General features: G+C 40.0%; 3 protein-coding genes across 4 annotated transcripts; 2 read left to right on the forward strand and 1 right to left on the reverse strand.

Annotated features, from left to right (window-relative positions):
- The first annotated feature begins 20,358 nt into the window (after positions 1–20,358).
- Positions 20,359–21,274, forward strand: LOC131225790 (protein METHYLENE BLUE SENSITIVITY 1-like). Of its 2 annotated transcripts, none has more exons than XM_058221383.1 (2): positions 20,359–20,516; positions 20,721–21,274. In XM_058221383.1, the coding sequence occupies exon 2, from the start codon at positions 20,760–20,762 to the stop codon at positions 21,072–21,074; it is 315 nt and encodes a 104-aa protein (XP_058077366.1). In that variant the 5' UTR covers positions 20,359–20,516; positions 20,721–20,759; the 3' UTR covers positions 21,075–21,274. The 2 variants fall into 2 exon arrangements, with proteins under 2 accessions (XP_058077366.1, XP_058077367.1); XM_058221384.1 differs by having other exon boundaries at positions 20,365–20,516; positions 20,725–21,274.
- A 146-nt stretch (positions 21,275–21,420) lies between these two features.
- On the forward strand, positions 21,421–33,264 carry LOC131225791 (uncharacterized). Its single transcript, XM_058221385.1, has 3 exons — positions 21,421–21,996; positions 30,433–30,617; positions 32,509–33,264. The coding sequence occupies exons 1-3, from the start codon at positions 21,945–21,947 to the stop codon at positions 32,578–32,580; spliced, it is 309 nt and encodes a 102-aa protein (XP_058077368.1). The 5' UTR covers positions 21,421–21,944; the 3' UTR covers positions 32,581–33,264.
- A 3,547-nt stretch (positions 33,265–36,811) lies between these two features.
- On the reverse strand, positions 36,812–44,260 carry LOC131225319 (aquaporin SIP1-2-like). The gene is made up of 2 exons (XM_058220839.1): positions 43,599–44,260; positions 36,812–37,099 (listed from the first exon to the last, which is right to left on the reverse strand). The coding sequence occupies exons 1-2, from the start codon at positions 44,166–44,168 to the stop codon at positions 36,953–36,955; spliced, it is 717 nt and encodes a 238-aa protein (XP_058076822.1). The 5' UTR covers positions 44,169–44,260; the 3' UTR covers positions 36,812–36,952.
- Positions 44,261–58,247: the final 13,987 nt, after the last annotated feature.

Genomic DNA, 58,247 nt, shown 5'->3' on the forward strand with positions numbered 1-58,247 from the left:
CTTGGAACCTGTAACCAAACTTCCAAGCTTCTGAATGATTGTCCTGTGTACATTGATTGGGACATCAACCAACTTACTTCGAAAAGGCTCAATATGTACCTTCAAATTTCTTGAGCGGAAGAAGAATGTATGGAAAGATGATTTACTTTCTCCTCCACCCTTAAATACAGATAGCATTTGTTAACTATAATTCTTTGTCAATGTCAAAGATGGTCCAGCTTGAGGACTATCTTTCCCAGTCACCCAACAAAATGCTGCCACCCATGGAGGTCAAATTAGGTTTCATACTGAATACATAGGATCACAATGCTCTCTCAAACCCGACATCTCCATATAAAATGAGCGGACAGATTCATCATGCTGTCTTTTTTACCTTCCACAGTGTGTTTCTTTTTTGCGTATTTGTGCAGTTCATTGATTTCTTGGATTTTTGTTACTCTTGTACCCTATTACTGTTCAAAAGTTCAAGCTTCGTGCTTCTTATGATGTGCTGCTTTAGAGAACTCTGAGTATCTATACCCTGTGGGCATCAATTAATTTTTTATATTTTTTTTAAGTATTTATACCGTGCAGCTTAAATTCCTTTTCAATATATTCTCCTCATATAGCAATTGAGGCTGTCTTGAACACTGATGGCAACTCTTCTGTGATGAGTTGGTTCTAACTGAACTTATTACTAACTTGATGGTTCATGCTTTTACTTTGGATGATTGATGGGCTCTGTTTATGCTGATATACTCTATAAATAACTTTTAGATATTGTTACTGACATTGGGTTTATAGGGTTATGGTTTAGAGGTTGCAATATATTTTATGCTTAGAAAAAAATTGCATAAAGTCCTCACTGACTTGTTTATGACAATAATATGAAGGTGAGGACTCTAAGACAATTTTGCAGTCCTCTCGTTAGCAACCTTTCTGCATGAAACACTGTGGTTATCTCCTGTGCCTCTATAGGGTAGAGATTTCCTACGCTCCTAAGGCATCTTGTATTGCAGGAAAAAAAAAGGATATAAGAAAAAACATATGATACCAAAGCTGAGCTCAGCTTCCATCACACTGCTTATTATCCAATATCTCTGCTCAATTGGAACTGTTAGCAATCATGGCATGGCCTTTTCGCCTAAATCTCACCGTTCTCTCTTCAATTATCAGTGCTGTCAGGTTTCACAAATCTCATGAATCAATTCCAAAGTAAACGTATGCGGTGGAACTTCTCTCCTACAGAGGGCTCTGATCATGGTCAAATTTTTTTTTTTTTCAGTTGGTCCAATCGGAAATTATTCTATCATTGATGTATCTGCAATTCAATATGGATGGATATATCCCACATATACATGTCTCTCAGAGCCAGACCAAGTACTCCAAGAGCACTCATCCATAAACCGGTTACTGGTACAAATAGTATATTGTTGAACCGGGAATGAGTTTATATACTCGCCAGTCACCTCGGCATCCTTGGGGTGATCTCATATTTCCTAAAGGGTGGAGATGATGGGGCAGTCCATGGATTTCCCTTCCTTTTGCCACATTTTGCTCGAAGGGTTGAAGGGGGATAGTGCATTAAGCTGTTCACAAGGGCCAACATGATCCTCTTCCCCAGGGATCCTAGATGAGGGAACCCTAGGACAGCTGCCAACTCCAACTATCATCCATGTACGATCCATACTAGATCTGACCAACTGCCCATCCTACCTCCTCTACATTCTTGACAGCCTATCTTTGTCTCAGTAGAGTCTTTCAGTAGCATGTTTCGGTCCTCTTTCCCCTTACTTAGAAAAAGTGAGCCGCCGGTTCAGGTACAAGATACTATCATTACCACCTAGACAATTAGACATCCAAACCGTAATCGATACGACCCAATTGCAAGAGCGGAGCTCTACCAACTGAGCTATATCCCCCCGAGCCAAGTGGAGCATGCATGAAGGAGTCAGATGCTTCTTCGATTCTTTTCCCTGGCGCAGTTGGGCCATCCTGGACTTGAACCAAATACCTTGCTCGTGGAGTAAATCATTGCAACTATGATCCAACCAATTGGGAGATAATTAATAGATTCTTTTTTAGGAGCGATTCATCCTTCCTGAACGTAGCATAGAACTCTCCGTTGTACTGCACTCTCCAAGTGTGCTTGTTCCCCCTTTCTTCCTTACCATGGCAAGTCTTTGTGAAATAACTCCGATGAGAAGCAAACGAAGGCGTTAAGAAACCCTCCTGCCCAACCCTAGGCACTCTAAAATCCGTTTTCAAACTTGCACCCATTTTGAGTCAAGAGATAGATAAATAGGCACATCCCATCACACTGATTGGGGGCCGTTCATAGTGATCGAGGAGTCGAAGACCAAGAAGTGAGTTATTTATACCAAGCATTCTTCTTATGGCTAGATCCAATCTCTCAGTCCCTGCAGAAAGGAAAAAGAATTTTACGTTCTTCATTTCGGGAAGGGAGAATTAGGGAAATCCTATTGATTTCTACTCTCCAGACCTTTGAGAAAAGCATGAAAAAAAGGCTCGAATGGTACAATCCCACCAGACCCGTCGAAATCAAATAGTTATCAACTTCCAATTCAACATAATAAAGCAAGTCAAATCAAAGACTCAAGGGTCAACTCATTGCTTCTATTGCCTCTCCATTCCCAAGCCGAAACTCAATAAAGTCAAGATTCCAACCTTGTTCGCATCCAACTTCTTCTAGTCACCTTGCCTTCCCTTCCCTGCGCTGGTAGCTCTTTTAGGGCTAGAATCTCGTTTGCTTGTTGGATGGGGCCTAGGCTTGACAACCATCTTACCTCACAAAGATGAACGATCGAATGGCGTTTTTATTCCCCTCAACCCCTTCCTCCTTTTTTTGGGTTTGGTTTGATAGGGAAACAGACACGGTACCGCCAATTGACTAGCAACACATATGTGGGATTCGCTATGGGATTGCCCCCGCTTGCAGCTTGTAGCTTGCTGATCTTTGTGTTAAAAAATGACACAAAGTTGGATACGAGTAGATGTTGGTCGAAAACGTCTCTCATTCATAGTGGAACAAAATAGTCTCGCTCAATGCGTCATTTGATTTGATGTATATTCGCCATCAGAGTTTTGGAAACTTCGAAACTCAAACCCATAAGCGTCTTCTAAAAGACTTATGGTTTAGTAGCTATACCGGAGTGGAGTTGTCAACTCCACGGAAGGGACCGGACTCCCCCTTCAAATAGGACTGCGCCCTGATGACAACATAGGATGATTCATTTGATGTAAAAGAGGGGGCCCATTTCTCGTCTCGTAGGCAGGGTCAAGCATTGCATCGTAAGGAGGTGGGAGTCATAAAACACTATCAAATACGAACGGAGGGAAGGGAATGGACCCGCCACCCTTTTACTAGTATTTGTTATTTGATGTTCTCTCCACCTTTGATGAATGTGCCTGTGACATAGAAAAATAATTTTGTACCTTGTTTTGCATCCTTCATAGCTTGCATGCCCAATTGCAATTTTTTAGCATTCAAACTATTTGGTACATGCATTATAGGACACATTCGGTATTTTCCTTATGTTCTATGTGAGTTAAGACTTATTATTTCTTTCCTTATTTTCTTTTTATATAGAAGGGTACTTTTTTTTTTATAGAGAGAGAGAGAGAGAGAGAGAGAGAGAGAACAAAAATTTATTAGAATGCCCACCAAAAGGCACGAAAAGAATACAAGGCAATGCTAAAATGCCAAAATACAAGAAAAAGAAGCACCCTTAGCTACATATACATGAGGAGCCTAACCCTTAAGAAGACCAATAACTATCTTTATCACCCTATCCACGGAGGACCTCCCATTTCTGAAACACCTCTCATTCATCTCTTTCCAAATGGCCTAAAAAATAGCCAAAATGAGAAGTGTCCAAACTACTTTGCTAGCCTTCCCACCATGTCCTTCATGCCCCTCCCAGAGAAGAGCCTCCACAGATTCCAGCACAACCCACACCATATGAGACTTGATAAGGAAAAACTCCCACACTTTTTGAACAAAGGTGCAATGGATAAATAAGTGGTTGATTGACTATGCTTCATCCATGCACATCAAACAAATGTTTAAGAGAATAAGAGATCTCCGTTGAAGATTATCGATAGTTAAAACTCTCTTTCAACCGACCGACTGCACAAATGCCACAACTCAAGGAGGGGCATCCATAATGCCATTGGAGAAAGGATGAGAGGGGTCGGGTTGTTACTTGAACTGGATGTAAGTATGAAGAAAGAAGCCACAAGAATTTTCCAAATTGGTGCCCTTCCCAAATCATCGTGTCCTCCACCTGAGAGGAAGGAGTAGCATGTAAACTCTATAACCTTATCATCGGTCAAATTCCTATGGCATGGAGGGCTCCAAACGAGAGAACTGCCACAACTAGAGTAGCATCAAGAAATTGAGACAAAGCGGTCTAGAGCCTGAACAACTTACCCAGGAAAGACATCTTGAAGCGTCCTATCACCACACCAAACATCCACCAAAAAGTGGATATAATTCCCATTTCCAAGAGTGAACGAGATCCCTCTCTGGACTCTGTGTTCCATCGACAGGATAGCTTTCAAGATGTTCGAGGCACGGTAGAGAGAAGAACGCTTCACAAACCAACCCCCTCTTGAACTCAATATTTATGGACAATTATCTCCCTCCAAAGACTATCCAAATCAGTGCCAAGCTTCTAATGCCATTTCCCAAGAAGTGCTATGTTCATGAGCCCTAAATCTTTTATACCCATACCCCGTTCAACAATCAGCCTATAGACCTCTCCCCATTTAAGGATATGAAACTTCTGGTCTTCGTGAACCCCTTTCCAAAGAAAGTCCCTTCTCAACTTTTCTAGCCGCTTTAGCACCAATCGGGGACACTTGAAAAGAGACATAAAATAAACAAGCATGTTCAAAAAGGTCGACTTAATGAGAGTCAACCTCCCTCCCAAAGAGAGGTACTGGCATTTCCAACTTGCTAGCTTCCTCTCGATTCTTTCAACCACCTTGTCCCACAAGTGGTTAGCTGGCTTCCCTATGCAAAGAGGTAGGGCTGAGGTACGTAGAGGGGAACGACCTTTCTTACAGCCAAAGAAATTTACAAACCAATCCAACTCCTTGTCGGGAACGTGAAACCCCAACATTTCACTTTAGCCTCATTAATCTTAAGCCCCAAGACCACTTTGAAACAAACAATGATTTTTCGAAGATTGTCCACAGAAATCACATCCACATTGCAGAACAAGATGGTGTCAGCCACACATTGGAAGTGGTTGATCTGATGTCCTCTTTTGGAGACCTTGAAGCCGCTGACTAATCCATTCTCCTCCCCCGTAGACACCTTCTTGCTAAGCGCCTCACCAACAACCACAAAGAGGTAGGGTGAAAGGGGATCCCCTTGCCTAAGACCCCTAGAAGCCTTAAAGAATCCTCATAGAAGGGTACTTTTGTCCCTTCATAAATTTGAGTTGTACAGCTCATCATGATCTCGTTTGAATTGGTAAGGTTTGGAACTTTTACCATGGCGAACTCTATGGAATCATCGCTAGAGACACTATTGTAGGGTCGTTAGATCCATGCTTCCAAATATCTATATCGTATCAGCCGGTAATGGTGTATTGTATCTTTAGGGCCAGAACCGTTACTCTTTATGGGTTCAAAAGGCCCACTTCAAAGATCAATAGGTGTATCAGCCTGTATTGGTGCCGGTACGCTGTCGCGTATCACATTGCAGCTGACATGCCTATAAGATACCATTTATTTATTTATTTTACTTTTCCTTTTTTGAAATCAATTTTTTACTTTTAGTCCTTATATTTTAATGCATTTTCTTCTTTTCAAGCATATTGGAGGGCTAGGAAGTCATTTTCGACCAAATATGGGCCTATTTTGGAAGAGAGAGTTGAGTGTGATTCGACGAACTTAAGTGGAGAGGAACCGATTTCATAGTTATGTTTATATATATATATATACACACACCTACGCACATGCACACCTTTGCACACGTGTCATGGGTGTCGAATCCGAACAGTCCATAAGATGCAGAATCCCATGAAACCTTAGGGGGTGAATTTTCACCCTGACCTAAGATTCTGGTGGGCCATAGAAAAGAGAAATTCAAATCAAGGGAAGAAACTGTTTGCATTTTTCATGGCCCACTGAAGTTTTGGTTCAAAGTAAAAATTGGTACCAGGAGGTTTCACGAGGTTCTGCTTCATGTGGACCGTTCAGATTTTTGAGACTCATTAGATATGATGAGTTCTCAAAAAAGTTCGTATGTAGCCCGTACGAACTGGTTCGCAGGTGAGCGTTCCGCTATATATATATATATATATATATATCACATTTTTTTTGGCAAAAAAGAAAAATCCAGCATGGTCCAATACATGGTTGAAACAATCACAGTACATCCTGTATCATATTGTTTCAAGCCAAGCTGATATGTGCTCCAAACCGATTTTCAGAACCCTGGTTATTTATCTCAAAGGGTTAATCACAATGTTGTTTTTCCCTTTCAATTCTCTATGCAAGTTTGCTGAATGATTGGACTGTTGTTATTGTACCCTGGCACTGTTCAAAATTTCAAACTGCATTGTTCTTATGTTGTGTTGCTCTAGAGAGCTCTCCTTTGGTGCTTGTTTCCTTGAGAAGAGCAATATGTTTTTAGTGCATCCTTTTCTTTTAAACATGGTCTCCCATTTGAGGATATGTTTGTACTTCAATGATTGAATTTTTGTGATAACTGTGTGATGGGTTGGTTCTAAACAAACCAATGAAATTTTGATGGTTTATGTTTTAGTTTTGGATGAAGGATGGGTCTGTTGTCTGTTGATATGCTTTATAAATAAGTGACAGGTATCATTAATTAAGTAGACTCATATGTTTCAAAAACTAATATAGGGAACTCATGAGTCATGCGTGTTTACATCTACATTTAGAAATGCCTCAGATGGGGCAGGTGGTGGGGGGTTGTACTGCTGCTGTTTGGTTGTGGCCATTTGATTCATTCATTAGGAGTTCATTTATTATGGCAACATTACTAAGGCATGGCGGCATTCAAAGCAAGTTTCCTAAGCTTGGTTTTAGTGAAATTGAGCATTACTTCTTGGCAGTCCTTTGGGCGATTTGGGCAGAAACGAATAACCGCTGCTTTAGGATTTCTAGCATTTCTGCGGCCGGAGTTTTATCGCGCTTCCTTGTTTTCTTTAGGGACTGGGCTCCTTAAGAGCTTCTCAATTTTGGGATGGGGTTTTTCTGTTGGGGGACTGTTTGTTTGTTTGTTTGTTTTTTGGCTTCTTTTGCTTTTCTCTTCGCTAGTTTAGTTCCTTTCCCTGTATTTTGTTTCTCTTTCTCAATAATATTCTCATCTTAAAAAATATATATATATTAACTTTGTACCTAGTTTGCAAATTTCGTCACTTCTAGTCCCAAGTGCAAATATGGAGGCGATTTCTTACGTGCATTTTATGGGCAAGTATTGGGTATTTTTCTTTGATACAGTTGTTAGTTAAGACTTAAGTTCTTTGCTACGGCCCCACGTGTGTGCAAGGCATACCATCCATCTATACACCATCTCATGTGCCAGTGTGGAGTATAGGTGCCATATCCAAGCGGTCCATCAGGTGATTCTGATGCATACATGTTCTTGCCCAAAAATAAAGCTACTCCACTTATCAGGTGGGCTAAGACGTTAGAAACGGGTGGTAAGGTTAGAAAATTTTCTGCCATTTTTATTTCCAGCAGACCACTCCTTTTGTCTAATGTGGCCCACCTGACAAGTGGACCAACCTGGTTCTTGGTTCTGTGCATCTATTGCTGAATCCTGTAATGAATGGATTGGGTCTTGTACTTATGTGCCATGCTAGCACATCTGGTGGTGTGTACACGTACCTGAGCTACCTCCTCACACACACACTGGGCTTAGCAAAGCTTTAGGCTGACATTTCCTTCTTTACTTTCTTTTTACAGAGAAGAGTCTTTCATCCCATTTTACATTCGAATTGTTATGAATCTATCATCCCATTGCTAAGGCCATTAGGAACTTCTAGTAAGGTCAACTCTATGGAATCAGAACTAGTGACACTTTACTATCCTAGAGTTGGACTCTCAAAGATGTCTCAGATCATCTCCCTCTGCAATCATATTTGTCTGTTTAGATTTCCCCTTTCATTTCATTTATTTTTTTCTTTGTGAGCAATTTTACTGATTTCTTTGCAAGCAAGCTGATGATGCAAAATGAATGAACTTGTGTTATAGACGCACGCACACACTTACTTCGGAGCTGGTTCAATTGATGAATTTTGGTATCTTTCCACGCCTCATCTTTAAAATATATTTTTCTCTCTAATTGATTTTGTACATTTCATGTATGGATTGATCTTGAAGTCTGTCTATGAGTTTGCAATAATTGCTATTTTAATGCTCAAGGTAAGTATTAAGAGCACCATTTCTAAATACTAGATAAGTCAATGCTAATCCCAAATATGAAACAACAATGGGTATGGCTCTGCGCCATTCTCATTAGGTCTGTTCTAGCTGATAGATTTAAGTGATATAACAAATTCTATATTCTTTTCAACAAACTCAGCACGTCACATTTTAAAAATGTACAAGATATTTTGCAAGCCGGATGTTGGAAGAACTCGAGATCCAATAATCTTGTTTGGCATGTTTCGACTTTTGAGAATATGATTCCTCAGCCTTCTGATCTAGCTCTGTTTTTTTGTTACCCCTGTAATGCTCTCGGATTAAGAAATATTTGAAGTTACAGCTTGCACGAATCTTTTCCATACTTGATTTTTTATTTTTTATTTTTTTCCTTTTTTTGAAGGGTAACAGTGAATTTATTGAGCAGCCTTCGGAAAAGAATACAACCAAAACCAACTATTAAACAAAAAGAGAGGAAAGGATACAATTGTCAGTGGGTTTGGCACAGGAGGCCCCCAATCCACGACAAGCCATTTAATAGACCTAACAACACCGAGAGAAGAGCCTGATATGTTCCGGAAAGTTTGGTTATTCCTTTCCAACCATATGGCCCAGAGAGTCGCCGTGAGGGTGAGACGCCAGATTGCAGTCTTTTCCTTCCTGAATCTCCCTCCATGCCAAGCCGTAAGGAGGCCTTTGATTGATCTCGGCATTGCCCAAGAGGCTTTTCTAACCCCATACTTGATGTTTTCCATACTTCTTCATCTTCGTTCTTAAGTGGATAACATCTTTTTTTAAACACGCAGCTACATTAGTCAAAGCTTGAACCCACAGCTGGGGTGAAAAATATCACCAACAATTTGAAAACCTCACAATAATTTCGCGAAAAATACACAATGATATTATCGCAAGAATTTCAAAATATCGGCAGACTTTAAAATATCATGTTTTTTATCTTGATATTTACTTGAAAAGTTTTTTTTTTTTTTTTTTTTAAAACCCTCAAAATTGAAAATCTCCTGAGAAATTTACTGGTCGAGAAATTTCAAAGAATGAGATTTGTCACTATGCACGCAGCTCCTACTCGAAAATTGAACACCCTAACATCACACTGTAGGTAGTGAGTTACTTGTAAATCCTTCTGTTTGTTTTTTTATTAGCAAGTAGATTTCTGTTCTGAAACGTGCTAGAGCAAATCTGACTGGTTTGGACCTCCAGGTGGACTCAACCCTCCAGGAATTGAGGTCCAATTTGGGTTCTAAATCAGTGGCTAAGGTGGTGATGATGATAAAAGAATTATGCACAATTTTCACCCAGCCCGAGATGGAAGAGGTGCAAGGATTGTAGTTGTCTTTTCTCCCTACCTCTATGGATGATTCGAGAGATTAGTTAGTTAATGACACCTTAGCAAGGTATTATATAACAGTAACAGTGGCCGTAACAGCTACCACCACTACCTTTACAATACAAGGTGCAACGGCCATTGCAGGAGTGTAACGGCCATTACAATCTCTCTCTCAAATAATCTGAAAAACCTGTATCGGCCATGTAATAGTGTTATGGGGCCTTAACGTCCTTTATGGGAGGCAGTTACAGGAGCTGTAACGACCTTTACGGATCATTTTTTCGATAACGGTCATTACTACCCTGTAACGTGTAACGGTTGCCACCGTTACCTTAACGTAACGGCCTTTATGGCCCTGTAACAGCCTTTACAGCACACCATGCACCTCAGTCGATAACCACACAGATGGATGGTGACCTCTCATTATCTATTGCAACAATAGCAAAAAGATGCACTTGAGCTTTCAATGTCATGACGAAATGTTTGGGTGTACTTCTATTGCTTGAGAAAAACCATGATCAATTAAAAGCATAGTTGAGTCCTTACTCTTGCCCCAGTGTTAGACTCACAAGAGTTTCAACACCAGGTCAAGGGTTGAGTACCCATAGGTAGTGAAATCCCACTACGGCCTGAGTGTGTGTTGTGAAAAAAAAGAAGAAGAAGCATAGTTTAAAAACTCAAAAAGTCAACTCTGACTCAATTCTTCAGCCAATTAAACTCGAATACTTGATGTATTCTTCACTTGATTTGGTACTTCATAATTAAATTACGTACCAATAATTATAGTAATAGACAGTTTGACCATGCAAAGTATTTAAAATGAGCAGAGTATGGTATTGTGGTGATACAACTCCTTAGTGAAGATTGTGAGTTAGAAACCTGCTAGCCTTTAGTAGGCCTGTTTGGTTGACAGTCCTAAAATGAGTTTCTGAAAAGATTTTTTTTTTTAAAAAAATACAGAAAAAAGAAAGGAAAAACAATATTTGTTGAATTGATACTATAGGGTATAATTCATGAAAGTTAATTTAATTTGGAAATGCTGCGTTGTTGACACTCTGCTTTCTTGTTTTCTCTTACTAATGTTGTTTGGTATCACTGTTTTGGGAAAAAAAAAGAAGAAGAAGAAGAAGAAAAAGAAGTATCTTGTTAAGAGATTGTAGTAGGATGGTGAGAATGATGAACATGTAATAGGCCTTGTATCATACAACATCCAATGGAATGACGAGGGGATCATCCCATCATCACCATTATCATTCAAGCCATCATCTTCGTCGTTGTCATCATCAACGTTATTCAAGCACATCATCATCATCACCACCACCATAGTGTGGGCATCAGCATCATCATAGAAGCATTGCATGGCACTTTTTTCTATTTTTTGCACTATGTTCCAAGAAAGAAAGTTTGTAATGTACATTCGAGTTCCAACTTAAGTTTGAACAAATGGGGCATGTGGTTCAGGGGTACAAATTGGTGGTGTGATGGAGCTCATTATGGATGATGCATGCACTAAAGATCCATCAGATTGGAAGACCTTGTCTATATTGGATCTGCCATTTTTTTAAATATTAAATGTGAGTTATTATTTTTATTTCCTTTATTAACCTTCTATCTACTGCACTACTTTCAGCTGGGAGATTTTTGGTGCATGGGCCATCTACAATGAGGACATAATGTACAAAGGAACCATTGCCTCATTTGTTCAACTAATACCCTAATTATAGAGATCCACACTGCTGGAACATATGCATCAAATTAATGTATTGCTTCCTTTATAGGTTCTTAGCCTCCAGTCTTTAAAACTTTTTTCTATAGGTAAGGTATAGGCTTGAACCTGAGACTTCGAAGTTGAAATGCACTGTCTACCAACTGGGCTTTCCCCAAAGATGGGATTCTAAGCAGCTATTGGGATTGGGAAATCCAAGAATTTAAATAATAATAATATTTTTTTAAAAATTAAAAAAACAAAAACAAAAAAAAAAACAAGTATAGCTCAAGAAAATATTATTGTTGATTTTGGAGTTGAGATGATAGGGCGTGTCATGCAGCTTGCCCTTAAAACGGTCATTACACAAGCATAAACAGACAGAGATGAAATTGAATTATTGTTAATATATTTATGTTTATCTTAAAAGAGGGGTTGATGCTTCTTTCTTCCTATCCTTTTGGATATGGCTACTGTTATTATGATCGCTCTTTACAATAAGGCACTTTAATATCTGGCATCTTATTCCGGTCAACACTTAGGTTGTAGATTGCATCAGGTTCAAAGGACCAGCTACACCCTCCATAGCATCGGAGCAAGTCAGTTTTGTAGTTGTAGATCATGAGCACACACGGTTTCCTCAACCCTGGAAACCAGTACTCGCAAAACTGATTTGGTATGTCAGTCCAAGGGTGAATCCCATAATAAAATGCCTCGTATGTCGCTGCTAGCGGAAGTGTAAACCATTCCTTTGATCTCAATGCCTGCTTCGAACCCGCGCAACGGATCCGTAGTCGATGATTCAAATTGCGGGTTACTATGTCTACTGACGCAGTATTGTACCAGGCCGATTCTGATTCCCAGACAGCAACCAGCAGCATGACCGCCACCAACGCACTACTCCATACATTCCTCATTCCTTGTTTCTTATTGAGATGAGAAGCTAGCCCTGCCCCTAGCTGATGGAATTGCTACTCTACTGCTCTCAAATACCTTACCAACCTCTCTTACTTATACATACGCACACCAAGCTTGTGCAAAAAACGCCTGGGCCTATTACACCTGACTATTACTGTCATTTATTATTTATATTATCGTGCCTCATCTGCCATGCATCTGCATGTGGGGGACGTACGTTTCTTTTCATCTGGACCGTTGAAATTGTGTATCTTCTTGTGGATCAACACCGGCCCGGATGATCTTAACCTTTTCATTTTGGTCATTGAGTTCCAACTACTGGATGTTATATTTTACAGTTGGTTCGATCGAGCTGACAGTGGGTGATGATCTGAATCGCCTGATTGGCATGATTTTGTGTCTGCATTCTAGACGTCATAGTCTACGGTCTGGATTTATACGCATTTTTACGTTGTGGATGCAATGGATGAGACACCACAGTTTAAACAAAGATGGTGTACTTTCAACGTGGTCTTCTTCCGAAGGCAGTTCATTTTCCTGCAACATCAAAAACTGAAACGGAATGCTATACTTTGTTTTGAATTAATTGTGCGTGCGTTATTGTAAAAGGAATTTTACAAAAAAAAAAGAAGAAGAAGAATTTACATTTCCAGACCTTTTTCAAGATGGTTTATAAAACATTGCCTCATTAATGGCTTAGTCTCTGTTCAAAATGGTGGCTAAAAGGTGGGAACATTGAGCTCAGATCCACTACAAGAAAAATGGCTTTTAATTTCGGTTCAAAACGGTGGCTAGAAAGTTAAAAACCGAGGCTAAAGCCTTTACTTTTGGTTTTCCCTCAGTTACTCAAATTTGGGGCTGCAAGTCACATGGTTAAAGGCTTTACCTTCAGTTTGGACAACCGATCCTAAGAAGTATTTCAGTCTCAGTTCGTTAGCTGAGGCTAAAAGGACCTTTTAGCTTTGATTCTTCGAGTGGGGCTGAAAGGCCAAACGAGGCTAAATTAGCCTCAGTTGTTTCTAAGTGATGCTAAATCTAAATTTGATCCTCAGTTGCCTACAGTTAAGGCTAATTTTCAGTTTTTAACTTCAATTCTTGACAACTGAGGATACAGCATTTAACCATAAGCGTTAAATCCAATCTTTTTGCCTCAATTGACAAACGCTAAATTCATCTTTAGCGACTATTTCCAATCCTGTCAAATGGACAGCTAAAACAAATTTGAGTGGTCCGAATTCTGTGAGTGAAAGTAACAGATGTCATCCAATCAATGTGATATTCAAGCTATGTTAAATCCCCAATTGGGGTCCATGATTTCAGCAGTCCAGGTTGATCTGCATGAATGCCACCATTTGATTGGTTGATGAGTGGCCATAACTAGGTGGTCTGTGCCTGTGGAATGGTGTGTACATTCCAATATTCTTTAATCCTGCATGAAAGGGTGTGAAGAGTTTTTTTATTTTTATTTATAAAAAAAAAAAAAAAAAAGATCACCATCTTCCTCAAATCAATATGACCTTGAATTCATAAGGCATAATGGCTCTCAAATCCACAAGAGTTAAGATAATTGAAATTTGCATCTCAAATAAAATTATAAAGTTTTAAATAATAAAATGAAACCCCAATTAAGAGTCATAACACAAACAAAATGAAACTTTCTAGAATAGTAAAACTTACTAAAAATATAAAATTCTAATCTAACTTGGTATGATGATTCAAATCATAAGCAAATGCCAAATACTAAAACTCCAAGAATAAAAAGTTACATCCAACCTAAAAACTTATTAAAAATAGTAAGTTTTTCAAAAAAAAAAATGAGAGACTTGAATAGGAAGGAGTTATTTTCTTGTAAAACAGAGTGATACGATGCACTTATGAGTGTTGGTTGACCCCAAAATAAAATTTCAATCAAAATTCATAGGCCGTGCATCCCGTAACTCATTTCAAATCAAAAGTTATGATTGATTTATGGTTTATGCTTTGAACAACATTTTTTCTTAATCCATAATGAATTTCTCTAATCTGAACGCGCCTCGGCCCAGTTACATGACGCCCTACGTAAGACTGGGCCAGATCAAATAGATGACGTCCACTTCTGTTTTGGCTTTTTTCTAGTCAAGCCAGGAATAGGTTTGTTGCCTGCTCTACATCAAATCCCTTAGAAATCCTTGGGAAAACCTTTTCAGAGTCCTAACAAATTTTTCTTAGCAAATAAATACAACAAGTTTCAGTTATCTCGCTGCCTGATATACGCTCATGTGCAATAATTGGATCCTCAACTCATTGCTATCACCAGAATTTCCAAACAGCCAATATAAAACCCATAAAAAAATGGTAAAATTACCCTTCAATCACTGGCAATTCAGTTGCATTAACTTTCATCTAGCACATCCTACTAGGTCAAACAGTAAAATATCTTAGCCATAGTAGCAAATTCTGAAACATATGATTTGGAATCAAATTTACAACAATGAAATAACATCAATTCAATTTATGATGGCCACAACTAATGGCATGGATGAGGAACCGAGTGTCCCTGAAATGAGGTTTGCTACCTATGGGCTTGTCTTGGAAGACTTGCTCCTTTCACACTCAATCCGGCTTCACATTAGAGTAAAGAAGGGTGTCTCTCGTGAGGGGCATATTCAATAGAAAGTAGACCTCTGAAACCAAAGCAACCAAAATAATAAGTACTCAGTGGAATCTCGCAATTAGAATATAATTATCCTTCTAATTCTAAAATGTTGGCTGTGGTGTGGCCCACCTAAGTCTAGATTGACCTTAACTTTAGGGCCATGGCTCACCATGGAAGGGTGCATTTGATTGATGGGATGGATGTCTGTCATACAATTACAGTGGGGCCCATAGAGCTGGACCACGTACTCATGAGAATACATTATACATAACAGAGCTATGTATCCGAAATTTATATTATGATTTATATAGGAAATGATTCGCATAGTATGTATTTTAAATGCTTGATATTACATAAATAAAAAATAAATCTTTGAATTCTAAATATATAAAACTAAATTACAACTTTTATTATACATGCACTCACACCAGAGTGGGATTTCACCACAATGGGTATTCGAACCCATGATTTCGTATTAAATCAACAACAAGAATATGAACCATACTTTTGGATTTTTTTATTTTTATTTTTTTAACTCGATATTATTTAATCAATAAGGTTCCTTGTTTAGATCCGGTCATATTCCCGCAAAAACAAGGAATATCTTATTCAATTAGGGAACCTGATCGAATGCCATTGTCGATCTCCCAAGCAAGGGAGCCTCTCCCGGATCCATCCTAGGTTAAAAGGGGGAGAAAACTATCGTTAGAATCTTAGTAGGGGCCAAATCTAACCCTGAGTCATTTGAGAAATGGACCACCACATACACAAATGTGGATGTGTGAACTAGAGCAGTCCAGGCATGACCCACCTCTCTTTTCTCTTCTTCACTTTCTCTCATTATCTCTGAGTCTAGTTGGGACGTCCACCAAGGGGGTTTAGGGTGGTGCATGTGAATGTTAGGGGCTCACTCTTCCCTCCTCTTTGGAATAAGATCTTATAAGGAGGATTTTAGGAACGCAGGAGGAAATAAATCTCTAGTAAACATGCACTTCAGGCGTCAAAATCTCTCCATTATCAGTAGTCATCATCCTTAGGCAATTTCCATACCACCTAGGGTACGATTCATCTCATATCTCAACTATTGAATATCCATTAAGTGTGATTTAAAACAAATTAACAGTTGAAAACGAAAATCAACAATTAAAAAACTTCAGTTAATCCATTGAAAACCTCATAGGAGTCGGCTGGTCTTTTAAACACTTGATGGACTATCCAAACCATAAGATTGACATATATTCATATCTCCAGAAAACATATTGGATCCCTTGTTAGATCATGCATACTTTGAGAACCCTGATGAAGAAGTCTAGCTACATCCACTTTTAGTGGATATGCAGAAGCCTTGTAAGGAGAGCCAAAACATGATCCTTTAGGACCTCTACATCCGCACATCCTCAAGTCATGGGATTTGACAGAGTTAGTGCAACTACAAGCTTATTCAAGTCTGGGCATTATGGGTCTCCCAATCTTGATGGTTGTAAGTGATCTCTGTCAATGCAAGTGACTAAAGGCCCAATCCAAGGATCCATCCATGGTTTACTTGCACACTCATGTGGGGGTAAGGAAAGAGGCAATTCGACACCAATTCACCCCCGATGGGTGGAGATTGTTCATCCTAACACCAAACTAGTCCCCTCAAATAAGATGACCATCCAATTATGATACAGATATGCTCTAGAACTTGTATGGTCATGGCTAAAAAATTGAGATCTATGAACACAACTCTCTCTTGGCTATCAAGCCAATGTATTCAATCTCGAGTGTCCAAGAGCATCAAAGGCGATGCCTCTCAAAACCCATACAAAATATGTTCCATAAGAATTAATTAACAATAATGAAATGCATCATGTTATATAAACTGAGATCATATGGGGCCTCCTTTGACATGGATCATGAGAGAGCTTCATATGATATAGACCAAAGGAAAGTGAGAAGTAGAGAAGTAATAAGTTATATATATATATATATATAACTTTCAATGCATAAGTTACTTTTACAACGATGCTTACCAAATTAATTTAAATGAAAAAAATAACTTAATCACTTAATATAAGTTAAAAAGTAACTTATTTAATGATATCCAAACAAGCCCTAAAAATGGGGAGCGGATTGGATACTGAACACTTCAGTAGCCAAAAGGTTACTGAAATGACGTGGTAAAATGGCATTGGTGGATACCAATCGGCTGTTTCCTTCTAATAAATGCTACTCCAACGGAGATCCGTTAGCGGATGTTTTTCCGTTTATGCCATGAACGCACTCGGCCACACACAGGTAATTGTTTATCTTAATAATTTTTTTTTAAAAAAAGGACGCGGATTCCCCATGATCTTTCAAAGGAAGTTCCTGCGCTGGGAACCCAGGTGGGGCCCACTGTGATGTTTGTGAGAAATCCTACCCGTCCATCCATTTTTTGAGTTCAATTCAGGACATGAAGCCAAAAATGAACCGTCTCGGGAGCTCAAGTTGGCCAAAAACGTGATAATTGAACGTCCATATTGAAATATTCATGGGCCACAGAAATTTTGAGTCATGCTAATATTTGTGATTTCAGTTCATCCCTGTAGGAATGAAGTTATTAACGATATGGATGGCTTGTAAACATCACTGTCGAACCCAGGTAGATTTTAACAATAGGAATTTTCCTAACCACATTTTCCTTTAGTACGGCCCACTTGAGCTTTGGATACGGTTCGTTTTTGGAATCATGTCCTGAAATGCACTCAAAAAATGGATGGAAGGGGAAGATTTCTCAAAAACATGACATTAGGCCCCACCTGGGTTCCCAGCACAGGGTCCAGAAAAAACGTACGTGGAGTTTATCGGTATTTGGCCAAGGGAAGCAGATTGCGTACTGAGTAAACTCTATGGGGTCCATCGTGATACCGTAATTTATGTATTTTATGCAGTCTGTCCATCCATTTTATAAGATAATTTTAGAGCCTTAGCTCAAAACCTAATCATATAAAAGGATAAAACTGGCCACACCGAAGGAAACAGTGTGAATTGAATTTATATCGTTGAAAAATTCTTGGGGGCCATGGAAGTTTTGGATCAAGATTATATTTGTTTTTTTTTACCTTCATCCATGTTTTTTGATCCTTTGAACAGTTTGGATGAAAAATAAACATCGGCCTGGAAAGGTTTCAACGGTGGAAATCATTATTTCCACTGTTTCCAGTGGTATGGTCCACTTGAGATTTATATAAGCTTCAATTTTAGGCTCAACACCTAAAATTAGATGGAAAAACAGATGAAAGATATGGATAAATTACATAAATTCATAGTAGGCCCAACTGAAGTTTCTCAGTATGACAATTCGATTTCGTGGTCGAGTGGGTGCACAGTGGAAACAGAGAAAGATTTGTTAACGGATGTAACGGAGTTGCATTTATGCCAAGGGAACATACCATTGGTATCTAACCAATGACATTTGGCCACATCACTTCAGTAACCTTTGGACTACTGAAGCGTTCTGTATCCAATCCGCTCCCCTGAAAATGTAACTACTTAGCAAGGATGTTTTATACTTTACCACGCAAATTATATAAAACCAAATTTCCTTTTCACTTCTTTTAATGTGTATAACTAGTATAGAGTTTTGATTAGAGAGATCGTGCAACAGGGTGTTTGTAAAGCTTAAGACCCACCCAAATGACTGCTCGGGTGTTTGTAAAGCTTAAGACCCACCCAAATGACTGCTCGATGTCAATGTATCATTCCATTTGGGGAGTAGATTGTCTTACTCCGGGTAACACAAGAGATTGTAGGGACCACCTTGATGTATGTGTTGTATATTCATATCAACCATCCTTTGTTTTCACTTATTTTAGATAATGGTCCAAAAAATGATGTTAATCCAAGTCTCAAGTGGACAACACCATAGAAAATAGTAGTCATTGACCATTAAAAACTTCTTGTGGGCCACAAAAGTTCTGGATCAAATTGATATTTATGTTTTCGCTTCATCTAGGTCTATGTGACCTTATCGATGGGTTGGATAACAAATAAACACTAAGGCAGACCCTAGGAAGCTTTTAATGGTAGGTGTTTACCGACTCGTGTTTCTCACAGTATGGTCCACCTGATATTTGGATTAGCTTCATTTTTTATGTCATGCCTTAAAATGAGCTTAAAAAAATAGGTAGACAATGTGAATATACAACACATGTCAAGGCGGGCCCTATGGGAAAACACCTACTACTGTGGGTGAGACCCATTGTCATCCAAACATCCACGGTGTAACTCGAGTAAACAGCCGATCCAATCCCTTCATTTATATTTTAGTAAACCCATGCATGTAGCTTCCTTCTTTACCTTTGCTTGGTGGGAGTGGATTGGATGACTGGCCTCCATGGTATGTTGACATCTCTTCTATGAACCATATCATAAATGTATGTGTTATATTGATAAGCTCCGTCTATTCCATGAGATCATTCCAGGGCATTGGTAGATCCAAAGTTTAAGTGGACCACGCCACAAAAGCACTAGCTATTGAACTTCTACTTTTGGAAACTCTCCGAGGAATAAAAGTTTTGGATCAATCTGATATTTGTGTAACCTAGGGTAAATAAACATTATGCTCCGCCTTAGGAAGGTTTCAACAGTGGATATCATTATCCCACTGCTTTCTGCGGTGTGATTCACTGAAAAAAATGGATGGACGGTGTGGATGTAACGTATATATCATGGTGGGTCCATAGAACTTGGTGACGTCAACGCACCACCAAGGTCGGTGGTGCATGGCACCACGCAATCGGACGCGGATTGGGTCCTACCCCGCCCGTCTCCAGCTGGGAACGGGCAGGATCTTTGAGTGGCCAAAGTGATGTATGGATATTATCCAAACCGTCCATTCATTTTTTCGTATCATTTTAGGTATAAGCCCAAATGTTAGATAGATACAAGGCTCAAGTAGACTACACAATAGGGATTAAATTATTACCATCGAAAACTACTTAGGGCCACGGAAGTTTTAGATGGAGCTGATATTTTTGTTTTCTCTTCATCCATGTCTATGTAAGTTTATGAATGGATTCGATGGAAAATAAACATCACGTTAGGCCTAGAAAAGTTTCAACGGTAAGAATCATTATCACTGCTGCTTCGTGTGTTGTGATCAAATTAAGCTATTGACATGTCTCATTTTTGAGTTTTTTTTTTTTTTTTTTTTTAATTTTTTATTTTGTCTAAAATGATACTAAAAAATTGATGGATGGTGTGGATAAGACCTATACATCACGCTGGACATTCAAAACTCCTGCCCGTTCCCAGATGGAGAAGGGCCGGGGTAGGACGCAATCCGATTCCTCGGTTCTTGCTTTCTCTTCTCTATTGACCTCTTACCCATCTTTCCGTCCGAACTCGCTTTACGTGCATCGCACGTGCGATACCCTCAACCCATATAATAATTCCCATCTCCATATAAGATTAGGGCTCGTTCGGTCTCGTGTGATTTCTGATCGGAGGAGGACGAACGCGGTCGGCTGCGGCTCTTTCGGGCAAGAAAACCTCTTCCTATTCATTGATTTTATTTTTTATTTTTAAAAATAATTATTATAATTTCTTGGATTGCTTTTGTTTGGAGATGATGATTCCTGTTGACTCTTGTTTCTTCCTGTTATTATTGTTAATTATTTCTCAATTTCAATAAAGCTATCCGTTTGTCTAGGGTTTTGATTTGGAGTTTTCATCTGATGAGGCAGGCAGGTTACGGTGTCTGTTTAGTATCAATTCCATCAGTCATGACTGGAAAGGCAAAGCCGAAGAAGCATACGGCCAAAGAGATAGCGTCAAAGGTGGATGCGGCGACTACGAACAGAGGGGGAGGGAAGGCTGGGCAAGCCGATCGTTCTGGGATCGAGAAGGGCGGCCATGCCAAGTTTGAATGCCCTCACTGCAAGATCACTGCCCCTGATGTCAAATCTATGGAGATTCACCATGAGGCCAAGCACCCCAAGATCCCCTTTGATGAAACCAAGATCTCCAACTTGCATGCCACCCATGTCGTCGAATCCTCCAAGGCTCGCCCTGGCGTCCGTGGCAGTTACAAGAAATAGCCACATCTCCCCCTTTTCCACCTAGCTCTTTTCAACCCTTGTCCTGCCAGCTGTTGGGTTTGTTTGGGGACGTTAGATCACCTGCTACAACTTCTTCTTCTACTACTTTTACTACTACTTGTCCTTTTTATTACTTCGTACCATGGAACAAAGAGAATGTGTTACTTGTCTATGCTGCAAACATGTGCTCTTTATGTTTATATGGGTGTTTCTATCTGCTTAGGCCACCATACTTATACATATATATGCCATCTTCATGTCATAATCTCTGCTGTAGCTTTCGTAACTTTATTAGATATTGGTAGACCTTTATTTTGGTGAGTTTCGTTCCTTCTTTCCCTTTGATCCTTTTTTTTTTTTCAATTCACTATACCATTATTTTTAATGTGTCTTGCAATTTGGCTGATTCCTGTTATGAGTCTCTTTCACGTTCTTATCTCTTTGTGACGTGGATTTCTATTTCCCTCTCTTTTGTTGCATAAAGTTCATAGGTTCCTCTGCATTATCAATTTGTTGTGTGAAATTCTCATTAGTTTTTATGCCATCCTATGCTATCTGATCTCTAAATTCTCTCCTTCATTGCCTCTCTCTCTCTCTCTCTCTCTAAAAAACAAAAAAACCTTTGTTATCTTAGTCTTCCTCTTAATGCATAGAGAGAGAGAGAGAGAGAGAGAGAGAGAGAGAGAGAGAGAGAGAGACTTATGCCAATTATTCATGTCTTCTTATTCATATCCTGGATAGCAAGATGCCAACTATTCATGTCTTCTTATTCATATTCCAGATAGCTTGGCTGTTGTCTGATCTTTGTATCCTTATTCCTTACCATGGGTTATCCATGATACTTGGGTCCTTCAAAAAATTGGAGTACACATGACAGACACTTGGATGAGGGATCCCCTTTCCGATGACATGAGATGCAGAGGTATTTTAACATGATTATATTTACGAGCAGTGACTAATCCTTATCGTACCTTTTATCTTGAGAATTTGGATTTTGAGGATCCCTACCTAAGTTGATCCTTGCGTCACTCGATATGCACAACAAGCATGTTCTGTTTAAGTTCCGGTCTGGTTTGGTTAAAGCTTTAATTGTTAGGTTATGATAACATATAGTAAATATTAGTTGAGATTTATTAATATTAATATTGATTGGGAAGCAGTTCTGATGAGTGGCAGGAAGAAAATCAAGCTGTCTCCTCCCTGGAAGCCTTTGCTAGAAGGTATCTTTAAAATGAATTGTGGTGAGTATTCAGTGGAAGAGAAAGTTCTTTGGGGAAGAGTTATTGCATGCGAATATGGAGAAACGACAGTTGTTATTGTAACAGATCTTCATTATATAGAGCTTTTCGGGTGTGTAGAATCATCACTCGAAAGGTAGATGACTTTAGAAAAGTCATTGTTTATTCATTGGGGAATTGTCTGTGTATTGTATTCTGGGAGGATGCTTGGTGCTCGGAAATGCCCCACTAAAATCCATGTTCCCTAGGCTTGCAAGTATTGCTGTGAACTTGGATGTTGTGACTTCTAGTTGTTTCTCTTTTCAGATGAGCAAGTTGGGGGTATGAAGCCCTGTCATCCATGAACCGGGGTGTTTAGCTATGGAGATGAGAGAAGGGAGATTTTTAGTTCAGTCCTTATGTTGCAATCTGGTCTCTTGACCTCTATGATGCTTAGGAACTAATGGAATGTATTTGGTCGTAGAAAGGTTGGCCGAGAGTCATCACCTTGCTTGCTTGGCTGGTAAAGGAAAGGTGCTTATCATGGACATTTTTGCAAAAAAAATGATTTTGTATCCCCAACATTTGCTTGAGTCCATGCAAGGGAAACCGTGGACCATTTGTTCCCACATGTGGCTGGGGAGATTTTTGGTTTGGTCCTAAGGAATTGACAAAATAGATCTGATCATACAAAGTTCTGCTAAGTTATGGCCCTCGATAGAGTGGAATGGCATAACAAGATTCTTTTAGCTAAGCCCAATTAATTGGGATAATGCATAGATGATGATGACGGAAGGTCCACTAAAATGGCAATGGAGATTTGGCTCTGAAGGAGGTAAGCTATGGAGAGAGACTATCTCATTAAAATATAGGGCTTAAGGGCCTGTTTGATTTTTCAAATCCTACGTAAATGGGCTGTAAATAGGCAATTATAACGGTTTTAGCTTGTTTGAAAATCGGGTTGTATTTCTGCCTTGAAAACCGGTTTTAAAAGATTGACTTAAATTTGTGGGCCCCATCGTAATATATGTGGCATATCCATGCTATCCATCGGTTTTATTGAAACATTTTGGGGTGTGAGCCAAAAATTAGGCAGATCCAAAGCTCAAGTGGCCCACACCAACGTAAACAGTAGCCTTAAAATGTCCATCGTTGAAAGTTGTTACTTATATCGGGCCCACATTGATGTTTGTTGGTCATCTAACCGGTTCATAAGGTCACACAGACATGGATAAGGGGAAAACACAAGTATTGGGTTGATCCAAAGTTTTTTGGGGCCCCAAAAGGTTTCTAATGATAGGTGTTCAGTTCCCACGGTTTCCTATGGTGTGGTCCACTCGAGTTTTGGATGTGCCTCATTTTTAGGCTCATGCCCTAAAATCAGATGGCATAACAGACGTGCATCACGGTGGGCCCCACATTTATTTGGCATTGGTCCTCAGTTTGTGTTCAAAAAAGCAGGTGTCAATGTTAGTCTTGGGAGTGATGTTGTAATTACCTAGTTAAGTAATTATTACCTATTTACGAAGCATTTACACGGTATTTGAAAAGTCAAACAAGCTATAAGAGGGTGGCTGGGAGGTCAAATCATCCTCACAATATTGAGCTTTCAGGATATGAAGATCCACTAAATCCATAGTTCCAATGTTTAAGCCTAGGGTGGTTTTCTCTCTTGGTAATGGGCAATGCAATCGTTTTATGGGAAGATCCTTGGTGTGGAGATAGACCTTTGGAGCTAGAATTCCATCACTTGCATCACTAGCCCCTAGGAGGAACACATTGGTGGCCACTCGTTTTACCCATTTGGGCAAGAATGGAGTGTGGTGCCCCCCTTGCAGGAGGACCTTATCAGATGAGGAGGTGGTAGACTTAGTGCAGTTACTAACAAGGCTTAACAACATCTCCTTCATCAGCTCTAGAAGATACCATGGTTTGGAAGGATGCGTCTTCCAGGAAATTCTTAGTCAAGTCATTCTACAAGAGGCTTAGGGATTCTTCGGAGTAAAAGGGAGTAGGGGAGCATTTCCATGCCTTTTGGTTCTTCGGGGCTTCTCCAAAGGTGGTTTCATTTGCTTGGTTAGTTGGGCGGAATTGAATCTTAGCCATAGACAATCTTCATTGGAGACTTATGATTCTTTCTATTATGTGTCTAATGTGCTATAGTGGCACGGAGTCGGTAGACGACCTTCTCATCCATTTTACTTTTGCACGTCAAGTATGGTCCACCTTCCTACTTCCTAGTGACTTTCGGAGTCAAGTGGGCAATGCCCCGATCAGTTGCATCCAGTTGTGTTTAAATGTGATAAAACAGCATACTCGAAGTGAATTCTAATGATATCTGAATTATACTCGAATGCCAGTATGTGGTATCTAGACTTCCCACAAGTGATCAAATCAAATGAATGGCTCCTTATGAGATCAGACCAGAATGATGGCCATCACTCCATGTACTGTTTATGAGTGTGAACTGTTCGTCTGTATAGACACATTAGTCAGTATGCAAACAAATTAGTTTCCTATTTTTATTCAACTCAGAAGTTAGTTTCCCTTTGTTTAACAAAACTTGCTCCACAAGTTTATGGAAGTAGAGTTAATTTAGGAATGGTATTATCACTATCTATATGTACGTAATCCTTCAAAAAAAAATTATCTATATTTACATGTATCTGAATGCATGGCAAGTATTTAAGAATTTTTTGGAGAAAACCAGTTTTTCAGCTTCCAGTGATCGGAGTGTTTAGAAGAGTGACTCTTCTAGTGTTCTTTTTTCTTTTATTATTTATTTATGCTTTGAGGTATGATGCCTTAGAAAACTGTTTGAAGTGCATTCAACCATGCATCTATTTTTTTTTTTTAATTTTCTGCTATTGCATGGAGTTTATTGGAAAGAAATTTTATAAAGATCATTTTTCTGGTCAAGTCTTCCATGCTCTCCTTTCAAAATCAGACCCATACTTCATTATTTTATGAATGCTCTTATTTGTAGCATGGTGTGTCGTAAACGCCATTACGTAAAGGTAACGGTGGCAACCGTTACACGTTACAGGGTCGTAACGGCCGTAACAGCCATTATGGAAAAAAATGACCCGTAATTGCTGTTGACGGCACGTTACATCCCCTATAAAGGCCATAACAGCCCCGTAATTGTCTATTATGGGGCAAATACAGGTTTTCCATATTTTTTAATCAACATTATGGGGCAAATAAGGTTTTTCAGGATTTTTTTTCAATAATAAAAAAAAAAGACCGTTACGGGAGCCGTAACAGCCGTTACGACCACCGTTACCGTTACAAAACACCTTGATTTGTAGACTAGAAATAAATTATATGTCGTGAAAGAAGTGAACTAAGTTTCTTAGATGCTGGATGCCTAGGATGAAGAAATGCCAAACAAAATGAATGGTTGAAACAGAAGACGAGCCTGCAGGAGCGGTATCTAATAAACCACTACTGGACATCCGAATGAATGATTATCTCCCTCTCTACTCTTGCAAGATAGCATCTTCTTTGTGGAAAGTTATTTCACCAAATTGAGCAATAGATCAAATATTGTTTAAATTTTTTTTTTAAGGAACTAAAAAGACATTTGGAAGGAAAAAGGAAGAATCAAATGAAGGGGACAATCATCATTGACTAGAATATGGTTGGAACCAGAAAAAGGGAATTCATGGAGGAAAACATAGAGACCTAGTCAATTCAGCATTCTGCTGGGGGTAGCATCCGTGTCAAGTTTTCGTGTGAGGATGAAAAGCTTGGCTCTAGAAAGAGTTTGGAGGACTAGATAAATAGAGCGTCGGTGCTAAGATTGATCACAGGTCTGGAAAAAAATAGGTCCTGGTTGGGGTTAAGATGGCTTTGCCTCCTTAGTCTGTTCGTCTTTTGTTCTATTGCCCCGAACTCATCTTCACAACTGTCCTCTTCATTGTATTCAAAGGACTGGTGGAAGTTAACAAATCAGTCCATAGGTCCAAGACAACCCAGTTGAGGGTGGTGACAAAATCTTTACGAAGCATAAAGAAGCAAACAGTGGTCGTTGATGGAGAAGCAAAGCTGAAAAATATTTTCCAACAATATTTGGCATCCTCTAGTGAATATATAGGCGTCTCCTCACAAAAAAAAAACTGTGTAAGAGATGAAGATATGGTTGGCTTAGCTGACTTGGGTGCGTTCATTTGATGGGGCCAGTGAAGATGCTAAGTGAATGTTTAAGAAATTGGAAGAGAGGGATGGTGGGGGCTTGAATCTTGTAGGCAGAGGTAAGAAAAAATCAGCTAAACACTCGACTTCTGGAAACATGTTAAATTCCATAGTGATAAGCAGAAAAAAATCTAACATTTAAGTTGAGTGGCAAGATGGATGGACGGAAGGGGAAAAATAGCCAAGATCGCAAACACTTGGTGAAGGATCAACCATGCTGACAGAAGACTAATATTGTCATGCTTCAGAATCCAAGTTGATGGATTTGTCTGATATAGTTTACTGACAAATTATATGGGATCCCTAATGAGAGATTTTCCTGTCTACTGGATAGAGGCAAGGTGGGGGAATTGTAATAATCTAGAACTATGACACTCTTTAGCTGATGAGGAGCAAAGGGAAATTCTCAGTGTCTTTAAAAATGCTGCTCTTTGGTGAAGGGTATAGGCGGGTGCTAGCTGCTGTCTATGGTCTAAATGACCTGAGGTTGAGGGACGAGCTCTGGAATGAGTTTTCCCAGGTAAACAACTGCTGGAATCTTCGGTGGTGTGCGGTGACTTTAATAGCTTTCGGTTTACCTGTGAAAAAGTGGAAGGTAGTCAAGTCATGACATTGATGCAGAAGTATGCTGAATTTGTTGCTAATAACAACCTTTATTGACCTTCCAAGTGGTGGGAGTTCACTTCACTTGGTCTAATAATCAAGAGTGGTTTGTGATATGCAAGTTAGATTCTTGACCTCGCCAGATTGGGAGGGCCATTACCTTGGGACCGTCTAATCAATTGTTACCAAGGCTGGCTCTGACCATATTCTTCTTCTTTTTTGGAAGAATCTGACCATATTCCAATTTATCTTCAAACCTCTAGTATCTAGATTGGTCCATCACTCTTCAAATTTCAAAATTGGCAATTGGATCTTAAGGAGTTGCAAAATCTTAAGAGGTCATTTGGCTCCCTCTATTTCACGACCCAACTGCGCTTGCGTCTCACATTGCGGGTGACCAACTCCATCGATTATGGCATTGTCTGCCATTGACGCGGGCAAGTGAGCACCATCCACACTTGCATCTCTCTCTCTCTCTCTCTCTCTCTCTCTCTCTCTCTCTCTCTCTCTGTTGTTTGCCGACGCTGGCAAGTGAGCAGCATCATCTGCCATTGAAGGGTGCCCATCTGCACTTTCTTCTCTGGTTTTTGGATACCCAACTTAATTGATTCTAACACCATCTACCATTGACGTAGGCAAATGAGCAGCAGGTATTCCCTGTCTGCTAGAGAAAATGTCTTTGTTGGAAATATACTTCTCCATCGATCTGTCCCATGATTTCACCATTCGCCCTTTCTACTGACTAAGCATTTCTTGGTTCAATGATGGCAATGGGCCCATTGAATTCTGGATATTGGTCCGATATGGTTCATGCCTGGGCCTGTAATATAGGCCCACAGGTCGGCCCCGATCGTGAGGCCCGGATGATGAATGGGTGAGCTGGGGCTAGGTTTTTGAAATTTTTTTATGGAGAGATGAGCCCAGGAGCAAGCCCATTTATAGCGTTGTGGCCAATGTTGGACTTGGAATAAAAGCCTAATAAATAAATGGGTTTGGCCAAGGTCTATTTGATTCAAGGCCCAGCCCATCCTGGCCCATTGCCATTTAATCTCATTCTCCCATCCATGGATAGTGTGCCTATAACTTGTCTGTGGTGCATCTTGGGGTTGTTCTTTTCTCAATGTTAATTCTTTCTAAGCATAGATGAATAGTAGATTTCTTGAGGTAATCAAGACCATAGGCACGATGGGTTCCATCACCGTGATCACTGGTCACCTATATTTTAGAAGATCTTAATTTTTCAATCTTTGGCCTTTGCCCATTTAATGAGGCAATATGAATTAAGAGTGCATTTGGATGCTCAATTGAGGGAAAAACAGAATGGAGGGTGGCACCATTTTTATCAAAATTACATGTTTGTGTCATGTTGAACTTGAAATGATAGTAATTGCTATGTGGGGGCTACCAGTCCCTTGTTATGAATGGAGTGGGCCCCACCTTAGTCATTTGATGCTATGAAAGAGATCGAAACTTACAGCTTTAAGATGATAATACTTTCATGCAAACTGGTGAAGAGCAAACAATCCAAACATTTGATTTTTCTTGGGGAAATAATGATCGGTGGAAAGCCCGGCGGTATGTGACCATAAAATGAGATAGACACTCATCGATTGATGCCGTAATGCCATCCACACACAACCAAAACAACTATGGTAGGCTATGATGAGTTTGCTATAGTTGAGAGTATTTTTTTTTGGTCTAGGACTGGAAATGGGTGTGGCTAGGCTGATGTGGGCTCCCACTCTTGACCATAATAATTGTCCATTGAGCAGGCTAAAAATAGTGACTTTAATTCAAACTCAGATTCTGACTACGAAACCGAGCTAGGGATTAATATATTTACAGTAGTAGCTTCGTTGCATCAGCGGTGGCAGTGATTTGCCACACCGCAGCCATGGCGGGAGCAATAATCATTGCACATTATACGACAGAAGAGGAAGAAGAACCTCGACATGTCTGCAATTGGACAGGTTTTCAATTTACTAATGCCGATCCTTATTGGATTCTATACAACGTGTTTCGACCATATTCGAATGAACAAGGAATTTTTCATTTGTTTACGGGATATAATTCATGAAACCGGTCAATTGTCCAGTTCGCCTGAAGTTACCCCAAAAGAATAGTTAATAATGTTCTTGTATACCATTTTCCATAATGTAAAAAAATTGCATTCTCCAACAATTCAACCGTTCAGGTGAAATTATTAGTTGCTACTTTAACAATATTTTGAACGTGATTGTCAGATTCTATGACGTATTTATAACACCTCCCAAGCTTAGAATTCCTCTGAAAATACAAAATAACAAATGGTTCTTTCCATATTTTAATGATTGTATCAGAGCTATAGATGATATACTCATTCCAACAAGGATCCCAATGAAAGAGAAGGGTTTATGGCGTAGTAGAAATTAGTACGTATCCAAAAATATTCTAGCAGCTTGCTCTTTTGATTTAAGATTTTTGAACGTCCGCTCTAGCTGGAAAAGATCTACTTTGGATTTACGTGTACTAGCATCTCCACACATGAGGGAAAGAAAATTGTCTCTACCCAAGGATAAGTGCTACTTAGTTGATGCAGGTTTTCCTTACACCTCTGGATTCCTTGTACCCTATTGAGGTATATCTTACCATCTCAAGAAATTTAAGCAGGGTTGTATTCCGAGGGACAAGAAAGAGTTGTTTAATTTTCGTCATTTGTTTGTTAAAAAATACCATTGAGTGGGAATTTAGAGTTTTAAAATCACAGTTCCTTATATTGAAGTGCACCCCATCTCATCAAATAAAGAGATAGGTAAAGGTTTTAATATCTTATTGTATCATACATATTTGCATTGTGAACAAGAGGAATAATGTATTTCTCAAAGAAGTTGACAATTTAGGTGACGATGGAAATTTAGATGGAAGAGCATTCATGTGCCAATGAAAATGACAATGGAACAATTAGAATGGAGGGAAGTGACAACGACGGGTCAAATAAAGAGATGCAAACTGTAGAACAAGGCAAAAGGGAGATGCTTAGAACTAGTTTTGCGATAGACTCGCAAAAGCTATATAGGAGAAATTCAATCATAATGTTCAATGGATATTTGTAACTGCTAGCATTTGTTATATAGTTATATTGCAGTATGTAATAAACATATATTTATTTCTTGCACTTTATGATGCACGTTCAATTGCATTTTATCAAGAATGTCAACATCAAACGAAGCCGTGTAATCTTGTGAGAGATCAATAAAATGGAATTCAATGATGGATAATTGTATGATTGAGGTGGTGTTGGAATACCTCCCTTGGCTATCTCTCTGACAGTAACCAATTTATACCCATAATATATATTGCAGTTATTAGTTCGATCTGTGAGAAGTTGCATGTCGAGGTAACCAACAACGACTGCAAGAATCAAATTTGGACATTGAAGAAAAATTACTACATTGTGAAATTTCCAATCAAGCAGAGTGGATTTGGATGGGACAACAACTGCAAGTGCACTACTGCAAAATTGAAAGTATGGGATGCCTATATCGAGGTAAATTATAGAAACATATTTTCACATAAAATCTTGTTAGTTATAGTTTGCAAATACACAATACTTAATATAATTTTCTATTCTACTGCCCATAGAAACTAGTGAAGCAAAGAGAGTTTAGAACAACCCATATCTTTATTTTTAGAGTGGCAAAAATAGTTGGGACTGACCATGCTAGCAACTCAAGATCTCGAGCACATACTAAATCGCTTAAAAACCCTGAGAATCCCATATGGAGGCATTAGAGTTGGACCCATTTGAATATAACCCTTGTGGGAGACTTGTCTGATTTCTCTGATGCATGTACACAGCCAGCATCATTGCCAGGTAGTCCGTATTTGGAATGACTGACATTCTTCATTTGATTATTGGGATTTTTTTAAAAAATATATTTTTGTTGCCTTATAAATTAGATTTACACATTCTTCATGCAGTTGTCTTCTAGTGTCATGGGACAAATATTATGTGGTATTTGTCAGTCGTTGTCTTGTCATTTATATGCCACGAGAAGAATGTTACAAAGATGTGGATGAATTTAGTCATAATAAATATCAGTCATTCACCTTTTTAGTTGAAGCTCAACAAGCTTTTACGAACTTTATCAAAGAACAATGAAGTAAAATGAGTGATTCTTGATCGAGTGGAAAGACACTAAATAAATACTATGTTGTATTTGTTGGTCGTTGCCTAGGAATATATGGATCATGAGAGGAATGTATTGCATAGGTTCATGGGTTTTTTGGTAGTTGTTACAAGTTATTTGACACTTTAAAGGAAGCACACGATTTCTTAGTGCAATCCGATGCAAATTGGAAGGAATGATTTTGATAGTTAATCATTTCTAAATTCAAGTGTTCTATAATGTAATTTCCATGGTGTGTGTGGGTTTGGACCACACACACACACACACACAGAGGAATGCTCACCTGCGCACCTTTGCACAAGTGTTATGGGCACAGAATCTGAACAGTCCACGTGATGTGGCACCGCTTGAAACCTCACAAGCCCAACTTTCAGCCCGATACAAAACTCTGGTCGGCCAATATATATATAGTAATTGATAGGTTTCATCATTTTTAACATATGGGGTTTTGCTTCAAGTATAAAATTAGTGGGCCCACTTTTATGGCTTACTCAAGACTTAGAATTACCTTATTTTTATCTGAAATATATGTTTCAATGGGCTTATTACAAAGGTTATCTATAATGCGACATGTACAGTATTCAGGGTATTAAAGAAGATATACTTAATGATATTAAGGTTCCTATGAATATATTACATAATTCTTCTTTATCCAAAATTCAGGCTGTCAGACACAACTAAAGATTCCAAATCATTTCGTTTCCAATGTATTTGTGATTTGGATTCCAATACATTGCAAATACAAGCTGCTAAACGAGCCCCAAGGAGAGAGGAGGCGGTGTGGTGTCACAAGTCTGGAGCAACTTGGCTTTGGGAGGGGGATAAAAACACTGCCTCTCTCATAGAATTGTGAAAGGGAGACTTAGAATGAATCATAACAAAAGATACCCTTTCTGTGCATAAAAGACATCAATAATTATGATCTTACATATGAACAATTCCTCAATATTTTCTTTAGTGGCTATGAAAGGTTTTCTCTGTGCGTTTTTTTTTTTAAAAAAAAATAAAATAATAATAAATAAAATAAAATCCTTTTTGGGAGTGTTTTACCTGAGTTGTATGTATATAAAATAGTCATGCTTTCCACAATTTGGTGACAAAATGTATTTACTTGAACAAATCTTTCTGTTGCCAAATTGGTCAGTTCCATTTGTTCACAAAGCTTCTTAATTGCAGACATTTTTGGAACACCTAGCAGAGGAACAAACGGTCAATTTTGAAAGAACTTAACTGTCAAACTTTTTTCAGGTGTTTATCTGCCTGATTCAGAAGGGAAAAGAGTTGCGTCCATGTATCAGTTTCAATTCAACATGCGTTTGATTCACACTTGATGTTCTGAAAAAGATTGACCATCAAGAAAGAGGGAAATATGGAGTCTTTGCATAAAGAAATGTGTTGAGAAACAGCCAATGTATAGAAACTTTCAATGAGATAGGGATGAAATGTCTGTTTGTAGCATCCTAATAGAAGACCTGGCTCAAGTCAGGGATTCAATTGTGTTCTATAGTAACCTTTATTCAGAAGAAGACTTCAATTGGACAAAGTCACAAAGGCCAAATGGTCTCCTTTAGATGTATTCCCAGGGGGAAAGTGGCATGGCTTGAAATAGGTTCGAAGAGTTCAAGAAAGTGGTTTAGGAGATGGGGAGATGGATAGAGACAAGGCTGCAGATACTGGTAGGTTGCACACGGCATGATATGCCATAAATTTCCTTAGGATAAGAACATTTCTCTGATTTGATTTAGAGAAGTCGCATTATATTAGGAGGGTTGTTTTCCTTTAGTCATTAGGCTCAACACTGCCACTTGATTTGGTTTCCTGTTGTCTGTGTATGGTGGCTTTTCTGGCTAACCTTGCAATATTTATACTTTGTGCATGACGTTGGAATCACATCCTTGAATAACCACGAAGAGTTGAACTCAAAGAACTCCATACATGTATGAATCCTAACTTGGACCACCCACCAGTGTTCTAAAATGCCTACCCTGTTCAGATTGTCTGTCTTTTTGCTTATCTGATGAATTATTTTTTGCCCACATAACAGAATGCAGAGATACAAGGATGATCCTAGATGTCTTCTGAAACTCACAATGCAATAGCCAGCAGCATTGTTAAGGCTCCTTTTGGGTAGGAGACCCTACACCATTGGAACATTTAAGCATAATCCCCATTTTGGTGGGGCCCACATCCTCCATATCAGGTTTTCATCATCAAAGCAGAGCTTCCTTAGTCTTAACTATATTGAAGTTTTAGAGAAAGGTAAACATGGCTAACACGAATTTGATTTATGGAGGATGCAGGGGCCACCAAAATTTGGATTAGGCCCTTATCCTGATTTCGGAGCATTCCCTGCCCAAAATGGGGCTGGCCGGAAACTTAATGTTATTAGAATTTCCGCCTGGAGGTAATGGACTAGATGTTCTTAGGCATCAAATGACTTGAGTGCATGCATGCGTCCCTTCCAATAAGCTTTGCACATATGGTTCATGGTGTCAGCTCTATTTCAAACAACTGGGATTCCATGGCCTTCTTTCTTCGCATAGATGATGGAATGTCTCAGCTTGACATGATTGCTTCTTTCAAACAGAAGTGTGATGGAATGTAAACTGTGGATGGAATAATGCTCTAGGAATTACAAAGCACTTTGGTGAACAAGTATGCGGGTTGTCTCCAGCTCATTACTGAGCTTGAGCTGGTAGAGACGGTGTAGTATGTGAATGATCTAGGGTTTGATAGATGTTTATCCTATCTTGTAAACTGATACTAGAACCTGCAAAAAAGAAAAAAGGGCTAGCAGGTTTGAAGTTGGTACAAGTGGAGATGAGTGAAGATGGTTGCGTGATCCAAGAAGTTGATAAATGGGTTAGGGTGGGAATGTGGAATGGCTCAAGTAAGAATTCATAACACATGAATGTGTGGATAACAAACAGATCTTCTATTCCATTGGTTGAATTGTTGAACCATATGCCTTTCTTGTACCTTTCTTGTACCTTTCTTGTACGAATTGAAAAACCCAAATGCCTACACCTGATAAGGTGCAAGGCACGACTCCATGCGGTGTGTGAAGAAAAGTGGGCTCTTTTGTTTGGAGGATAGGCAGGCTCCGGTCCATCTATGTACTGGTTTGAGTCTTACTGAACAGATTATGTAATCCAGATGAAAAGGTCAGGTGATAGAAAGGTGTGCATCCAACATCATTTTTGTTACTAGTATGGGGTATCAACTTCATCTCCTTGGTGGTCACGGTGTCTAACAACCACACCTGATAGCTTTTTTTTTGGGGTTAGCTTGTTAGTACACACCCATGTCAGTACACACACTCTACTGTTAGCCACCCCCACTAGGGATCGATACCAAGACCTCAAGTGTTGAAACAAGGTATCTCCACTCAGTCTTACCAGTGAGCTATGGATCAGGGTGTAACGGTACCTGATAGCTCACCTCGTGGATGAGCCAATTGTGAGAAACTGCAGCCGCCAGCTGTTTATGACAGGCAGCTATCATGACTGTTTGATTTTATTTCTTTTTCTTTTTCTTTTTTCATTGAAAGGTAAGGTTGCTCTAAACTCTTGTTATTGTCCTGAGATAGGTGATGGCATGAATTTGCAATTTAACCTGAGTAATGGCTCGTCTGAGAAGGGGCTACTGATCTTGATCACATGGGTTGCATTTGCAAAAGTGCACCAATGTAGAGCTTGTACTAGATTCTAGCTTTGTTTGAAATTGCTACAGCTTCCTGGGACAGAAAGTTGAGCTAAAATGACACTGATATGAGGATGGATGCTGCTGCCAGCAAACTTCTTGCTTATCTCACTTGATATGTTAGAATGGATATGCGAAAGGTTTTAATTTTAATAGGGATGCTCGGATGCCCACGTGTACAACGGCAGTGTTTTTATATTCGTCATCACTCTACTAGGATGTCAATGTTTTTTTTTTCCCATCACAAGTGGGAAAGATGAAAGGGGAGGGCTGCACATCAGCAAATAATCAACATTGAGGTCCACTAATTGAATGGTTTGAATTAAGGTGCATGCTTGCCATGTATATGGCTGCAGTACGTATATATGGATCATTCTACTCTATCATAGTATCAGTGATTATTTCCTTGAGAATGCAGAAAAGACAATAGATAATGTAACCGTCCAATGGGTTGGATTAGGCTCATACCAAACTACCTATATCCCAAGTTGACTGGTCAGATTCAGATCCCATTAAGCATGGATACAGGTCTGTTCGCTATAAGGGCCTTTTTGTAGCCACTTAAGAATGACTTCATCTTGTAATTATGGATTAGAGATCAATCTTTTTGGTATGGATTAAAACTACAACCAGAAATTAAAAACTATGATCTCTTATATGTAATCGGTATTAACTAAATGAAATGGACTTCATTTTAAGTGACAGGCCCCAAAGTGTATTGCGTTCCTTTGACGATTTTGCTCTATTAGAATTACGTAATAATCTCGACAGCAGAAGTACTAGGGGATTGCATGAGGAGAGATTTAAGAAGTAAAAATTGTGACAGGTGTGCTAACATGGCACTTGTGCGCAAGAACCAGGATACAGAAGAGGCAGGGATGAAAATAACCATGCCCCTATATATATAAAAAATTCTAGGATGGTTCACTGCGAGAGACATCTTGTACTGGGAATCTTCTTTCTAACCCTTCATTTCTATTAAATGATTCATGGCGAGTGAAAGGTCTGATACATTGCTTGGGGCATGTTTCACTGTAAGGTGCACTAAATTAACGGTCCTAATATTGAAAATGCGTGACATGTTGTTGGCATCTGTGGTGTAATTCACTTTAGTAATTAACAGTTCAGATGGATGGAACCATGAGCCACTTGTAGAGACCCCCTTTAGATAGAATTTACAGAGTTAATCCTGGATTATTTAGTACTAATTATATTTAAAATGTACAAAGTTATTAGAAGATAAATCTTCTAATGAAGTTACACGAAGGAGTCTCCAAACTCACGACTTTTATGGTGGTATATCTAAAACAAATCATTCACACCAATATGATACTAGTGCAAGGCCAGAGCTTTCGAACAGGTGGGCTACACTGTTTACATTTGTCCGTAAAAAAATCATGCCGATTACATCTCTGTCTGCAATTGACGGATAGCTTAGAAAACTGGGGAAGGCTAGAAAAGATTGTTTTAGAGAAGTGTTTTGCTTATTCGTACACTATACTCCACTTGAGGAGTTAAATAAATGGCCAGTTCTTTAGGCCCAAAGATCTGCACAATGTGGCCCATTGATGGAAAGCTATTGGCATGTGTGGATAAGCAGGGCTCCACGACGCACACTGACTTGATAGCTTTCCCCTACATTATCAATGTTATCAACCAATCCATGCTTTTTCGTCTTAGGATATTCAGGATGCAGGTTCCCATTTCCTGTGCAGCATTTGGGTGGATCTTGTTGAAGTTAATGGATTTGATCCAAACCTGTTGATACTTCCAAACAGGCTCTGAACCCTTAGCAACAGTTAAAAGTGTTAGGAACGGGTGTTTTCATTGTGGTCATGAACAACGCATAGACTAGAAATAGACATACAACGGTTTCCAAATGATTATAGCGGTGGCAATCAATGAAAAGGACTAACAGTTGGTGCACACTGACTAGCAGTGGAGTTTATCTCCACATCAGAAACAAGTAGCTGCACATTACTACATCTTCTCAGGCTTTCTTCTGCTTCGCTGGAAGAGGGAATATAAAGCGGAAAACCCACGCAGCCAGAATCGCTCCAACAAAGGGGCAAATCCAGTATACATAAAACTGTTCCCACGTATTGTGTCGATTATTGACATATGCCCAGCCGAAGGCCTGCAGCAGAGCAATTCCAAAATTGACATCATGTTTATGCTCGAAACTAAAACCACAAGAATAAACACTGGTATAAACCTCAATCTAATATCATTTTAGTGCTGGATCCTTCTTTGAGGGAGGATCCCCTCCTAGTGCATGTGATGCACCGATTTAGATAATGGTAAATCTCTGCAATCTTTCATTATTCTACAGCAACTAAATACATTTAAAAAAAAAAAAAAAAACCAGAAGAAGAAGGAGAAGAAGATAATAACAGACGATAACATCCAAACAAATAGCAACCTAGCAATAGAATAAGGAGACTAATGCCACGTGTCCCCAGTCAGCTGGGACTTATTTTCAAATCCTAACAAACACCAAATAGTATTAAGAAATGCATTAGATGAAATGGCTGTATTCATTCACTGTCAGGACATTGATAAATCAATATTCCCACAAACTGTTTTTTGTCACTAATTGTAGTAAATGTAAAACTACGACAGGTATGCATTAAAAACCACATCAACATATCAGGAGAGAAATAGACAAGGTAGTCAATGAGTTTTCTGGCATGATGAGATATGGTCGTGGTAGGGAATAGGGTCAGAGAGATCTGGTTGCTGGACGAACATAGAAGTTCAATTCAATCGTGTCGGAGGTTTGAGAGAGAGGGAGGAAGGAAGAGTTTCCAACAAGGTTGGACAAAAGTTCATTTCAACCAAATTTTTTGTTGTTAAAATCTCTAAGTAAATGGAACAGATTTTTTGCCCAAAGTTGACAGTATGTTTGAGAAGGCTTTCATCCCTAACGTAAGGACTGATCACTGAGTGTGTGAACTATCAAAATTTCTCTGTTTGGCTGTTTTACATGGGGATGATTGGTTTCACTAACAATATCTATTGGACAAAGGCACCGTCCAGGAAGCTTTTGGTAGGATGTGAGTCAGAGAGTTTCAGCTTTCTGTTCAACGCAGTTCTAGACAATATCCAGACAAACAACCACAGCTTTCAGGAGATTCAATTTTCAAACAGGTTTCCTTTGCATGCGGGATGAAACAATGGTGAACCATCTGCTTTTTTCATAATTCTCAGAATTAGTTTCTGTGCCATTCTAGTTGCACCAATGTCTGTTCCAAGGGCTTTCTTTAGCTTTTCTTTCCCCAATCCTTCCCCTCTCTAATATACCCTAACCATTCCATAAAGACCCAAGCTCAGGTCTCTCTGCTCTCAGCCCCCAACCAAACATAAACCTTAAGCTTCAAACCTCTACCAAATCTTAATTATAGCCCATCTGCAGATCCTTCTGCACTTAACCCCCAAGGCACCAATCAAACCTGAAGCTTACACTTACCCCAAATCTTAATTACAGTCCATCCACATTGGTGGAAGTCTTGGCTTTTTGACTTTGGAGGGTCCTGGGGGGTGTCATCTCAAAGATGCAGGGGTTTTTGTGCTTGGCAAGTAGATTTTAGATGCAACCATTATATAGCCCATGAGTACATCGATTCCCAAGTACAGGTCAGGCAAACCAGGCATCATACGCAAGTTGCACATGGAAAAAGCATTATGCATTCAAGTGAAGAAGAGCTGCAAGAAGAAGATCAAGAAAAGGAAAATCGTGAATGGATTATGGTAGGAAAATCTGTGAAGAAGGTCACTAGGAGAAAGGACGCTTCCTCTTAACTGACTCCATACATCACTGGATTCCCAGAAGGTTGGTTGCCTATCAACTTCTCTCAGATCTTCGGTAGAGCCGGAGCAGTAATGGAGGTAGTTATACCTCGAGATCGAGCTTCATCAAAGTCAATGGGCTTTGCTTTTGTTCGTGTGGGTTCAGATGAAGAGCTAGCACGAGTGGTTAAGCTTCTTCATGGCGAAGGTTTTGGGAGAAAAAGGCTGTCGGTACAAAGAGACAGTTTTGGTCCAGAGCTTCAAATAAAAGAAGGGGCTAAGATAAATCAAGAAAGAAAAGAGGTTTCCGTAGAGCTTACGATGAAGGATCTGGGTGAGGATAGGAGACAACACAGACAGAATCAGGAATAAATTGGGAATGGGAAAGTATCCACCTTCAGGGAAGCAGTTTTGGGAGCAGCTGCTCAATCTCCACAGCTGATGGAACCCCAGACGAAGGAAACCCAGGTGGACAAGGATGAGCTTTTCAAGGTGGAAGAAACAGGGAGGACAACACATCTGAAGGTCAGCCCGAAGGCGCTTGATAAGACCAAGGACTACTTATGGTCGTCAGTCGTGGCTGAAACAAAACCCAAATCAACTATTCCCCAAATTACAGCCTGGCTCAAAGACTGCTGTGGATGGTTCGGGGAAGATTAGATGATTAGACCCATTGGGGAAGAAGAGGTATGGATATGGGTATGTCCTGAGCGGATATGTGAGTGTCAAAGATCCAACCAGGTGATTCATCCATGGTTCACACACACACACACACACTTGTATGGGGTATGACGAAAGTTCACCAACACCAAGTCGGGCCTAATTGTGGAGACTGTCCATCCTGTCAGTCCCCTCACATAAGATGATCATCAATGAAGAACAAAGGTAAGTCCTGGTACCTTTATGGTCATGGCCAAGGCAATGAGATCCATGGACCATATCTCTCCCTTGGGCCTTGGCACTTGGCCAACGTATCCAATCTCTAAAATGCCTAAAGACTCAGAGGTTATACCTTAGAAACCCAGATGTATAAAAAAAATGTCCACAACAATAACCATGCCACATGTATAGATGATAATTTATAAGTAAATCAAAGTATGACTAGGTCCAAGAGCAACTAAAACATTGGCTTTCCAAAGCACAACCCCAACAAATACAAATTTGCCCCTAGCTGCAATAAAGATATGGTCCACGTGGGAAGCTTTGTTGAAAAAGGTTTTATTATTGCATTCACTATGGATTGTCCACAACCTAGCCATCAACATGAGTCCACACCGTGCTTGGAGGAAGACATCAATCCACTCCAACATTACCTAGGCTACCCTGAGAGGAACGAAAGACTTGCTCCCACATATGCCTTGTAACCTCACAATGCATCTGACAATAATATAAAGGATACATCCTAGCATTTTATGGCACCATGGTGGCGTGCTTTCGATGAAGAACCTAGAGTTCCAATTAAATCCCTTTTTTTATTGCCCTTCGTTTCTTTTCGTTTCAAAAAAAGAAACTAGGAAAGAAAATTTTGAAAACCATAGAAAGAGGTAAAATGGTCATTCTCATTTTCCTCTCCCATGGCAAGAAAGTTTGTTCCTTGGATAAAGCACCCATCTTTGATGAACATGTGTTCGAAGAAACATTTGAACCAACGAAGGGAGAGATGACTGCATTGTTTGTCTGTTATTATAGAAGTGGTTCAAAATATGCTCTCCAATAGTTTGCAGGAATTCCCAAGATAAAGTTTTGCTGATAAAAGGAGATGCCAATTGATGATGGCTTTTGGAAAGAAGTAACTGCGAAGAATACTCACTGGTGGTCTTCGAGCCTTCAAAGAGAAATATGAAGGTTTAATGTTCAAAATGTGTGGATTATTTCTAGGACCTTCGAGGCTTGAGAAAGGCAATCAATTTTGATATGTGGGATTTTGCATCATCAATTGCCAGAAATTCAGACAGAAGAGCCCTCTAAAGCATAGCTTTAAGTATCATCCAATACCAAGTTGACTTGCAATCAATGAAAACAAAACAAATCACCCCTTTCAAACATGCATTGTCAGCATGTCTCCTTGGGTTAGTAATGCTTGGAAACCATATCAGAACGACAACCCAAAGGGTTCCATGCTTAAACTCGAAGGTGAGTGTTCTGACTTCTCTCCAAAGTCCAACCAGGGGACACTAACACGGGCAAAACCTTGAGGATCTTAGGACCAACTTAGGATGGAACAAAGCAGAACAGGAGGCCACAAAAACTACTTTTGTAGTTTTTTAATGTTGTTCTAATTGGAGATATATAACTTCTAACCTGAGTGTGTGATTTTCGTGTTAGAGTAATCCTAGGTCCTCTCCTTGACAAGGTCTTCATTTCATGAACTCTTGTCACAAAATAATTCCATTTTGCTATAGTTTGAGGGATTTGTGTCTAGTGATAGGATCAGGAACATCGTTTCATTGATTTTATATCTTAGAAGAACTAAGATTAGGTTCCTCTTTTTATTTAGAGTTACTTTTAGTTAGATATGCTCATGTGTTCAGATCAATATAAATTATAGTGCTCGTACTTGATAGTATATTCAATCGACCTTATTTGTCCATTAAGTCTAGAACACATTTCATGGGCTACCACACAAAATTCACACTGATAAGATGATCCAACACATCCTTGTTTGCCCTTACTTTTCATAACCATCCTTTTCCAAGCCATGGATGGATGATTAGGATTGTGTAAAAAAGTGATCCATGATGGGAATCAACAAATAGATGGATGAAATTGTTGATTGAACCTATTTTTGTGTGAACGATCTTGACCGTCCATATTAAGGCTATTGATCAAATGGTTAAGATTGTCAAATCAATGTGATAGTTACAAGGTAGCCCATGAAATGAGTGGACCTAATGGATAGACTAGATTTTATTTTATTTTTTCATTTTTGAAGAGTAAATGGACAGACTAGATCAATTGATTGGACTATCTAAGTGTTCCAATGCAACTAGAAGCACTATAACTTATAGTGCTCTAAGAGCACTAGAGCATTTCTCTTAGTTAGAATCAATATCTGATCATGTTAGTTCCGTACTGGTTAAAGTTTAGGAATTTTAGCAAGGTGTTCCAAAACAGTAACGGCTGTTACGGGACTGTTACGGCCGGTTTTCCTGTAACAGCCGTTTCGATCTCAAAAACTCCAGTAAGAACATTGGTTCCTCAACATATTGATCACATAAACAAAAGTTTCACTTTTGATGTTAAACGTCCTATTGTTTCTTTACTTTCATACAGACCATAGGATTGCTAAGTAACAGTCCATAGGATTGATAAGAAACAGTCTCTACAGCAATTTGTCCTTTCAACCTCTAGGTTCAACCAACCACACCTCCAAAAGCATGGCCAGTGTTCTTAGCATCACATTGTGTCGGAGACAAATGGGCAGTGGGGGTATTTTGGGTAACATCAAAGAAAAAGTTTTGATTATTTGAACAAAATTGAGCAGACAAAGGTTCGGAACCCTCCTTGTCGAAGAAACCTTAGGGATGAGGAAATTGAGGAGTTTATCAGGCTTCTAGAGCGCCTTTGCCATTGTTTGCCAGCAAGAGAAGATAGTTTGATATGGTTAAAGGATAAATCAGGACGCTTCTCGATGAAATTTTTCTATGAGTTCCTCCGGTCTTCAGAAAGGGGCAGTAATATTGTGCACACAGCCATGGTGTGGCATTACCCCCCGGCGTGGGAAAGTAGAGGCCTGTGGGTGGCGCGTAGAAAGGGGGAGAGTGCTCCTTGTCAATAATCTACAAAAGAGGGCAATGGTGCTGGCCAATATATGCGTTAATGAGTTATGTGCATGCAAGATGCTGAAATGGTTGACCATGTTTTTATCCACTGCACGGTAGCTAGGATGTTGTGGAATTCCTTCTTATGCATATTTAAGTTGTCATTGGTGATGCCATTCTCAGTTGTGGATCTCTCCCTTCTATGGGACAGAGTGAAGCTAGAGAAGAGCCTTACAGCGATGTGGAGATTGGTTCTTTTGGCCATGATGTGGGTGATTTGAGGGGAAAGGAATGGGAGATGCTTTCGTAACGAGTCAATCACGGTGGAGAATATGTATTCTAAGGCTAAACCTGGTGAGGGAGTGGGTTGCTAGTATCAAATCTCTTGAAGATTGTAAATTTTTCTCTTTCTGAATCGGATGTAGCTTTGTAATTTGTTACACTTTCTCAGCACCATTTCAATAATATTTTGGTTAATCTTCAAAAAAAGAAAGTTTACAACAATAAGCAATAGTGAAGTATATCAATTTAGGGCCATTCACTAATCAAGGCATTTGCATTGCCTGACCCATGCCAATTGACATCCTTGAGCAAGATCGAAGCTGTCCATTAGGTCAATATTAACACGTAGATGCCTTGGCCACAAGATGGAAACAGAGGTATGTATAATACAAATGGATAGCCAATGAGTGTGATTTTCATGTTATGTTCTATCCACGATGAACACTATGATTTGGAGTGGACGATCTAAAATGAAGTGCATGTTACCACCTACCACCTATAAATGTGAGAAGGAAGAATAAACAAAAAGAGGTAGTTAATTATCACCACTCCTGTCTCCATTTACGAATTTTCAATACAATTCAAGAGCAAGGGCATCCCCTGGATTAGAGAATTAAGATGATCTAGATGGTTTTATACTTGGCAGAGTCATACTTGGAGTGAACCAGTGACCTCTGCTCTAGTTTCCAGACTGGTTTGTAATCCATTGGTAGCAGAAGTTAGAGATATGCAGGCAGAAACGAGGATATGAATTATGGATGGTAAAGGAGAAGTAGAAGAAAAAGAGAAGAGGGGAAAACTCACATTGGCTGGATTCATGGCTGGTCCCGTATAACCAGATCCAGCAACAACCATTGAGACAGTGGAGATGGCGATAAGCCACGTCTTAAAAAATAGTCTCTTGGGGCCCTTTAGGATTATGAAAAGAACAGCAAAGCTGATCAGGAAGGTCAAGACGCCTTCAGCAATGGCCCCAGTATGTAAGTCGACTTTCAAAGAAGGTCCACCAAGCTTATGTTTGTATTGTGGAGGCATGTATTTGATGATTGCCAAGGCACCAGCCACTGCCCCAGCTGCTTGGGCAGGGAGACGAAGAGCGATGGAGAAGAGGCTATCGGAGCCTACACCAGCAGCATAGAAAGAAGCAGTGCCGGTGGGGTTGAAGCTGGCACCGCCCAAGGCCTGGCCGATTATACTGAACAAGAAGACGAGAAGGGAGATGAGAGAGGTGGTGATGAGGAGGAGGAGGATGGGGCCTTGGATTTGGAGCGCCGATGCAATGATGGAGGTTAAGGTCCCCATGGTTGAGACGCAGAACACCCACATGCATGTGATTGCAGCATCAGCTATAGCTTTCTTCACCAATCCCTTCATCTCTTTACTCTTTTTTTCTCTCAGACCGATCGATCGGTAAAGAGAGAAGATAAATCAAGCACCCTCCCTCTCTCTCTCTCTCTCACGCAACTCCAACCCCCACCAACCACTACTCCCAACAGATGAAGGATGAGAGGGGCGGGCACCACATGTTTTGCGTTGACCTTAAATACTTCATTCCTGTCCGTCTATTTCCTCACCTCTAGTGGGTCCAAGTACGCATCTAGCCGTGCGTTAGAGGCGAAATTCCCTCGCAGGAAGTTCCTGCGCAAGGATGCTGGGTAGGATCCGACGAGATGTTTTTGAGAAATCCACACCGTTCATCCATTTTACGAGCTCATTTTCGGACGTGTAACCAAAAATGAATTGTATCAAACACTTAAGTGGGACAAACGAGAGGAAAGAGTGGAAATTCAGTGAGCACCGTTGAAGTATTCTTACGGCAATAAAGTTTTGTATCCGGCTATCTTTTCGGTTTTTTCACTTCAGCTCATTAGGAATGAACTTATAAACGGTTTGGATAACATATAAACATGGAGGCTAAGAAAGTTTCAACGGTAGAAATTTCTTTTCCAAAATTTTCCTCTTGTATGAGTCACTTGCCTTTTGTATCAACCTCATTTCGGTGGAACATACTAAAATGATCTACCAAAACGGATGGACTGAATGAATTTCTCACATACATTGCAATGCCTCCCACCCACCATCCTTGCCCGGTAACTTAGGCTTTCGCAGGAAATCCGCGTCCTAGTAAGATGGTTTTATCGGAAACGGATTGGCTACTCCCCTCACACCAGCCAATGGATGGTGGTAGGTGCTCTGTGGGCTCCACCATGATGTATGTGTCTCATCCATGCCGTTCATCTATTTTTACAGATCATTTTACAATATAAGGCAAACAAAGAGGTATATCCCAATCTCAAGTGAACCACATTACAAGAAACAGTGTTGAATGAGCGTCGAACATTAAAAACATTTTGGGGGCTATAAAAGTTTTGGATCAAGCTGATTTTTGTTTTTTCTCTTCATCTGGGCCTGTATGACCTAATTAACAGATTGGATGTCAAATAAACAGTACAGTGGGCCTTAGGAGGATTTTAATGGTGGATATCTAATCGCTATTGTTTTCATGTGGTGTGGTCCACTTGAGATTTATATCCCTCTCATTTTTGGGATCAAGACTTAAAATAATCTTTAAAATGATGAACGGAATACATACATCATGGTGGGCCGACAGAGCACCGACCACCAGCCACGGGGCTGGTGTCAGGGGGAGTGGCCCATCCGTTTACAGTTTTATCATACCACGGTCCTTCCCGCCCCACGGTATCATTTCTCCTTTCTTCTATGTCTTTCGTTTTTTTTGAAAAGTACCTTTTTAAGATGCCTCAGTGGCGTAAAACTCGTTGGAATCTAATTTTCGGATGCGCCCCGACGGATTCCTCTCGTCGTAGTGTCTATGGGCTCCATCCATCAGTTTCTCTCTCAATATCAAAGTAGCAAAATCGGATTGCCTACTGAGTTACACCATTAGCCATTATCGTAGTGAGTAAACTATGTTGTGCACACCCTGAATTCGTGTTGTTTATCTACTCCGCCCCTCTGCTTTTCTATATCATTTTAGTGGTTGAGTCTAAAATTGAAACATATCCAGAGCTCAAGCGGGCCAAGCCACAGGAAAAAGTGAGAATAATGATTTCCACCATTGAAACTTTCCTAGACCCACATTGACGTTTATTTTCTATCTTGTTCATAATATCAAAAGGACATGGAAGAAGGTAAAAGAAAAATATTAGCTTGATCTGTAACTTTTGTCACCCTAGAGGACTTTTCAGCAGTAAATGTTCAATTCACACTGTTTCCTACGGTGTAACCCATTTGGGCTTTTTATATGCTTGAATTTTAAAAGCATGAAATAAAATTAAATTGTAAAAGGGTAAAACAAATATACCATGTTGGGTCCCACGTGGTTTACTTTGTACGCAATCCGCTCCTCAAAACATATAGCAATCCGAAACTCAGGTGGTCCATACCACATGAAAATGAGACCATAAAAGTTTACCCACCAAACCTGCCTGGAGCTGATCATAATGTTTTTATGCCATCCAAGCCGTTCATAGGCATATCACCTCTCCGATCAACTGTAGTCACAGATATCATCCTGATAGAACACTTCTGTGGGCCCCTCAGAGCTTCCAATAGTGGGCGTTCAATCCCTGCTGTTTCATGTGGTGTGGCCCACCTGAGTTTTGTATCTGCCTGCTGATCCTGAGAAACTTATGGACGGAGTGGATCTGTCACAGGAATCTATGTGGACCACGTAGCTTCGGACCCATCTCTGTGCCCAGGCAAATCGTGCGGCCCTACTTTTCAGTTGGCTCCTACTCCCACCGAATCCGGCGAAACCGGATGAGAAAATTAACAGCGTCTTTTACGAAGGGTCCAAAACTTACCTTCCTGTCTTAGGCCTTGCATGCACGGACAGAGCATACGAAGACGAAAATACCTTTACTTTTCGTCTCGCATTGCACGTACGGACAGAGGTATTTCAATTTACAAATGCTCTGTCCGTACGTACAAGTTCTGAGCTGAGAAGGTAAGTTTTGCACTATTCGTAAAAGAAGCTGGATAAAAGGTAGCGTTTAAGTGATAATTTTCTCAAACCGGACCGCGTACTGAGTCACTCGATAAGATCTCATCCTACTTAGTAAACTCTGTTGGGCCCACCTTGAATGTATGTGGTTTATCAACACCCTCCATCCATGTTTTCCAGGTCATTTAAGGGGTCGAGACCAAAATTGAAACATATCCAAAGCTTAAATCGTCCTTACCACAGGAAATAGTGGGAATAATGATTTCCATCGTTGAAACCTTTTTAGCCCCACATTAATGTTTATTTCTCATCCAACCTATTCATAAGATCACCAAAACATGGATGAAAAGGAAAACAGAAATATAACCTTGATCCAAAACTTCTGTGGCCCTCAAGATTTTTTTTCAACGGTAGATGTTTAATGCATATTGTTTCCCATGGTGAGGTCCATTTTGAGTTTTAAATATGTTTTATTTTTGAGCTAAGGCCTTAAAATTATCTAGTTAAATGAATGGAAGGAGTAGATAAAATATATAAATTATGGGGGAACCCCACAGAGTTTACTCAGTATGCTTACCGTTACAAATTACTTAGTTTGCATTCCGCTTCCAAATCTGGCGTGTTGAATAGAGCTGGGTAAAATAGACCCGATCCAGTGGATCCGACCCGACCCGATCAGAACTGAATCGACGATCTGGATCGGTGTGGATCGGGTAGCCCCATTCAGATCTGAAATCTTTTCAGGTTGAGTTCGGATTGGCCCTGATCCGACCCGACTCGACCTAAACACCCGATCCAAATGTATACGGACCGATCCGATCTTACCCGATCCGGAGTAGTTCTTAATGATCTTTCTACTTTTTCCTATGATATGGTCCGCTTGAGCTTTGGATATGCATCAATTTTGGGTTCAACCACTAAAGTGATCTGCAAAAACGAATGGACGACGTGGATAAATCACATGCATTCGAGGTGGGCCCCAACAGAGTTTAGGGTGTACAATAACAATGGATTTGCTGATGTACCGCATACAGGTATATAATCGGCTGCTGCAGGCGCTAGCTGTAGGTACATGTTGTGCCAAGGCAAGGACTGACGCTCCTCGAGCTCCGATTTGTACAAACGATTCAAAGGATATCAAAGTTACATAGGCCCCACAGTGATGTATTTATTATATCTATGCCGTTCATATATTTTTAGAGACCATTATAAAGCATTGTCCAAAAAATGAATAATATCCAAAGATCATCTGGACCACACCACAAATAACAACAAAGAATGATTTTCACCATTAAACAATTTGTGTTGTCCACATGATAGTTAGATCTGTCTTATTTTTAGTCTCAAGCCTTAACACAAGCTCGCCAAATGAATGGACGATTTGGATATAACACATACCTCACCATCAGACCCATAGAACTTGCTAACCTCAATACAGCAAGTATGTGACTTGCATGAAAAGAAAGTAACTTTCGTGCAGTGCACGTCAACATAAAAGCCTAATGCACTTCTTTCATAGTCATGTGGGGGCCTACCTTGATGTATATGTTTTATCTAAGCCGTTCATCTATTTTGACATATCATTTTAGGCGTTGAACACAAAAGTACAATATATTGAAGACTGACATAGACCACAGCATATCAAACGATCTGAATCGTATCCAATCCGATCCGACTCGGTTTCCCTGACCGAGTCGGACTCGGTTCGGGTCAAGTCAATCAAACATTGGATCGGTCTGAGTCAGGTTTTCGGACTCGGCCTTGGATCGGATCGAGTTCAGGTCAAATTATTAGAATTTCGGATTGGACTGAGTTAGGCCCAATCCGATCTGATCCGGACCGATGCCCAGCTCTGGTGTTGAATAAACTTTGCGGCCAACACGATGTATTTGTCTTGAAAACGGATTGGCTACTCCCCTGCCACCAACCCGGTGGCTGATGGTCGGTGCTCTTTAAGCCCCACCATGATGTATGTGTTTCATCCATTCCGTTTATTCATTTTTACAGATCATTTTAAGGCTTGATCCCAAAAATAGAGGGATATAAATATCAGGTGGATCACACCACAGGAAAAAAATAGTGATTGGATATCCACCATTAAATTCCTCCTAATGCCCATTGTACTGTTTATTTGACATCCAATCTGTTGATTAGGTCATACAGACCTGGATTAAGGAAAAAACAAATATTGGCTTGATCCAAAACTTTTATGGCCCCCAAAAAGTTTTTAATGGTCGACATTCATTCAAAACTGTTTCTATAATGTGGTCCACTTGATATTGGGATATACCTCATTTTTTGTCTCATGCTATAAAACGATCTATAAAAATAGATGGATGGCATGGATGAAACACATACATCATGGTGGGGCCCATAGATCATTAACCAACAACCATTGGGTGGTGGCAGGGGAGTAGCCAATCCGTTCTCATCTGTCTTATACACGCCGTTCATCGGTTTTTTCACCTCATTTAATGGATGAGTATGCAAATTTTAAACTAAGGTGGACGACACCTTACGAAGGATACAGTGGGAACAACGACATCTAACTTTGAAACCATACAAGAGCCAGGAAGCGGGAAGCGGATTGTTTAATGAGTAAACGACACCTCACGAGGGATGCGGTGGGAACAATGACATCTGGCGTTGAAACCTTACTAGAGCCGTTAAGCAGATTGTGTGGTAAGTAACTAACTATGCTTAGGGGGTGTTTGGACAGTGGGAATAGATGACATTAGGTGGGATGAGTTTTAAAAAATGTAATGATGGGCTGTGTCAGGAAATTGTCTTACAATGCCATGGGTTTTGTAAGTCCATAGGATCCTGTGCCATGGTGTTTGGATGACATGGGATGGACGGGTTTCAACAACTCCCAGTCGGTGCTCTGTGGGCCTCACCATGATGTATGTGTTTCACACATGTCGTCCACCCATTCTTCCATGTCATTTTATGGTATGAGCCCAGAAATGAGTTTGATCCAAATCTCAAGTGGACCGCACAGTTGGCCTTGGGAGGTTTATAATGGTGTAATTCAATCACTATTGTTTTCCCATGGTGTGGTCCACCTAAGATTTGTATCTACCTCATTTTTTAAATCAAGCCCTAAATTTATATTTCCAAATGGATGGACGGCATGATAAAACACATATATTATGGTGGGGTCCACCTAGCACCGACCACTAGCCACGGGAAACCCAAAGTAGGCTGGCGCTGCTTCCAAGAAGACCCTGCAAACCCACTTCCAACATCAGTCCCAAACAGGCCTAAACTAAAATCCATTGGTTCCACAAAGCCACTCCCACCTACTTCCATCTATTCCCGCCGTCCAAACACTCCCTTAGCGTACAGAGTAAACCATGTAAAGTTAGCTATGACTTGTATATTTTATCCACTCCGTCCATCCATTTTACCAAGGCTTGAGCCAAAAAATGAAACCTATCCAAATCTCAAATGAACCACATCACAAGAAACAGTGTGAATTGAACATATACCATTGACAAACTATTGGGGCCACAGAAGTTTTGGATCAAGCTTATATTTGTGTTTTCTCTTCATCCATATCTGTATGATCTTATGAATAGGTTGGATGACAAATAAACATCACTATGGGGCCTAGAAAGGTTTCAAAGGTGGAAATCATTATTCCCACTGTTTCCTATTATATGATCTACTTGATCTTTGGATATGCTTTAAGTTTGGACTCAACCCCTTAAATTAGTTAGAAGAATAGATGGACGGCGTGCATAAACCACATATATTCACTGTGGGCCCAACTGAGTTTACTCAGTACAATAAGAGCATACAGAATAACTCGGTATGCAATCCAATTTCCCAAAGCCCACAGTATTGTTTATTTATCATCCAACCTTTTCACATGTTGGCACAGACATGGACGAAGGGAAAACACAAATATTAATTTGATCCAAAACTTCGGTCCTTGGAGGAGTTTTCAACACTAGTAGATCAATTCTTATTGTTTCCTATGGTGTGGTCCACTTGAACTTTGGATACACTTCAATTTTAAGCTCATGCTTTATAATGATCTGAAAAAAAGGAATGGACGGCGTGGATAAAATACATAATCACAGTGGGCGCCATAGAGTTTGGGCACCACCATACACCCTCTGAATTACAAAGCAATCTGCATCACATTACTGATGTCCCCAAGTCGCGGAATCTAAAGGCTATGTGTCGTGACTACATTTGGGCATGGGATGAGTCGACTTGTCCAATTCATTCAGACCCCGTCTTGATTCGAACTGAATGGGTGAGTTGATCTCAATCGAGTAGACTTTATCCAATCTGAATTCTAACTCGACTTGATTCGGAACCTGACTTAACTCGGGTTCGAATAGTGTGTGTGTGTGTGTGTGTGTGTGGAAAAGGTATTATGCGCTCGACCTCACGATAAGCTCTTGTGAGGTCGAGCTGTGTGGGCCCCACCATGATGCGTGTCGACCATCAACATCGTGCATTTGATGGGTCCCCTCTAAATTATGGGATATCCCAAAAATTAGCCGTATACGGAACTCAGGTGGGCCATAACATCTAAAATCATATGAAGACATGCCAAAAACATATAAAGGCACTTAGTGGGGCCCACCTGAGTTTTGAATGCTGCTGAAACTTGGTCTGAACCCTCATCCAAGTGGGACACACATAATGGATGGGCTGGATTTGCAAACCACATCTCGGTGGGCCCAAAAAATGATTATTAATGTTTTAATGGTGCATGGCCCCTCCCCACTTCCGTATGTGGTGTGGCCCACACAAGTCACGGATTGACTTGATTTTTGAGACCTAGGCCCAAGATGGAATGGTGCATCTGACTGATGGGGTAGATGTTTGAAACGCATCATGGTGGGGCCCACACAACTCGACCTCATGGGACGGCCTTGTGAGGTCGAGCGCATAGTACCTTTTCCCATACACACACACACATACACACCTAATTATCTAACATACGATACCTGTCGTATACCCACACCCGACCCAATCTCTCTCCCTCCCTCCTCTCCCGAGCCCAGCAACCACCCACCACCACCAGACACTGGGCCACCCTCTCTCTCTCTCTCTCTCTCTCTCTCTCTCTCTCTCTCTCTCTCTCTCTCTCTCCCGAGCCTGGCAGCCACTCGTCTCAACTCAGGCAACAACACCCGTCCACCTAATAAAGGTAATTTATTAATTTCTATAGTTTTTCTTTATTAATTTATAATTTATTGGGGTTTTGTGAAATTGGTGTCAGATAGGGTTGAAATCGGGTGTGTCTAGACTGGTTGTGGTGTGTGTCTGGGTTGGGTGTGAACCGTGTGGTGCATTCAGGCTGGCTCGGATGCGACTGGACTGGCCGTGGTGCGTCCGAGCTGGCTCAGGTGGAGCCATTTCTAAACCATAAACCTAAACCTTAAACCCAAACCTTAAACTTAAACCTAAGCCCAAACCTAAACTCTAAATCTAATCCTTAAACCCTAAACCTAATTCCTAATTCTAAAACTTAAGCCCTAAATTCTAAATGGCTAATGCGTTTTATTTTTTTGAATTAGACAATTAATAGTTTATTTTTATGAATTATGGATTACATTGCTTATTGCTTAGCTTATTTATAACGCCCTGAAAATCGGAGGTCGAGCATCAGCCCAACTCCCGAGTTCTAACGCATCACTTATGCAACATGGATAATGATGATTAAATGTTATCCGTATTAATGCATTTAACATGAATGAGATTATACCAAAACAGCATATCATACTCCGGAGACAGTTACATTACGCAAGCGGAAGACTGTGATAAGTATATAAAGTATGTAAGTGATTGTGAGTCTCCCGGGTATGATCATGTTACCAGGTCGAATAGTTACAAGTATTATTTCAAAATATAAAATGTCAAAATGTGGTGGTCCACTACAAGGTATTAGCCCTGAAGCCCCGTTGATTGAGAACAGTCTACGCAAACCCGCTTGAATACTGCATGTATGAGAATGCCTCCTCATCATCCTCAAAGTCTAGCTCCGCCTCACAGGCTGCGCCATCACCTGAAACTACAACAGAGTCTTGTTGGTGTTTAAAACACTGTCTCATAACGTGGGAGTGAGTGATCAACTCAGTGGAGCTATAAAAGCAAAGGTTAACATGCTATCAATTCAGTCAAGCAGTAATGATAAAGCAGCACAATCAAACATCCCTAAATACTCTGATTAATGCAAGAATGATATGAAATAATGGTGCATGCCCTCGCCTACTCTCCCTTAGCGACTTCATCTCACGATCGCGGCATGCAACCCTTCCTCAATGCTTGACCTGCTAAGCTAAACGCACACGTAATGCGGTGCATGAACGTGATTACCGAGTTCTTATTAGACCTTTTTCACAAAGCAAGATTGGAAAGCTAAGGTACCTCTCTTATATCAATTCCCAACAATGATCCATTCTAGGGTCGTCAGTCCTAGTAAATCTCATACGATGTTACGGTTCTAGGTCACTGCAAAGGGCTCTTCACCTGATCAGTGCAGGCCTAGTATGTACTCTTGTTGTTACGTAAAGGCTCGTCGCTTCTACGCGGTCTTAGAGTATGCTCGAGGTCACTATAAAGGGCTCGTCACCTTATCAGTGTAGGCCGACAACTCGAATACAGTGTCCCATACCACTGTATTCGGCTCACGAGGCTGTGTTGCTCACTAAACACTATGGGAAGGCTCGTTACCCCAGCGTAGGCCGACAGCTCGACCACGGTGTCCCATACCACCATGTCCAGCTCATGAGACTTAGCGGATCGAGGTACCAAGGTTAATGGAATTTCCAGTGGTAGAACATACATCGGGTCAATCGGGTTACTTGACGAGCTCGACTGGTATGAGCGCACATCGAATTGATCAACATGAAGTGCATGAGTACTCCGTGTGGCCTAACCACTGTCGACAACCGAATTACGGCTCGGACTCATTAAACACGTCCTGTGAGGTGAAAACAACCTCAGCCACCAAATCAGGACCTGTTACCGATTACCTGGACTATATCCTAGTCCCAAGCGCATTCAACTTCAGCAGATAATCAAATGAGAAAATCAAGACAGCAATGAATCAATAATTCAATTCATACAATCATTTGAGCATATTAGGAAATATAACTTAAACATGAATTCACACATATACATTCCATACCTAAACAGACACTATAGTATAAATATATGGAGGAAATCATGCACATAATTAAGATAGTTGAGAATCATATCTCAACAATCATATAAAGTACAATTTACTAACTACTAGTTCATCCGGACATTTTTACAAACACTTAGACTACACTTTTTAACATACACGACATATGTTGGCCATAACATGTATTGAGGCAAATCCTTTTGCCAAGGAGTTGTTACACATACAACTAGTATAAACACACAACAATTAGTCATGGCAAACACATTTTCAAATTCCATACGTATACGACTCTTTCTATAAATACATGGAATACACTAAACTCAATAGAGTTCATAGATATCTGAAACGCGAAACAAGCATCATATTTGGCATGTGAAATAGCACCCACGTCAGTAATAAATCATTAACCGACATTGAAAGCCTTGAAAACCATAACCTATACATTTATAGTCTGCACCTTACGCCGGTAAACACGTAACGGATTCGTTTTATACACTTAGTCTTTGTCAACGGCGGATTGACAACCTATAGCATAAATTAGGTTAGCTATTTCATAACTTACACCATCTGAAACCCTAAAACAGATTAGGGTTAGGTTTTCTTACCCAAGTACATTGTCGAAAACGCCGAATTTGTGATACAGATAGGGTGGCTAAGTGCGTGGAGCAACAGGACCAAATCCCAGGATGAATCTCCAACTCTCTCTCTCTTTCTCTCTCTTTCCTTTCCTTTTCCTCTCCTCTCTTTCTTAGGGTATAAAGTTCGTATGAAATATAAGAGAGAGGGTTTAAGGCCCTTATATAGGCCCAGAACTGATGGGAATGGCCCTAGGGCCATGGTATACTTAGGTTATGTCCAAAGATCGGTTGTTCCGATCCAACGGAGCACTTCTGGAGCCCCCTTTTCTACGTGTGGTCGGACTTAAGCTCCTTGACATTGGATTTAGATCAGGCTGAGTTTTCGCTCTGATCAGATTTACAGATCGACCGTGGCGGACCAGTTTCAGTTCAACGATCACCGTCACTTGACCAGGGCCACAAGTACATTGCCATGTATGAAATTTTTTTTCTAATCTGAGGGTGTATTTAGGTCAGATTCTGATGGTCTAAATCCTTATATTTGGCCCGCAAGCGACACGACTCAGTTTACTTCAATTTGAATTTTTATTTCTAAAGATATTTACGTTTCTCACACAATTTACTCCAGGCTCAAGTTGTACATTTGTAGACACAATTAAGACTTGATTTCTGAGGGAGTTGTCAAGTCCAGTAATGCGGTCATAGATGTATAGTTTTGGGGTTATTGGAGTTTCGACGTGTGGTCCAGGTCCGATATGGAGTTTCGGTGTGCTCCCAAGAGCAACCGGGTTTAGTGATGAATGTTAGATTTCAAGGTAATGTAGCGTCAATGACTCTACACGTTTCGGGTCTTACAGATTATATTTAAAGTGATTGATGCTAATTTCACAAGTACTCTAGTTTAGCACTTACTAATCTTAACCTAATTGTTAAAGGTTTTGGTCCTGGGTGATTTTCGCCTGAGGTGGTAGTCGGGTCCTTGTACAGATTTTTCCGAGACGTTACAACAATCGGGTTTAGGGATAGATTCTAGATTTCAAGGTAATGTAGCGTCAATGACTCTGCATGTTTTGGGTCTTACTAATCATATTTAAAGTGATTAGTGCTAATTTCACAAGTACTTTAGTTTAACACTTACTAATTTTAACCTCTTTGGAAAAATGTTCTGATCCTGGGTGATTTCCGCCTGAGGTGGTACTCGGATTCTTGTATGGATTTTTCTGAGACGTTACATTATTATTATGCATTAGACAGTTAGTCTAATGCGGTTTATTTTTGCAAATTAGATAATTAGTTCTCTAATTGAAGATTTCTATATAGCTAGATAGATATAATGTGTTTTTTATGGCATAAAAATCGCTCTAATTATCTCATTTTAGGCAAATATTAAAGATGCAAGTTATGACTATATATAGCTCACGTTCAAGTGAAAAAGACCCAGAGAATAATGATCAGGATCTTCCAATCTAGGTGGAATTTGGGGCATTGTCCAACCACAAATGAAGTAAAACAAAACAATGGTTTGATGCTCTTGGTTACTTATGCCCAGGCCCCACTCGTCGCAATTGGAAATCCACCCTTTTTAATCACCAAGTAATAATCTTTTTTCATATGCATTCTTCACTATTGCATCAAGTGCAGAAAAATGCTAGGTGCATCTACCTGACAGGTGAGGTACACATGTGAGAGATGGAGCTGCTCACGAGGGATGTTGTGTTCAAATGCTTTTGTGCCAAAAACAAAATAATCTGATTATCAGCTGGGTTACACATACAAACAGAGTTTGAATTGTTTGTCAATCGTTCATAGGGATAGTGCGATTGGTGTAGCTTATCTCATGCTTTGGTTTAATTGTCAATAACCAAATATCCATTATCATCACAATTATAATAGTAATGAAATGCTATTTGTTTTTCATTTTATAGTGCAAATGTATTGTAAATACGTAACGATTAATTCTCACCTGGGTTTGAAAGAGAGAAACGTAGCCCTCCTAATTATTCATCCGAAAGCGTAATTACATGCATGTAATTGAACATGAATTTCGTCTAATTAAATCTGTGGGGCCTACGGTGATGTATGTGTGTGATCCATGTTGACTATCTGTTTTATCTACTCATTTTAGGGCATGAGCAAAAAGTGAGGTAAATTAAAAGCTCAAGTGGACTACACTGCAGTAAATAAAGGAGTAATGATGTCACTGTTGAAATTTGAAATGAGTCTGTTCATAGGAATGTGTATCTGTCATCCAACCTGTTCATAGGTCACACAGACATGGTTAAAGGTAAACACAAATATCAGCTTGATCTGAAACTTTTGTGGGCCGTAAGAAGTTTTTAACAATAGACATTAAATTATCCACGTTTCTTGTGGTGTGGTCCGCTTGATCTTCGAATATGGGCTCATGCGGTAAAGTAGGTAACGCAGATGGACTGTATGGATCAAACACATACATAAATATCCATTTAATTATGCACATGTAGACCGCGTCTACTTGGTACATCTATTGCTCAGGTCATGTTACAATGTTAACCCAAGAAATGAGGCAAATCTAACGTTTTGTGGCCACAACATCGAAAAGCAAGGATGAGTTGCCTATTAAGGCTGTCAATAGACCAGTACCCGAGATGGGCCAAGATCTTTTCAACTGCAGCCAGCAAAGTAAAACATAGATTAAAACAAATAGGCCCGGTCCTATGATGGTGTAAAACAAACAGGGCCAACAGTGACAATGATGATTATGCATTGCCTGGGTCTAAGTCTAATGGATCTCAAGCTTCACCACCGTCTTCGGTGCAAGATCTTAGCTCTTCATTTGATGTGCCCAATTATAAATGATATTAACAAAAATGCCCTTGAAACCTTAAGTTGGCTGAGCCCAGCTAGGTTCAAGATAGCCTAACCTGATAAAAACTTAGGCCCAGGTCCAGCCCTTGGACCTAGTATTTCATCCCAAGTCCAGCTCAAAGTGGGCCAAACCGAAAAGCTCGAGGAACTAACCTGGCCCGTTAAACAACTTTAGTACCTTTCGGCGCATTTTTTGGACTTGTAGAACGCAGCTGCCCTCTTTCTCTCTCTCTCTCTCCACCTGTACCACTCAACCGCACGCTTTTCTTTTTTTTTATTATTTCACTTTCCCATCCTCTGTTCACATGTCCCGTCCTTTGTTCACGTGCCATGACAGCCAAATCCGTGATGTATACGGGCTGAGAGCTGATAAGTCTTGCAAACGTGTTACTTGGTTCCACGTGTGAGACGAGTGCACTTTCAAAATTCACTCGACCATATAAAATAGAAAGGCAGCAGCAGTTAGGATTAGAAGTGAAGATTCATCACCATCGAGACCATAAGGCTGTATGTTATTTATTTATTTATTTATTTTATAATAGTAGAGGATTCGGGATAGGACTAGATTCTTATCATGGTTTCATGTCCATTTGATGAGCTATACATGTAGGTCAATCTAGACCGTAAGACTTTGGGGACCTGCAGCGAATGGGGCACCAATTGAAAATGACATTGATGGGACGACCTTAGCCAATCCATTCTCAGTTTAGTGCTCGCCAACGAGACACACCCATGTTAATTTTGAGATACGTCCAATCCAGGACGTGGCCCACAATTTCGACGGTTACATGTAAAGTGGATGTGTTGCTGCTCGCAGGGCAAATTCTCGCTCCAGCCTAACTCTAGTGAGAACTCACACGTGCCGATGTGAATACTTATTGTAACACGTGCACGCTGTGAGAATGACA

Source organism: Magnolia sinica, chromosome 14 (assembly GCF_029962835.1).
Source record: "Magnolia sinica isolate HGM2019 chromosome 14, MsV1, whole genome shotgun sequence".
In the NCBI taxonomy this organism is placed as follows: domain Eukaryota; kingdom Viridiplantae; phylum Streptophyta; class Magnoliopsida; order Magnoliales; family Magnoliaceae; genus Magnolia; species Magnolia sinica.

Excerpts from the sequence above, each read along its gene's own strand:
- LOC131225790 (XM_058221383.1), top strand. The coding sequence starts at position 20,760 with ATGACTGGAAAGGCAAAGCCGAAGAAGCATACGGCCAAAGAGATAGCG.
- LOC131225791 (XM_058221385.1), top strand. The coding sequence starts at position 21,945 with ATGACAGACACTTGGATGAGGGATCCCCTTTCCGATGACATGAGATGC. Across the intron at positions 21,997-30,432 it reads CGATGACATGAGATGCAGAG|TTATTAGTTCGATCTGTGAG; the intron begins GTATTTTAACAT and ends TATATATTGCAG. Across the intron at positions 30,618-32,508 it reads TATGGGATGCCTATATCGAG|GTGTTTATCTGCCTGATTCA; the intron begins GTAAATTATAGA and ends AACTTTTTTCAG.
- LOC131225319 (XM_058220839.1), bottom strand. The coding sequence starts at position 44,168 with ATGAAGGGATTGGTGAAGAAAGCTATAGCTGATGCTGCAATCACATGC. Across the intron at positions 37,100-43,598 it reads CAGCCATGAATCCAGCCAAT|GCCTTCGGCTGGGCATATGT; the intron begins GTGAGTTTTCCC and ends GCTCTGCTGCAG.